This window comes from Rutidosis leptorrhynchoides, chromosome 4 (genome assembly GCF_046630445.1).
Source record: "Rutidosis leptorrhynchoides isolate AG116_Rl617_1_P2 chromosome 4, CSIRO_AGI_Rlap_v1, whole genome shotgun sequence".
Lineage (NCBI taxonomy): Eukaryota > Viridiplantae > Streptophyta > Magnoliopsida > Asterales > Asteraceae > Rutidosis > Rutidosis leptorrhynchoides.
Genome location: NC_092336.1, coordinates 96,350,860 through 96,422,948, shown reverse-complemented (window position 1 = coordinate 96,422,948; position 72,089 = coordinate 96,350,860). Strand labels below are relative to the sequence as shown.

Genomic DNA, 72,089 nt, shown 5'->3' with positions numbered 1-72,089 from the left:
ATTAATAATAAATGTAATTAATTAGATTATTAATGAAAAACATAGTTAAAATAACAATTAATTCAATAATAATAATATATATATTCGATTACGATTATATATGTATTAATGAATATACAAATGATATAGGTTCGTGAATCCGAGGCCAACCCTACACTTGTTCAATGACGTCATATTTATTTTTACTACGAAATACAGTATAGTGAGTTTCATTTGCCCTTTTTACTCTTTACGTTTTTGGGCTGGGAATACATGCAAATGCTTTATTAACTGTTTTACAATACTTATATGCGTGAGTTTCATTAGTCCCTTTTTAAATGCTTTCGTAATATATATTTTGGGACTGAGAATACATGCGCTGCTTTTATAACTGTTTTACGAAATAGACACAAGTATTAAAACTACATTCTATGGTTGGATTATTAAACCGAATATTCCCCTTTTTATTAAGTCTGGTAATCTAAGAATTAGGGAACAGACACCCTAATTGACGCGAACTCTAAATATAGATCTATCGGGCCCAACAAGCCCCATCCAAAGTACCGGATGCTTTAGTACTTCGAAATTTATATCATGTCCGAAGGAGGATCCCGAAATGATGGGGATATTCTTATATACATATTGTGAATGTCGGTTACCAGGTGTTCAATCCATATGAATGATATTTTTGTCTCTATGCATGGGACGTATGTTTATGAGAAATGGAAATATGAAATCTTGTGGTCTATTAAAATTATGAAATGATTATTTATGATAAACTAATGAACTCACCAACCTTTTAGTTGACACTTGAAAGCATGTTTATTCTCAGGTATGAAAGAAATCTTCCGCTGTACATTTGTTCATTTAAGAGACATTACTTGGAGTCATTCATGACATATTTCAAAAGACGTTGCATTCGAGTCGTCGAGTTCATCAAGATTATTATTAAGTCAATTATAGTTAGATATATTATGAAATGGTATGCATATCATCAACTTTCGATGTAATGAAGTTTGTCTTTTCAAAACGAATGCAATGTTTGTAAAATATATCACATTGAGGTCAAGTATCTCGCGATTGTAACCAACTATTGTGAATCGTTTGTAATCGATGTGGACTTTGTCCGGATGGATTAGGACGGGTCCTTTTAGTTGGTATCAGAGCAGAGGTCTTAGCGAACCAGGTCTTGCATTAGTAAGTCTAACTGATAGCCGTTAGGATGCATTAGTGAGTCTGGACTTCGACCGTGTCTGCATGTCAAAAGTTTTGCTTATCATTTCTAGTCGAAAATCATCTGCTTATCCTCCTTAGTAAATTACCTGCTCATTATTCTTAGTCTAGACACATCTTATTGCATTGACTGCATGAAAAGTGTATAGACAAAATTCATATCTTAGCGTATCTGCTACTTCATATCTTAGTGTATCTGCTACTTCATATCTTAGCGTATCTGTTACTGTAACTTTGCCTGACAATTTCCGTAGATTCCTCCGTAACTTATGGGATTTTAGTATTATATATGTATATGTAAATTATGTATTGCAGGATACTAATCTACATCCTATAATTTATTTCTTATCAAAAATCCTTCATCTGATCGCACGAGATTAATCCCTCAACTAGATCGAGTCCCTCGGGTTCCGACAGCTATTCCGACATAGATGTTCACCTAAGCTCCGAAAACAGCGTCATCGGCATGAATCAACCAATCAGCCATTATCAATTCATCTGATGGGTTCGTAGTCGACTTAATTAATGGAAACGCGCAGAAGGAAATCCCTTCCACCAACCGAATTCACCTCTTGACAATGAACCTGAAGCATTTACCGACGAACCTGTTCGAGACACCATTTTCAGTCTCATTTCCATGGTAACTCGACAAGATTATATTCTATCCACAATTCTGAACCATATTTATCCGCTCGTTCCGACCGACAATTAACCTGGAGTAATAAGTCAATGAACTTCGCGCTCGAATAATCAATTCGGAAAATATGGTGCAAAATATACCAGCTTCAGCAACATCACCGGCACCAACAGTACAATCAATAACAGCACCAGTACCATCAACAATCCATGCTTCAATATCATCATCCGTACTTTGAGTATGATCTTCGTTCTACGTATCGTTCAATCTCATTTATCTTCGTTCGACATGGCAAATATGTAATCTCTAAAGTTTTAGAGATTATTTATTCTAGTTCCAACCGAAAAGCAAATGAGTTTAATATCATATTAACTCATTAAATCCATGATTACGTCTGAAGAAAATATATATGTATATATGTTTTCATAAAGATTGTAATTAAAATTTTAATTGTACAAACTATTAATGGTGAAAATATTTTAACGGGTGGGTAATACCCGAGGAATATTTAGATTTCGCATTAATAAGTTACACTGTACATTCTTCGAATCTGAGTCAACAGTCATTTACTATCCTACTTGCAACTACAGCTATACGAATCCGTTCATCACAGAATAACCATTTTCATTCAATTTCATATTTGGATTTTGACCTATCAGAATCTGACAAGTGGCATAATGAAGAAAATATTGGACAAAATAAAATTTGTTAGAAACAAACAAATTAATTATGAGAAATTTTATTAAGAATCCACGCTAACAAAATCCTAGCTAATTGTTCCCAGCTAACTAATTACACTTTATTTATCACAATTTAATTATCGCAATTTACATTCTCGCAATTTTATTTATCGTTATTTAATTTCTGTTATTTACTTTACGCATTTTATTTATTGTCATTTATTTTACACACTTTAAATATCAGGACACGTATACAAGGTTTTGACATATCATATCGACGCATCTATATATATTATTTGGAATCACCATAGGCAATCTATATGTAGTAATGATCGAGTTCTCTATACAGGATTAAGGTTGATTCTACAATAATATATATAGTTTGAGTTGTGATCGGGTCTGAGACGTATACGGGTCACGACACGTATTAATTAATTCGAATATTATATATTAAACTATATATATGAATTATTGGACTGTCAACTGTGGACTATCGACTGTAGATTAATAACAGTAAACAATTAAAATAAATTAAAATATTGATTATAACATATGAAACTAAACAATTCTTCAAGTTACCACTTGATTTCATCTTAAACCTTAATTGTACCTTGACGATTCCAATCTGCATTCAAACTTTCATAATTCTTGAAAACACCTCAATCGATAGGATGAATCAACCGAACTTCACCTACGGAAGGAAAGATTTATGCATATAGTTATGCACATGAAAAACTTTCGGCAACTGAGTAAAAGTTTAACACGTATCCGCGTCAGATCCTTTGGCATTTATTAGTAAAAATAACTTTGCGATCCCCTTTCAAAATAGCCAATTTTGTCACAGCTCCATCAAATCAACTTCGACTTTTCATTCGAATTAGCCTTACTATAATCCTGATATATACAATTACCCTTTTAATACCGGAGAATTCTTTTATGTTCCACCACATTACCAGCAAATGTACCAGCAACCTTGTCGCTCCTTAGTTTAAATCCCTCCGACAAATCACAATAATTATCTATTGAAGTCTCGTCATGTACTCATCCGCATCTTGTAACGAGAACTGCCATAACAATTACCGGGAATCAGCAATCAGTACTTTGAAAACTCACAGCATATCTACATCAACAGTTATATATATGACATTTATCTCTTAGAATTATGATCTCTCATTCTGAAATTTTGAAAAGCACTCAGTCACAAATCAATACTCTGAATGTTGAAAAAGCTGAATGAAGCAGCAGAAACCATAGACAACCGTAAACGACCTTAATCATCGAAAATTTGATAATAAAGAATAGTATGTTGGAAAAGCTCAGAAAAGTTGGAACTGAAACACGGATTGAGATAATCACAAAGGAGACCAAGGACAAATACAAGGACCATACCATATATTCAAAGAATCCGGGTAATTCTGGATCCGTTGAAATCTTTAGAGAATATCTTGCTCTGAAGTCATGTTAAAATCTAGCGGAAAATCTTTCTCCGCCAACCATCGAACTTAGAAATTCCAAAATATCATCATCAATATCTTCGATATTTCTGAGGATATTTTCATAAATATTTTCGTCCGAAATTATATATACCTCCTCGTGCTTCCTGTGTATCATTATATTGGAAACATTCAATAGAAAATTTAGTACCGAAAAACGGATTATGCGAAACTATGAAGGAAACCGTGAACAAATCACAAAGAATAAGTTTGACTTCAAAGAATCCAAAGGATTCAGTGCCTGCTGAAACCGTTAGTAAGAACTCTAATCCTTATTCTAAACCTTTCCAGATGATATTCATCATCATCATCTTATCTTAAATATTATAAGATATCTTCGTATCTTCCATTATACATATTCTCCATATTTCTGGAGATATTTTCACAACTATTCTTATTTGAGATCATTTATTCCTCTGTAATATCTGCGTTAAAACATAAAAGAAACTGTGTTAGTTTCTAAATTCTGCAACCTCTGAGTTTAAAATATGAATGCTTTGAAGTAGTGTTGGGAACTGATGCATGAATTAGTATAATATAATGACACTTGATCAACGTCATTATATTACAGTAAGTCATGTTGAGCTTCTAATGGAATGTGATGATTCACAGTACCCTCATCATGTGCCATGTTACACAGCTCTTACATTCTATCTAATCTCTAAATATATCAAGAAAATATTATTCTTGATGATTCGGTCTTTCCCAGGATATTCTGGTAATTTGACAAAATAAAATCGTGCCATTACCAATTCTTTCTTAGAACATTAACTATGTTCATTTCAAATTTCATACCTACTAATTCCGGACCATTGTTCGCTTGATTCAAGGACGGGAAGAAGAAACGAAAGGACAAAACTCTGAAATAGAATAGAAGCATAAACCACAGTAAATAGGAGAGAGCATTAACTGTGGATGACAATGATTATAGAAGAAAGAAGCAGGGACATCGGGGTATAAAGGAAGGTATAAAACCCAATAACGATCTTGAAACTACAAGTCGTGCATATCAATACGTATTGCCACGTAAAGGCACGGGAAGATTAATAACACTATAACCCCAAGATAATAGTAGAAGTAAATAAAATCCTCCGGTGGAAGATGGAAGAGAAGAATGACGGATGTGAAAATTAGGAGTATATCAAGAATCAGAATTGGATGGAGCATATTGACGAAAGTCTTTAAAATGGGAATTAAGGAGGAAGAATAGGATGTGAGATATGGAAATAAGGAAACGAAGGGGGTAGATTTATAGCAATATATCCGACAGAGAAATCAGGAACAGATTAGTGCATTAATTAAAGAAGATTTTGATTTCCTAAATCGCCGAAGAATCAAATCTTATTACGTAAGATTTTCTTTAAATCCCTTAAATCCCGGAATCTAATAGTAACTACGTCATCTATTGAAACGGATACATTTATTTACTCATTTCACCCTTTTGTGATAGCTTCACTCGTACGCTTCACATGATCAAATCGTTTTATCTATATTTTCCAATAATGATAAAACTTCATTATTACCTCATATTCGTCATGAAAATATTCCTATTGTTATCTATGACAACTTCTATCAAATTTCGAGGACGAAATTTCTTTAACGGGTAGGTACTGTAATGACCCGAAAATTTCCGACCAAATTTAAACCTTAATCTTTATATGTATCCGACACGATAAGCAAAATTTGTAATATTGAGTCTAGAAAGTTTGAAATCTATATTCGGATAATCAAATTACCCTATGATTGTGTTCAACGATTTACGAACAACTAATTGTAAATAGATATGTAAATATATATATGTATATATTATAACTTTAATACATTATTTAGGAATGTTCGTTTTACTCACTTAACCAAATTAATAACGAATAGTTATATATAAACAATGGAAAATTTATATATGTAATATATGAGTATTGTAATGAGAATAAATTATAAGTATTATATGTAGAAATTTATAATAATTATTTATATGGCCACAATTATTATTACTTCGTTATTACTAATAGTAATATTAATGTTAAAATTAATATTTGTACTATTAATATTACTAAATAAAAAATATGAAATTTGATACATTTAATGCGTTATAATTGTTATTATTAATATAATTATTATTATACTTATTAGTAAATTATGATTTGTTATAATATTTATTATCATATTATTGTTAATATATTTATTCTTAAAAATTATTACTTTTATCTTTACCATTAATATTATTATTAATATAGTTATCAATAATATTATTATTAATACAAACTATTAGTTTTTCTAAGATTATTATTAACATCTTTATAATTATTACTATTATTATTAGTATTTATATTAATATTATTATTATTTATTATTAAAATATTTATCATTACTAGTTATTAACATATTAAATATGAAATATGAACCCAGAAAAGTCTAACAAACTGTTCCCCATCGTAATCGGTTTTTATTTTTTTGTGGTTGTCTTCGAATATTGCTGTCTATTCGTTCTCTATAAAAACAAATGATTAATTCATATTATTGACAAAAAGCTACTCGATTTTCCTCCATCATTGTAAACACCACCCGTAACTACCCTATCTCTCTCCTTCGTCCGAAGACCACAACCTTCACCATAGGTTCCACCATCGTAAGCTACAACCACAGGTAACCATCTCCACCTTACACCATCTTTAAACCGTCTCCAACTAAGAACACAACAACCCACCATCAACTTAAATTGTTCCACCTTCGTTGCCTGCCACCATGTCCGCCACCCTACCACCATCTTCAACCACAACACCTCACCATGAACCACCTACGAATCTTACTATCGCTGTTTCTGTTTCTTCTCGGGCTGCTGCTACCACCCAACCTCCGTCTCTCTCCCTCTCCTCTCTCTAATTATTTCTAACTTGTCTTCTGTTATGAACCGGAAACAAGTCACCCTCACTATGACCAAAACCACCCCATAAACAAACCTGCTATTCGCTAATTGTGTTTCTGTTCCCCTTTCTAGTTATGATTGAAGGTGATAGTGATAAAGAACGAATCAAGAGATGATGTAAATCGGTTTGATTATATTGATACATATTGGTTCGGTGGTTTTTAAAAAAAATATATATATATAAAGTTAAAGAAGGTGAATGATTAGTGGGATACAGAATAAATGTAGGGACTAGTGATGAGCTGTACATTTTGCATTTAACTGATAAACTGATTGATTCTTTCATTTTTTAAAAACTTTGCTGGACTCTCCTTTATAGTATTGGGCCGTGATTTCAGTATAGGGTTGGGCCACGAATCATTTTTTTTTTTTTTGCTGTTGGACAACGAGCATAAAAGATGGTGGAAATAGAAGACATGATGATAATGATGCATAAAACGATGATGATAGGGATGTTATGATGAAGAGATAATAACGAGATGCATGATGATGTAGAAGAAGGAAAAGGAGATCGGATAGTAATGGGGTAAATAAAAGGACTGTGTAAATATAATCAGAAAAACGAGGTAGAACATATGGTTAGGGTGTTTGGGTGTAGCGAGAGGTTGGGGGTTCGAGCCCGGCCGATGGCAGATCTTTCTTTTTTTGAGCTATTTCTTCAAGGTAGCAAAGTTATTATTATTATTATTATTATTATTATTATTATTATTATTATTATTATTATTATTATTATTATTATTATTATTATTATTATTATTGTTATTATTATTATTATTATTATTATTATTGTTATTGTTATTGTTATTGTTGTTGTTATTATTATTCCTAGTATTATATTTATTAATAGAATTGTAATTATTATTATCATTTTGATAAGATTATTATTATTATTATTAGTGTTATTATTATTAATAATAGTAATATTGATATAAGTCTTATTACGATTAGAGTATAAGAGATGATGAAAGGATAGATACTAAATAAGATGATTAGTAAATTATCAGAATTATGATTTAAAAGATAATGATGAAAATTATAAGTATAAGATAATATATTATGATTAAAATTGTTATCGTTAACCTTATTATTAGCATTACTATCATTATAGTTATTAGTATAAATAGTAGTATTAGTATTATTAAAAAATCATTATTATTTTATAGTTATTATTATTATTAGTTTTCAATACTATTAAAAGTATCACTTTTATAAAAATTGTCTTTTTTATAACTATGATTATTATTATATTAGGATGAAACAACTTTTTATTTATTATTAAAAACGTTATTTTATCAAACAACTATTAGTTATATAAAATCCATATTTAATACGTATAACATAACTTTATTATTTAGTATTAATTAATAATAAATGTAATTAATTAGATTATTAATGAAAAACATAGTTAAAATATCAATTAATTGAATAATAATAATATATATATTCGATTACGATTATATATGTATTAATGAATATACAAATGATATAGGTTCGTGAATCCGAGGCCAACCCTACACTTGTTCAATGACGTCATATGTATTTTTACTACGAAATACAGTACAGTGAGTTTCATTTGCCCTTTTTACTCTTTACGTTTTTGGGCTGAGAATACATGCAAATGCTTTATTAACTGTTTTACAATACTTATATGCGTGAGTTTCATTAATCCCTTTTTAAATGCTTTCGCAATATATATTTTGGGACTGAGAATACATGCGCTGCTTTTATAACTGTTTTACGAAATAGACACAAGTACTTAAAACTACATTCTATGGCTGGATTATTAAACCGAATATGCCCCTTTTTATTAAGTCTGGTAATCTAAGAATTAGGGAACAGACACCTTAATTGACGCGAACTCTAAATATAGATCTATCGGGCCCAACAAGCCCCATCCAAAGTACCGGATGCTTTAGTACTTCGAAATTTATATCATGTCCGAAGGAGGATCCCGGAATGATGGGGATATTCTTATATACATATTATGAATGTCGGTTACCAGGTGTTCAATCCATACGAATGATATTTTTGTCTCTATGCATGGGACGTATGTTTATGAGAAATGGAAATATGAAATCTTGTGGTCTATTAAAATTATGAAATGATTATTTATGATAAACTAATGAACTCACCAACCTTTTAGTTGACACTTGAAAGCATGTTTATTCTCAGGTATGAAAGAAATCTTCTGCTGTGCATTTGTTCATTTAAGAGACATTACTTGGAGTCATTCATGACATATTTCAAAAGACGTTGCATTCGAGTCGTCGAGTTCATCAAGATTATTATTAAGTCAATTATAGTTAGATATATTATGAAATGGTATGCATATCATCAACTTTCGATGTAATAAAGTTTGTCTTTTCAAAACGAATGCAATGTTTGTAAAATATATCATATTGAGGTCAAGTATCTCGCATTTGTAACCAACTATTGTGAATCGTTTGTAATCGATGTGGACTTTGTCCGGATGGATTAGGACGGGTCCTTTCAGTTAGTATCAGAGCAGAGGTCTTAGCGAACCAGATCTTGCATTAGTGAGTCTAAGTGATAGACGTTAGGATGCATTAGTGAGTCTGGACTTCGACCGTGTCTGCATGTCAAAAGTTTTGCTTATCATTTCTAGTCAGAAATCATCTGCTTATCCTCCTTAGTAAATTACCTGCTCATTATTCTTAGTCTAGACACATCTTATTGCATTGACTGCATGAAAAGTGTATAGACAAAATTCATATCTTAGCGTATCTGCTACTTCATATCTTAGTGTATCTGCTACTTCATATCTTAGCGTATCTGCTACTTCATATCTTAGCGTATCTGCTACTTCATATCTTAGCGTATCTGTTACTGTAACTTTGCCTGACAATTTCCGTAGATTCCTCCGTAACTTATGGGATTTTAGTATTATATATGTATATGTAAATTATGTATTGCAGGATACTAATCTACATCCTATAATTTATTTCTTATTAAAAATCCTTCATCTGATCGCACGAGATGAATCCCTCAACTAGATCGAGTCCCTCGGGTTCCAACAGCTATTCCGACATAGATGTTCACGTAAGCTCCGAAAACAGTGTCATCGGCATGAATCAACCAATCAGCCATTATCAATTCATCTGATGGGTTCGTAGTCGACTTAATTAATGGAAACGCGCAGAAGGCAATCCCTTCCACCAACCGAATTCACCTCTTGATAATGAACCTGAAGCGTTTACCGACGAACCTGTTCGAGACACCATTTTCAGTCTCATTTCCAGGGTAACTCGACAAGATTATATTCTATCCACAATTCTGAACCTTATTCATCCGCTCGTTCCAACCGACAATTATCCTGGAGTAATAAGTCAACGAACTTCGCGCTCGAATAATCAATTCGGAAAATATAATGTAAAATATACCAGCTTCAGCAACATCACCGGCACCAACAGTACAATCAATAACAGCACCAGTACCATCAACAATCCATGCTTCAATATCATCATCCGTACTTTGAGTATGATCTTCGTTCTACGTATCGTTCAATCTCATTTATCTTCGTTCGACATGGCAAATATGTAATCTCTAAAGTTTTAGAGATTATTTATTCTAGTTCCAACCGAAAAGCAAATGATTTTAATATCGTATTAACTCATTAAATTCATGATTACGTCTGAAGAAAATATATATGTATATATGTTTTCATAAAGATTGTAATTAAAATTTTAATTGTACAAACTATTAATGGTGAAAATATTTTAACGGGTAGGTAATACCCGAGGAATATTTAGATTTCGCATTAATAAGTTACACTGTACATTCTTCGAATCTGAGTCAACAGTCATTTACTATCCTACTTGCAACTACAGCTATACGAATCCGTTCATCACAGAATAACCATTTTCATTCAATTTCATATTTGGATTTTGACCTATCAGAATCTGACAAGTGGCATAATGAAGAAAATATTGGACAAAATAAAATTTGTTAGAAACAAACAAATTAATTATGAGAAATTTTATTAAGAATCCACGCTAACAAAATCCTAGCTAATTGTTCCCAGCTAACTAATTACACTTTATTTATCACAATTTAATTATCGCAATTTACATTCTCGCAATTTTATTTATCGTCATTTAATTTCTGTTATTTACTTTACGCATTTTATTTATTGTCATTTATTTTACGCACTTTAAATATCAGGACACGTATACAAGGTTTTGACATATCATATCGACGCATCTATATATATTGTTTGGAATCACCATAGGCACTCTATATGTAGTAATGATCGAGTTCTCTATACAGGGTTAAGGTTGATTCTACAATAATATATATAGTTTGAGTTGTGATCGGGTCTGAGACGTATACGGGTCACGACACGTATTAATTAATTCGAATATTATATATTAAACTATATATATGAATTATTGGACTGTCAATTGTGGACTATCGACTGTAGATTAATAACAGTAAACAATTAAAATAAATTAAAATATTGATTATAACATATGAAACTAAACAATTCTTCAAGTTACCACTTGATTTCATCTTAAACCTTAATTGTACCTTGACGATTCCAATCTGCATTCAAACTTTCATAATTCTTGAAAACACCTCAATCGATAGGATTAATCAACCGAAATTCACCTACGGAAGGAAAGATTTATGCATATAGTTATGCACATGAAAAACTTTCGGCAACTGAGTAAAAGTTTAACACGTATCCGCGTCAGATCCTTTGGCATTTATTAGTAAAAATAACTTTGCGATCCCCTTTTAAAATAGCCAATTTTGTCACAGCTCCATCAAATCAACTTCGACTTTTCATTCGAATTAGCCTTACTATAATCCTGATATATACAATTACCCTTTTGATACCGGAGAATTCTTTTATGTTCCACCACATTACCAGCAAATGTACCAGCAACCTTGTCGCTCCTTAGTTTAAATCCCTCTGACAAATCACTATAATTATCTATTGAAGTCTCGTCATGTACTCATCCGCATCTTGTAACGAGAACTGCCATAACAATTACCGGGAATCAGCAATCAGTACTTTGAAAACTCACAGCATATCTACATCAACAGTTATATATATGACATTTATCTCTTAGAATTATGATCTCTCATTCTGAAATTTTGAAAAGCACTCAGTCACAAATCAATACTCTGAATGTTGAAAAAGCTGAATGAAGCAGCAGAAACCATAGACAACCGTAAACGACCTTAATCATCGAAAATTTGATAATAAAGAATAGTATGTTGGAAAAGCTCAGAAAAGTTGGAACTGAAACACGGATTGAGATAATCACAAAGGAGACCAAGGACAAATACAAGGACCATACCATATATTCAAAGAATCCGGGTAATTCTGGATCCGTTGAAATCTTTAGAGAATATCTTGCTCTGAAGTCATGTTAAAATCTAGCGGAAAATCTTTCTCCACCAACCATCGAACTTAGAAATTCCAAAATATCATCATCAATATCTTCGATATTTCTGAGGATATTTTCATAAATATTTTCGTCCAAAATTATATATACCTCCTCGTGCTTCCTGTATTTCATTATATTGGAAACATTCAATAGAAAATTTAGTACCAAAAAATGGATTATGTGAAACTATGAAGGAAACCGTGAACAAATCACAAAGAATAAGTTTGACTTCAAAGAATCTAAAGGATTCAGTACCTGCTGAATCCGTTAGTAAGAACTCTACTCCTTATTCTAAACCTTTCCAGATGATATTCATCATCATCATCTTATCTTAAATATTATAAGATATCTTCGTATCTTCCATTATACATATTCTCCATATTTCTGGAGATATTTTCACAACTATTCTTATTTGAGATCATTTATTCCTCTGTAATATCTGCGTTAAAACATAAAAGAAACTGTGTTAGTTTCTAAATTCTGCAACCTCTGAGTTTAAAATATGAATGCTTTGAAGTAGTGTTGGGAACTGATGCATGAATTAGTATAATATAATGACACTTGATCAACGTCATTATATTACAGTAAGTCATGTTGAGCTTCTAATGGAATGTGATGATTCACAGTACCCTCATCATGTGCCATGTTACACGGCTCTTACATTCTATCTAATCTCTAAATATATCAAGAAAATAGTATTCTTGATGATTCGGTCTTTCCCAGGATATTCTGGTAATTTGACAAAATAAAATCGTGCCATTACCAATTATTTCTTAGAACATTAACTATGTTCATTTCAAATTTCATACCTACTAATTCCGGACCATTGTTCGCTTGATTCAAGGACGGGAAGAAGAAACGAAAGGACAAAACTCTGAAATAGAATAGAAGCATAAACCACAGTAAATAGGAGAGAGCATTAACTGTGGATGACAATGATTATAGAAGAAAGAAGCAGGGACATCGGGGTATAAAGGAAGGTATAAAACCCAATAACGATCTTGAAACTACAAGCCGTGCATATCAATACGTATTGCCACGTAAAGGCACGGGAAGATTAATAACACTATAACCCTGAGATAATAGTAGAATTAAATAAAATCCTCCGGTGGAAGATGGAAGAGAAGAATGACGGATGTGAAAATTAGGAGTATATCAAGAATCAGAATTGGATGGAGCATATTGACGAAAGTCTTTAAAATGGGAATTAAGGAGGAAGAATAGGATGTGAGATATGGAAATAAGGAAACGAAGGGGGGTAGATTTATAGCAATATATCCGACAGAGAAATCAGGAACAGATTAGTGCATTAATTAAAGAAGATTTTGATTTCCTAAATCGCCGAAGAATCAAATCTTATTACGTAAGATTTTCTTTAAATCCCTTAAATCCCGGAAGCCAATAGTAACTACGTCATCTGTTGAAACGGATACATTTATTTACTCATTTCACCCTTTTGTGATAGCTTCACTCGTATGCTTCACATGATCAAATCGTTTTATCTATATTTTCCAATAATGATAAAACTTCATTATTACCTCATATTCGTCATGAAAATATTCCTATTGTTATCTATGACAACCTCTATCAAATTTCGAGGACGAAATTTCTTTAACGGGTAGGTACTGTAATGACCCGGAAATTTCCGACCAAATTTAAACCTTAATCTTTATATGTATCCGACACGATAAGCAAAATCTGTAATATTGAGTCTAGAAAGTTTGAAATCTATATTCGGATAATCAAATTACCCTATGATTGTGTTCAACGATTTACGAACAACTAATTGTAAATAGATATGTAAATATATATATGTATATATTATAACTTTAATACATTATTTAGGAATGTTCGTTTACTCACTTAACCAAATTAATAACGAATAGTTATATATAAACAATGGAAAATTTATATATGTAATATATGAGTATTGTAATGAGAATAAATTATAAGTATTATATGTAGAAATTTATAATAATTATTTATATGGCCACAATTATTATTACTTCGTTATTACTAATAGTAATATTAATGTTAAAGTTAATATTTGTACTATTAATATTACTAAATAATAAATATGAAATTTGATACATTTAATGCGTTATAATTGTTATTATTAATATAATTATTATTATACTTATTAGTAAATTATGATTTGTTATAATATTTATTATCATATTATTCTTAATATATTTATTCTTAAAAATTATTACTTTTATCTTTACCATTAATATTATTATTAATATAGTTATCAATAATATTATTATTAATACAAACTATTAGTTTTTCTAAGATTATTATTAACATCTTTATAATTATTACTATTATTATTAGTATTTATATTAATATTATTATTATTTATTATTAAAATATTTATCATTACTAGTTATTAACATATTAAATATGAAATATGAACCCAGAAAAGTCTAACAAACTGTTCCCCATCGTAATCGATTTTTATTTTTTTGTGGTTGTCTTCGAATATTGCTGTCTATTCGTTCTCTATAAAAACAAATGATTAATTCATATTATTGACAAAAAGCTACTCGATTTTCCTCCATCATTGTAAACACCACCCGTAACTACCCTATCTCTCTCCTTCGTCCGAAGACCACAACCTTCACCATAGGTTCCACCATCGTAAGCTACAACCACAGGTAACCATCTCCACCTTACACCATCTTTAAACCGTCTCCAACTAAGAACACAACAACCCACCATCAACTTAAATTGTTCCACCTTCGTTGCCTGCCACCATGTCCGCCACCCTACAACCATCTTCAACCACAACACCTCACCATGAACCACCTGCGAATCTTACTATCGCTGTTTCTGTTTCTTCTCGGGCTGCTACTACCACCCAACCTCCGTCTCTCTCCCTCTCCTCTCTCTAATTATTTCTAACTTGTCTTCTGTTATGAACCGAAAACAAGTCACCCTCACTATGACCAAAACCACCCCATAAACAAACCTGCTATTCGCTAATTGTGTTTTTGTTCCCCTTTCTAGTTATGATTGAAGGTGATAGTGATAAAGAACGAATCAAGAGATGATGTAAATCGGTTTGATTATATTGATACATATTGGTTCGGTGGTTTTTAAAATATATATATATATATATATATATATATATATATATATATATATATATATATATATATATATATATATATATATATATATATATAAAGTTAAAGAAGGTGAATGATTAGTGGGATACAGAATAAATGTAGGGACTAGTGATGAGCTGTAAATTTTGCATTTAACTGATAAACCGATTGATTCTTTCATTTTTTAAAAACTTTGCTGGACTCTCCTTTATAGTATTGGGCCGTGATTTCAGTATAAGGTTGGGCCACGAATCATTTTTTTTTTTTTGCTGTTGGACAACGAGCATAAAAGATGGTGGAAATAGAAGACATGATGATAATGATGCATAAAACGATGATGATAGGGATGTTATGATGAAGAGATAATAACGAGATGCATGATGATGTAGAAGAAGGAAAAGGAGATCGGATAATAATGGGGTAAATAAAAGGACTGTGTAAATATAATCAGAAAAACGAGGTAGAACATATGGTTAGGGTGTTTGGGTGTAGCGAGAGGTTGGGGGTTCGAGCCCGGCCGATGGCAGATCTTTCTTTTTTTGAGCTATTTCTTCAAGGTAGCAAAGTTATTATTATTATTATTATTATTATTATTATTATTATTATTATTATTATTATTATTATTATTATTATTATTATTATTATTATTATTATTATTATTGTTATTGTTATTATTGTTATTGTTATTGTTATTGTTGTTGTTATTATTATTCCTAGTATTATATTTATTAATAGAATTGTAATTATTATTATCATTTTGATAAGATTATTATTATTATTATTATTAGTGTTATTATTATTAATAATAGTAATATTGATATAAGTCTTATTACGATTAGAGTATAAGAGATGATGAAAGGATAGATACTAAATAAGATGATTAGTAAATTATCAGAATTATGATTTAAAAGATAATGATGAAAATTATAAGTATAAGATAATATATTATGATTAAAATTGTTATCGTTAACCTTATTATTAGCATTACTATCATTATAGTTATTAGTATAAATAGTAGTATTAGTATTATTAATAAAATCATTATTATTTTATAGTTATTATTATTATTAGTTTTCAATACTATTAAAAGTATCACTTTTATAAAAATTATCTTTTTATAACTATGATTATTATTATATTAGGATGAAACAACTTTTTATTTATTATTAAAAACGTTATTTTATCAAACAACTATTAGTTATATAAAATCCATATTTAATACGTATAACATAACTATATTATTTAGTAATAATTAATAATAAATGTAATTAATTAGATTATTAATGAAAAACATAGTTAAAATAACAATTAATTCAATAATAATAATATATATATTCGATTACGATTATATATGTATTAATGAATATACAAATGATATAGGTTCGTGAATCCGAGGCCAACCCTACACTTGTTCAATGACGTCATATGTATTTTTACTACGAAATACAGTACAGTGAGTTTCATTTGCCCTTTTTACTCTTTAGGTTTTTGGGCTGAGAATACATGCAAATGCTTTATTAACTGTTTTACAATACTTATATGCGTGAGTTTCATTAATCCCTTTTTAGATGCTTTCGCAATATATATTTTGGGACTGAGAATACATGCGCTGCTTTTATAACTGTTTTACGAAATAGACACAAGTACTTAAAACTACATTCTATGGCCGGATTATTAAACCGAATATGCCCCTTTTTATTAAGTCTGGTAATCTAAGAATTAGGGAACAGACACCCTAATTGACGCGAACTCTAAATATAGATCTATCGGGCCCAACAAGCCCCATCCAAAGTACCGGATGCTTTAGTACTTCGAAATTTATATCATGTCCGAAGGAGGATCTCGGAATGATGGGGATATTCTTATATACATATTGTGAATGTCGGTTACCAGGTGTTCAATCCATATGAATGATATTTTTGTCTCTATGCATGGGACGTATGTTTATGAGAAATGGAAATATGAAATCTTGTGGTCTATTAAAATTATGAAATGATTATTTATGATAAACTAATGAACTCACCAACCTTTTAGTTGACACTTGAAAGCATGTTTATTCTCAGGTATGAAAGAAATCTTCCGCTGTGCATTTGTTCATTTAAGAGACATTACTTGGAGTCATTCATGACATATTTCAAAAGACGTTGCATTCGAGTCGTCGAGTTCATCAAGATTATTATTCAGTCAATTATAGTTAGATATATTATGAAATGGTATGCATATCATCAACTTTCGATGTAATGAAGTTTGTCTTTTCAAAACGAATGCAATGTTTGTAAAATATATCATATTGAGGTCAAGTATCTCGCGATTGTAACCAACTATTTTGAATTGTTTGTAATCGATGTGGACTTTGTCCGGATGGATTAGGACTGGTCCTTTCACTAATCACCCTCAATAATATAAACTGTTACTGATTTCTTGTAAATGAGGGCATTGCAAGATCTGAAGTGTGGGAAGGGATTAAATTCTTTCAGTTTAAACATTTAATTAATACACTTAGTTTAATTGCCAAATTTTGTGAAAATTTGAAAACTTTTCAACTAAATGAATTCAAAATCATGTTTATACATATTTATGAACGATAAAACTAGGTATTAATACCGAAATTATTGTTACCTCGAAAAGGACATAAATTGAGAAACATCCCAAAATGCTAGAATTCATTTAAAAATGGAATAGAGGAGAATAAAAAGGCAAAGAAAGAAATAAATAAAAGCTAAGTTTGGGAAAAATTTACTAAGTTCTTTAAAACATATATCACATATTTTTGTACAAGATTATTGCAGATACTTTTGTTTTGAACAATATTAATCAATTTTACCCAATTTACTGTAATATATTTGAAAGAAAGATGGATCTACACGATGAATCAATTCCATCATTAAAAGGAAGTAAAGTCTTCCGAAAAAGACACGCGCTTCTTGATTTAGGTCAGGAAGTTGTCGTCCAGACTAGCTGTAGGTTGACGAAAAATCTAGAAAAGTCATCACTAAAATCAGCAGGAAATTGATAATGCTAAAAACGAACATATATTTCATAGCATTATTCCTCAAGAAAGACAAGCTTTTAGTTGCAATTATTCTATTTACAAGTGATATTCGTTTAAATAATAAAAGGTGAAGACAAAAGGAAGATTCGACGAATTGAAGACGCAAACGACCAAAAAGCTCAAAAGTACAAAATACAATCAATGAGGTTCCAATTATTGATAGAAACGTCTCAAAATTACAAGAGTACAAGATTCAAAACGCAAAGTACAAGATATTAAATTATTCGCAAGGACGTTCGAAAATCCGGAACCGGGACCAGAGTCAACTCTCAACGCTCGACGCAACGGACTAAAAATTACAAGTCAACTATGCATATGAATATAATATAAAATATAATTAATTCTTAAAATTAATATATATATTATATTATATTTAAATAAACGTCGGCAGAAGAAAATAACCAAATGTGGCTCTCCCCAGCTGGCCATGCGATCGCATGGCCTGGAAGGCATAAATCCATGCGATCGCATGAGCATCTTTTCCAGATCACAAGCCTATAAAAATCGAGCTTTGGTGCACCATTTATCCATCTATAATATCAATCTCTCTATCTATATACGTAATATATATATATATATATATATATATATATATATATATATATATATATATATATATATATATATATATATATATATATATATATATATATATATATATATATATATATATATATATATATATATATATATATATATATATATATATATATATATATATATATATATATTATATTTTAATTTTAATTTTAATTTTAATTCTAATAATAAGGGTATGTTAGCAAATGTTGTAAGGGTGTAAGTCGAAATTCTGTCCGTGTAACGCTACGCTATTTTTAATCATTGTAAGTTATGTTCAACCTTTTTAATTTAATGTCTCGTAGCTAAGTTATTATTATGCTTATTTAAAACGAAGTAATCATGATGTTGGGCTAATTACTAAAATTGGGTAATTGGGCTTTGTACCATAATTGGGGTTTGGACAAAAGAACGACACTTGTGGAAATTAGACTATGGGCTATTAATGGGCTTTATATTTGTTTAACTAAATGATAATTTGTTAATGTTAATATAAAGATTTACAATTGGACGTCCCTATAAATAACCATATACACTCGATCGGATACGATGGGCAGGGTATTTATATGTACGAATAATCGTTCATTTAACCGGACACGGGAATGGATTAATAACCACTAGAATTATTAAAACAGGGGTGAAATTATGTACAAGGACACTTGGCATAATTGATAACAAAGTATTAAAACCTTGGGTTACACGCAGTCGACATCCTGGTGTAATTATTAAACAAAGTATTAAAATCTTGTTACAGTTTAAGTCCCCAATTAGTTGGAATATTTAACTTCGGGTATAAGGATAATTTGACGAGGACACTCGCACTTTATATTTATGACTGATGAACTGTTATGGACAAAAACCAGACGGACATATTAAATAATCCAGGACAAAGGACAATTAACCCATGGGCATAAAACTAAAATCAACACGTCAAACATCATGATTACGGAAGTTTAAATAAGCATAATTCTTTTATCTCATATTTAATTTCCTTTATTTTATATTTAATTGCATTTCTAATTATCGTATTTTTTAATTATCGCAAGTTTATTTTATCGCACTTTTATTTATCGCAATTTCATTATCGTTATTTACTTTACGCTTTAAATTAAGTCTTTTATTTATTTAATATTTTTACATTTTGTTTTAACTGCAACTAAAGTTTTAAAATCGACAAACCGGTCATTAAACGGTAAAAACCCCCCTTTATAATAATAATATTACTTATATATATATTTGTATTTTTATAAAATAAAACTAATATAGCGTTAAGCTTTGATTAAAAGATTCCCTGTGGAACGAACCGGACTTACTAAAAACTACACTACTGTACGATTAGGTACACTGCCTATAAGTGTTGTAGCAAGGTTTAAGTATATCCATTCTCTAAATAAATAAATATCTTGTGTAAAATTGTATTGTATTTAATAGTTTTTCCTGTAAAAATATAAGCTATTTTATATACACCTCGCATAACATCAAGTATTTTTGGCGCCGCTGCCGGGGAATCATCTAGCTTAAAAGCCGAAAGCGCAACGCTAATATATATATAAAAAAAAGATTTTTCTTTTTAGTTTACTTTTATAAAAAAAATACGCTTTTGTAAAAATACGTTTTAAATATTCAAAAATATAAAAAGAAAAACAAAAATATAAATATTTTTAAGAGTTTGGTAAATATTTAAGTTTTATAAAGTTTCTTTATTTCTATTTTTTAGTTTGTAAAAATATAAGTTTTATTTAATTTATAAATATATTTTATAAATATATTTTACAGCAAAAACAGAAAATAAAAAACAAATATATATATATATATTAAAACTCGAGTTCGGTACTGTAGCAGCCCACTCTGTGGCCCGAAACCCTAGCCCATGCGATCGCATGGCCGGGTAGTTTAGGACTCATGCGATCGCATGAGCCCATCTGACACGCCACAATTGACTGCAGCCTGCATTAATTACGGATTATAATTATTATTATTATATTTAAACCCTAATTAGGGTTATATATTATATAATTTAATTTAGTGTTATTTATTTAATTTGTATTTTTAGTTAAATTAGTTTATTTAAATTGTAAAATTAATAGTTTTATTAAATAAATAATATAAAAATAATATTTTTATAAAAATTGTACTTTTTACCACTTTTAGTATATTTTTATATTTTGTCCCTTTTTATTTGTTTTTAGCGTAACTTTTGTATTTTCCATTCATATTTAGTTTTAAGACATAGTTTTTGCCATAGTTATTTTTACTTCTAGATTTTTAGGCTTTGCCGTAAAATTCCTTAAGTGCTTTTTCTTTAGACTAAGATTTAGGTGCTTTAGAATTTTGTGACATCTTTTTAAGTTTAGTACCTTTTTAAGATATTGCCATTTGGGATATAGTTTTACCTGTAAGCTTTAATATTTTTAGACGCCTTTTACCTATGTATCAATTATCATTCCAATTAGTAATCTCAATTTGCGATTATAATTTTAAGTTAGTGGTAGTAATAAGGTTGGGTTAGTCGAGTGTTTTAAAGTTTTATAAGTCACTCTTTTTCTTTCTTATTTTTTGACGCCTTTTATTTTTCAACTCTTTTCTTTTTCTTCCTTATTTCTCGACGCGCTCTTTTTCTTTCTTATTTCTCGCCATTCTAGTTTTAGGACTTAGAATTTTCTCTACTTCTTATCTAAATTTCTTAAAATTACGAAAATTTATTTTAAGTGGTTAAATTGATAGACATCAAAATTTTCTGGTTCATAGTAATAGTTGGATTTGTACGTGGACCGGGTTATTGGAGCCAAACAGTACTCAATTATATTGAGACCAAACGAATCATGCCCCTCTGCTGCATCTTTTGGCTATTCGAAACGTGGGCAAAATCAGAAAAGTCTATTAATTGGATAACTTATATAATTTTTCTTTCCTTTTAAAAACTAATAGGATATTCAGTGAATGCACCGAGCAAGACGTTCACCACCTTTTGTACGTTCACCACCTGTAACTAGATCAAGACATTTAGCTAATATTATCGCCGTTGATTTTTCTTTAGAATCGTCATCCAGTCGACCAAGTACTCCAAGTCAAATTTCCGATAATCCATTTTTTGAACCCGACCTCACAATTGAGAATCCGGAGAATATTCAGGGACAATTCATAGATCCTGAACCATTAATTTTTCCTCCGGAACCACCAATCATTCAAACAGAGATTGTTGAGGAACTAACCATTAAATCAGAATCCTCTAGTGATTCCGATTCAACAAATTCAATTATGGAGAATCTGGAACCTTTAAGTATGGAAGACCGAATGAGAGCTAAACGCACTGGCCAAGGTCACGCAATTACTCATCCAGACATTAATGCGCCAGATTATGAAATCAAAGGACAAATTCTACATATGGTGACTAATCAATGCCAATTTAGTGGTGCGCCGAAGGAAGATCCAAATGAACATCTTCGTACCTTTAATAGGATCTGCACACTATTTAAAATCCGAGAAGTGGAAGATGAACAGATATATCTCATGTTATTTCCCTGGACTTTAAAGGGAGAAGCCAAAGATTGGTTGGAATCGTTACCTGAAGGGGCGATTGATACATGGGACGTTTTAGTTGAAAAAATTCTTAAACAATTCTTTCTGGCATCTAAAGCCGTAAGACTTCAAGGAGAAATTGTTACGTTCACACAGAAGCCAAATGAAACTCTATATGAGGCGTGGACAAGATTTGGAAAATTATTAAGAGGATGTCCGCAACATGGTTTAGACACCTGTTAAATAGTACAAATATTCTACCAAGGATGCGACATCACTACAAGGAAAGACATCGATATAGCAGCTGGTGGTTCTATTATGAAGAAAACAGAAACTGATGCTTACAAAATTATTGATAACACTGCTTCCCACTCACATGAGTGGCACCAAGAAAAAGATATCGTTAGATCATCTAAAGCAGCTAGAGCCGATTCTAGCCATGACTTAGATTCCATTTCTGCAAAGATAGATACTGTCGAGAGACGAATGGAAAAGATGACTAAAGATATCCACTCAATACGAATTAGTTGTGAGCAGTGTGGAGGACCACATTTGACAAAAGATTGTCTCAGTATTGAATTAACAATGGAACAAAGAGAGAATATTTCATACATAAACCAAAGGCCTGGAAATAATTATCAGAATAATTATCAACCGCCAAGACCGATTTACAATCAAAATCAGAATTATAACCGAAATATTCCATACAACAATCAACAAGGTCCTAGCAATCAACAAGTATCCAATAATACTTACAACCAGCAAAGACCTAATTTTCAAAACAAATCACCACAAAGCGATGATAAAAAGCCGAATTTAGAAGATATGATGACGAAGCTAGTTGAAACTCAAACGCAGTTTTTCACATCTCAAAAACAGACGAATGAACAAAATGCTCAAGCATTTAGAAATCAACAAGCTTCTATTCAAAACTTTGAACAAGAAGTAAGTAACCTAGCAAGGTTAATAGGTGAAAGAAAACCGGGAAGTTTACCTAGTGATACAAATGGTAACCCCCGGAATGAAACAGCTAAATCCATTACCACAAGAAGTGGTACAACACTTAAACCACCTGAAATACCTGTAACTTCTGATGAAGCTATTCCTACTCCACAAGAACCACAACCTGAACAAGATAAGGAAAAAGAACCGGTAGTTGAAAAGGTTAATGAAGATAACACAGTTAAGGCTAAACTTTATGTTAAACCATACCAACCACCACTTCCTTACCCGAGTAAAATGAAAAAAGAGAAACTTGAAGCCGAGCAATCCAAATTCTTGGATATGTTTAAACAGATAAATGTAAATCTTCCTTTCATTGATGTGATTTCAGGAATGCCTAGATATGCTAAATTTCTGAAAGATCTAATCACGAATAGAAAGAAAATGGAAGAACTCTTGGCTGTTACTATGAATGCTAATTGTTCAGCAGTGCTGTTGAATAAGATACCAGAAAAACTATCTGATCCAGGAAGTTTCACAATTCCATGTTTTCTGGGTAGTCTTAGTTCAATAGAAGCATTGGCAGACTTAGGTGCTAGTATAAATTTAATGCCGTATTCATTATACGCTAAACTAGACCTTGGAGAATTGAAACCAACCAGAATAAGTATACAACTAGCCGATCGATCAATAAAATATCCTAGAGGGATAATGGAGAACATGCTAGTTAAAGTTGGTACTTTAGTATTTCCAGTAGATTTTGTTGTTCTGGACATGGAAGAAGATTCTCAAGTTCCTCTCATATTAGGAAGACCATTCTTAAACACGGCTAAAGCAATGATAGACGTGTTTGGTAAGAAACTGACCCTAAGTATAGAGGACGAGAGTGTTACCTTTTCAGTTGATAGAGCAATACAACAACCGCAATCTGCAGATGATACATGCTATTATATTCAAACTATAGATTCACATGCGAAATTGTTAGAAGAATTTCCAGAATTACAAGGAACAGGAGAATGTTCTTTAGGAGAAGGAACTGAACCAATTGATGAAGCTGAAATGTTAGCTACACTAATAGCTAATGGATATGAACCAACAACAGAAGAAATTCAAATGCTAAAAGAAGAAGACAGATATCGATATAAATCATCGATAGAAGAACCTCCGAAATTAGAGTTAAAGCCACTTCCAAACCATTTGGAATATGCTTATTTACATGGTGAATCTGAATTACCTGTAATAATATCGTCTTCTCTTACTGAAAATGAGAAATCTCAACTCATTTCTGTGTTGAAAGCTCATAAACCAGCCATTGCATGGAAGATTCATGACATTAAAGGAATAAGTCCTTCGTATTGCACACATAAAATCCTTATGGAAGAAGGTCATAAAACGTATGTGCAACGCCAACGAAGACTAAATCCTAATATGCAAGATGTTGTTAAAAAAGAAATTATTAAATTGTTTGATGCAGGTTTAATTTATCCAATTTCTGATAGTCCATGGGTAAGCCCAGTTCAATGCGTGCCTAAGAAGGGTGGCATGACTGTCATTACAAATGAAAAAAATGAGCTTATTCCTACTAGGACTGTAACAGGATGGCGTGTATGTATTGATTATAGAAAATTAAATGACGCCACCAGAAAAGATCACTTTCCCTTACCTTTCATTGATCAAATGTTAGAAAGATTAGCCGGAAATAGTTACTATTGTTTTCTAGATGGTTTTTTTCGGATATTTTCAAATTCCAATAGCACCCGAAGATCAAGAGAAAACCACATTCACGTGCCCTTATGGTACTTTTGCTTACAAACGCATGCCATTTGGACTTTGCAATGCCCCTGCAACCTTTCAAAGGTGCATAATGGCGATTTTTCACGACATGATAGAAGAATGCATGGAAGTTTTCATGGATGACTTTTCAGTCTTCGGTGATACATTTGAATCATGTCTAGTTAATCTGGAACGAATGCTTATTAGATGCGAACAATCAAATCTAGTACTTAATTGGGAGAAATGCCATTTCATGGTTAAAGAAGGCATCGTTCTTGGACATAAAATTTCAAAAGAAGGAATTGAAGTGGATAGAGCTAAAGTAGATGTAATTGCTAAACTTCCACATCCCACCAATGTTAGAGGAGTTACGAGTTTTCTAGGGCATGCCAGTTTTTACCGACGTTTCATAAAAGATTTTTCTAAAATTGCCACTCCTATGAATAAACTTCTAGAAAAGGATGCTCCATTCATCTTTTCAGATGAATGCATCAAATCTTTTAATATTCTTAAAGAGAAACTCACTAATGCGCCGATCATGATAACACCAAATTAGAATCTACCGTTTGAACTTATGTGCGATGCAAGTGATTTTGCAATGGGAGCCGTTTTAGGACAAAGGATTGAAAAATGATTTCAACCTATATATTATGCTAGTAAGACGTTACAAGGAGCACAAACGAATTACACAACCACTGAAAAAGAACTCCTTGCTATTGTTTTTGCTTTTGACAAATTTCGATCATATCTCGTTCTAGCAAAAACGGTGGTCTATACCGACCATTCTGCTCTTAGATACCTATTTTCGAAACAAGATGCCAAACCAAGATTAATCCGTTGGATCTTACTCTTACAAGAGTTCGATATTGAAATCCGAGATAAAAGAGGAGCAGAAAATCTCGCCGCTGATCATCTTTCTCGTCTTGAAAATCCCGAATTAGAAGTTCTAAATGAATCGGCCATACAAGACAACTTTCCTGATGAATATCTATTGAAAATTGATTATAATGAAATTCCATGGTTTGCAGACTATGCAAACTACTTAGTATGTGGATTCCTTGAAAAAGGATTATCGTACCAAAAACGAAAGAAATTCTTTAGTGATATAAAACACTATTTCTGGGAAGATCCACATCTGTTTAAAAGTTGTCCAGATGGAATAATACGCCGATGTGTATTCGGAGATGAAGCTAGTAAAATTTTAAACCATTGTCACACAGGACCAACAGGAGGGCATTATGGGCCTCAACTAACAGCAAGAAAAGTTTATGATGCTGGATTCTATTGGCCTACAATTTACAAAGACGCACACCTTCTTTGCAAATCCTGTGATGCTTGTCAAAGGGCCGGAAAAATAAGTCAACGTGATGAAATGCCACAAAATGTCATTCAAGTATGTGAAGTATTTGACATTTGGGGTATTGACTTTATGGGTCCATTTCCAAAATCTCATAATAATCTATATATTCTCGTAGCCATTGATTATGTATCTAAATGGGCGGAAGCACAAGCTCTCCCAACTAACGATGCACGAGTTGTAGTCAATTTTTTAAAACGTCTTTTTGCAAGGTTTGGAATACCGAAAGCTTTAATAAGTGATCGGGGTACTCATTTCTGTAACAATCAACTTGAGAAAGTTCTCAAAAGATATGGAGTAACTCATAAAATCTCCACCGCATATCATCCACAAACAAGTGGACAAGTTGAAAATACCAACCGAGCTTTAAAACGTATTCTAGAGAAAACCGTAGGATCAAATCCGAAGGAATGGTCCATTAAATTGGAGGATGCACTCTGGGCTTTTAGAACAGCCTACAAAACTCCAATTGGAACCACACCTTTCAGACTCGTTTATGGAAAAGCATGTCATCTTCTAGTAGAAATTGAACACAAAGCATTTTGAGCTTTGAAGACATGTAATCTTGATTTACATGAAGCTGGACGTCTACGGTTAAGTCAACTAAACGAATTAGAAGAATTAAGACATGAAGCATACAAAAATTCGTTAATCTATAAGGAAAGAACGAAGAAATGGCATGATAAAATAATCAGAAGTTCAAAAGAATTCAAAGAAGGAGACAAAGTTCTTCTTTTCAATTCACGATTCAAGCTATTTTCTGGAAAATTGAAATCAAGATGGTCTGGACCATTCATAGTCAAAAGAGTTTTCCCATACGGAACGATAGAATTAATAAATTCAAATGGGATTGAATTTAAAGTTAATGGTCACAGAGTTAAACACTACATAGATAGTCCAATGGAAATCGACAACGAAGTTAATCACAATTTCGATACCACAGCTAACTAAGTGTGGGGAGAATCAAGTCTTTTAAAGATTTTATGTATTTCTGTTAGAGTTAGATTGTCTGTTTTCGTGTAGTTCTCAAAAATGGAACCCGAATGGTCTTTCCCTAGCAGACCCTAAAGAACTAGTCTTCTCCCCCCATTCTGAATTTTTATTTTTTTAGGTTTTTACGAAATGAAGACTGCCTGTGAACTAAACCATGGTTTAATGCTACACGCTTTGATCACTAAACGTAATAATGACACACTTCCGAGTGATCTAGTATCAGTAATCAGAGAAAGGTTGGACGGAGTAAGAAAAGAATCCAGATGCGAAGATAATAAGTTACAATTTGGTAAAGGAAAATCAAAATCCGCAGCGAAAAGAAGAGCACGACACCTTGAAAGATGTCACAAATGCGGAAAATGGTCACATGGAGGTAAATGTTCAAATAATCAAACCTATTCAAATACCGAATTTGTTACTTTATGCAGAGACGGACCGTTCATATGTTTAGAAGAAAAAACACTGAATGCTCGAGGTTACGCCTATGTAGCCATGGAAAATCAATTAAACCGACTATCTTATGAATGGGATAGATCATATCACTAAGAATACTATCTCACATGTAAGTCTGTACAGTTTTTATTTTTTATTTTCATTTTTAACCTTTTGATAATAAACGCTAACTTGTTCGCTATAAAGTATTAAATTGGTATTCGATGAAATTAGGTTTGGCGACCGAAATTATTGATATCATTCAAAAATTTATTACATCACTGCGAAATTTAACGTTTATTCTTAAGGTATAAATATCTTTAATCAATCAACCCAAAATATTTCAAAAATTCGTCATGAGTTAAATTAGGTCATGGAACCGAAATTACTTTACCGAAAAGAGGGGCGTATATTTTTGATAATATTTGATTGATTAAAGTGGGATAAAAGCCAAAAAGATTTTTAATTTTATTTTTTACCATGTTTTTAAAATTAATATATAAATATTAAAATAATATTTTGAACTTTGTAAAATCAATATATTTAAGTTTGTAAATATTTGAAAAATTAATCTTTTTAATATAAGTTTGGATGTATAAAAACATAAATATAATATAAGTTTGGTGTAAATTTATAATATGAATTTTTAATTTTATGCATTTTAAATTTAAGTTTGGTGTGAATTTAAAAACAAAAATTTACTTTATTTCGCTAAGTTAAAAATATGATTTTTAAAATTCGTCGTGAGTTGAAGACTAGGTCGTTGAACCGAAATTGTTTACCCGAGGGAGGGACGAGAACTTTTATTATCATTACTTTTAATCTTATTGAACTAAAGTATGCCAAAAACATTAAAAAAAAAACCAAAAATCTTTACTTTTACAACCGCGCTTTAAATTGACAAATTTTAAAATTTTGTCGAGGGACGGACTAGGACATCGATCCGAAACACCCTCGCTCCTAAAGGAAAACAAATTTTTAAAATTTAATTAATAATAAGTTTTATAAAGTATAAGGTTTTATTAAAAAAAAAACAGAAATCACTGTAGCCGGGTACCCATGCGATCGCATGGGATTCTCACTATCCCTCCATGCGATCGCATGGAGGCAAATTCCAGGCCTGATACATACAGCTCGTTGTTCTGTCTTCTCCACATAAACACACACACATATACGAAAAACACTCAAAACCTCACCAAATTTCATCATTTTTTCACCGTAATTCGTCATTTTTCTTGCTCTAATCATGCCTAGATTCTCATTCTTCAGCAAAATGGTAAAAATTACACCCATAAACTCTATAAATTCTTAGTTTTTGTGATAATTACCAATTTTTTTCCTAATGCAATTTTGTTAATTTCTAGTGTAATTAGTGTTAAATTGTTAATATTTTATGCATGTATAACCTAGATTGATGCTATTTAACATGATTTGAAGCCAAAAACTTCAAAATTTTTAGAAATCTAGGGTTTGTGTTCTTGAGCAATTTGGGACTTTTTGATATAAACAGGTTATGGCTGATTTTTGTCATGAATTATTGCTAAATTGAGTAGTGTAACATGTTTAGATAGTTAAATGATCCAAACATTGATCCTAAACATGATTTTTGGAGATTAAAGTGGACTTTTTAAGTCCAAAATTCATGAACTTGATTAATTTGATATATTTGCCATTTGAGACTTGTTTAATTATTAGTAATGACTATTTTGACATGTTATTTGAGTTAAAAGCTTATGAACTTTGTATACATTTTCATATGTGCTTATTTGAAAAGTGTAGAATTGTGAAAAATTGTGAAAATGTGTATAAGTTTAATTTTGATTTAACATGTTATAGTGATTGTTTTAAGTTGTTATTTTGCTAACACTAATGCATATTTGGATGCACAAATTTTGTGTTTAATGTGTTTTGCAGAAAGCCTATACGGGAGGTTCAGGAGCATCATCATCTAGACGACCAGCACCAGCACCAGAACCAGAACCAGAAATGCAACACGAACAAGAACCACAACAAGAACCACAACAACAGCCTGATCAGCACATACCTTATTATGATCTGGTACAGTTTGTTGATGAATTCATAGTATTCCCAATGAGGCCGCCAGTAGAATTCCCAACGATTCCTGAGCACACTCTGCATCCTAATCTGAGATTTGATAGGAGATGAAGAGATTACGAGACATATCAAAGGAACAAATTCAAATTGGTAACAAACAATGTAGAGGTGCCAAGGGTAATCGATTGGGCCCCTTTGGAAACGGTCCATCTAGCTGACCGTGTTAGACAGCTTTTAGTTCAAAGGTATGGCAGTTCTTCTTTTACAGATTGGGAACGTCTTTTCACCATTCGTAGACCTGTATATAAGGAATGGTGTGTTGAGTTGATGAGTACTGTATCACTTGATACAAATATAGTTAGAATAGATGATAGAAGATTTCTTAGGTTTATCCTTGGCGGTAGGATGTACAGAATGTCCATGCTGGACATGGCTAGGGCTTTACAGATATATACTCCTGGTGAGTTGCTACTACCCGATTGTACAAACTTGATTCATTATGGTGAAAGGGTAGATAGCAACTTTGACGCTGAAGCCATTTGGAGGCGTATGTCACATTTTGATGTTTTTACACGAGCAGGAGGACACTCCTATACACATATTGACAGAGCCGAGCTTCGTATTATTCATAGATTTTTGGCTAACTCGATTACACAGAGAGGTCATAATAAAGAAAAAATTACCTTACATGATTTATTCTACCTAAAGTGTATTCGGGATCCTAGAAGCTTTGTCAATATCCCTTACTGTGTTGCTTTTTATTTATCTAAAATGGTAGAGGGAATGCAGGACGGGAGTATAATAGGAAGAGGTATTTTTGTTACTCTCATTGGAGAGTATTTAGGTGTTTATAGGAACCAAGGGGGTCCATTACAGCTTTGTAGAGAACATGTTGAGCCCTTAGGATTGAAAGTTTATGTGGGTGCTAAGGTATTGAAAAGTAGACGTAACCAGGCAGTACCCTATGAGGGATCTCATCCTCAGGTAGAGAGAGGCTCAGACGAGGAAATGGAGGAGGCGGAAGACATTAGGGATGTCTTTCGAGATGCTATTCTTGACGTCCACGTTCGTATAGATGAGGAAGCAATGACGAACGCAGCCAGACATAGTATGTATGAGCAGTGGAACTCCGAGCGAGTATACGAGGATTATAGGCGACGCCAACACGATAGCTGGTTAGTTCATCAGCACCAAATCATTAGCCAGCTATCATATCAGGTACCAAATAACTATGTACCTACTCGACCTGCACATTTTTCGCCACACAGCCCCGATATCCGACCACCCTTTAATCGGTATGACTATAACCAAGCCTATCAGAACACCTATAACCAACAATGGAACCCACCTGACGAGATGAACTGGGACCCATATCCAGACTGATTTAGTTCCATTTGGTTATTTATATGATTTTTATGTTTTTATCTTTTTACTTATTCATGTTTAAACTTATGTTATTGAATATACTTATGTAATCTTTATCATTTTTATTATTATTGTGTACTAATATTTCACATTTAGGATTTGAAAGTGGGATATTAAGTCCCATTTCAAATTGCCATGCATGTTTATATTTGTATGTATGTATATTATAAATTGTATAAAACAGGGTAAAACAGCGCATTTTCAAAGACTGGCATTAAGTTCAGCAAAAACAACTAATTTTGACGACAAGATGAAAAATATATGTGAAATAACAACGAGACGGAATGAACAAATGATGTACACCATTTATCATTCAGCAAACAAACGCCAATATGTTTGGAAACTTTGGTAAAATTTAATCATTTTTACGCTAATCACCCTCAATAATTTAAATTGTTACTGATTTCTTGCAAATGAGGGCATTGCAAGATCTTAAGTGTGGGAAGGGGTTAAATTCTTTCGGATTTTTAAAATTTTTAACTTAAAACACTTGGTTACCATTAGAAATACTAGTAAAGTAGTAGTTGTATTAGAATCTAGTGCTCTCTGATAATAAAGAACAGCCCTAGTCTTATATACTGACTACCCAATTCTAGTAAAAATTTTCAAAATTTTCAATTAAATGAACTCAAAATCATGTTTATACATATTTATGAACGATAAAACTAGGTGTTAACACCGAAATTATTGTTACCTCATAAAGGACATAAATTGAGAAACAAACTAAAATGTTAGAATTCATTTAAGAATGGAATAGAGGAGAACAAAAAGGAAAATAAAAGCCAAGTGTGGGAAATTTTCACCGAGTTATTCAAAATATATATCACATATTTTTGTACAAATAATTGAAAATACTTTTGTTTTGGACGATAATTAACTGTTTTACCCGATGAAAGAAAAGAAAAGATGGATCTACAAGATGAATCAATTCCATCATTAAAAGGAAGTAAAGTCTTTCGAAAAAGACACGCGCTTCTTGATTTAGGTCATGAAGTTGTCGTTCAGACCAGCTGTAGGTTGACGAAAAACCTAGAAAAGTCATCACTAAAATCAGCAGGAAATCCACGGACCTCAGCATAAAACAGGGTCGCCAAGTGGTCAGACTTATCCTAACCATGAGAGGATCTGTCTTGTAAAATGGGAGGGCACCGTGCAAATTAGCTTGATAAGACTAATGAATCAGATCCCCAGAAAGGATAATCTCCTTAAAGATTAAAAATCAGCTTTTAAGACTGATATTACTCAATCCTTGAGATTGACCTTAAAGATTGAGAATTCAAACTCATGGAATTCAATGATATCTAAACTCGAGCTTGAACGAGAAAATATTTTGATCTAAATTACAAACCGATTTGTTTTCTGAAAACCCATTTTCAATGCATTCATTACCATTGAACGTAAAATCCTAGAAATTCACCTGGAATTCATTAGGTCACCTGAACCAAATCGGGTGTCAACCGTAAGAACGGTGGTTGCATAGCATGGTCAAAGACAGGACCTTGTGCCAGACCGGAAAATTATAAGGGTGAGCTTTACTATTGCTCCTACAAAGGATAGTAATTGCGTCCGACACGTTATAGACCATAATTAAAAGCATGTCAGGGGACATTGCCTTAACAGTTGCTTGTTCAACGCTTTCCTTTACAACCGGACGGTAGTTTATCGAAAGGTAATATTCGGAGCAAGTATACTGGATGTGTTGCTTTCCTAATACAAGGATAGCAAGTGGGTGACACACAACCACAAGTTTTGAGCTAAAATTTTCAAATCTGAAACCCACCAAACCCACAAAAATATTTTGCAAACACCGGTGAAGGGTTATTCCGAAAAACTTATCTAGGGTAAAAGCTAGATTAAAATTTTCAAAAGATCAAATGTTTTCATAAAGATCCAATTTCCTTAAAGGATCTAAATTTTATAGTCATGTGGGACTGTAAACCACATCGTTACTACCATTGTTTATACCGCCGTATTAAAATCACTGATGTACAAAGTGTGAAGAATAAAGAAGTGATTCTAGTATTTCAAGACTATATCTCTTGAGGACAAGAAACGCTCAAGTGTGGGAATATTTGATAATGCTAAAAACGAACATATATTTCATAGCATTATTCCTCAAGAAAGACAAGCTTTTAGTTTCAATTGTTCTATTTACAAGTGATATTCGTTTAAATAATAAAAGGTGAAGACAAAAGGAAGATTCGACGAATTGAAGACGCAAACGACCAAAAAGCTCAAAAGTACAAAATACAATCAATGAGGTTCCAATTATTGATAGAAACGTCTCAAAATTACAAGAGTACAAGATTCAAAACGCAAAGTACAAGATATTAAATTATTCGCAAGGACGTTCGAAAATCCGAAACTGGGACCAGAGTCAACTCTCAACGCTCGACGCAACGGACTAAAAATTACAAGTCAACTATGCATATGAAATTAATATAATATATAATTAATTCTTAAAATTAATATATATATTATATTATATTTAAATAAACGTCGGCAGAAGAAAACAACCAAATGTGGCTCTCCCCAGCTGGCCATGCGATCGCATGGCCTGGAAGGCATAAATCCATGCGATCGCATGAGCATCTTTTCCAGATCACAGGCCTATAAAAATCGAGCTTTGGTGCACCATTTATCCATCCATAATATCAATCTCTCTATCTATATACGTAATATATATATATATATATATATATATATATATATTTATTATATTTTAATTTTAATTTTAATTTTAATTCTAATAATAAGGGTATGTTAGCAAATGTTGTAAGGGTGTAAGTCGAAATTCTGTCCGTGTAACGCTACGCTATTTTTAATCATTGTAAGTTATGTTCAACCTTTTTAATTTAATGTCTCGTAGCTAAGTTATTATTATGCTTATTTAAAACGAAGTAATCATGATGTTAGGCTAATTACTAAAATTGGGTAATTGGGCTTTGTACCATAATTGGGGTTTGGACAAAAGAACGACACTTGTGGAAATTAGACTATGGGCTATTAATGGGCTTTATATTTGTTTAACTAAATGATAATTTGTTAATGTTAATATAAAGATTTACAATTGGACGTCCCTATAAATAACCATATACACTCGATCGGATACGATGGGCAGGGTATTTATATGTACGAATAATCGTTCATTTAACCGGACACGGGAATGGATTAATAACCACTAGAATTATTAAAACAGGGGTGAAATTATGTACAAGGACACTTGGCATAATTGATAACAAAGTATTAAAACCTTGGGTTACACGCAGTCGACATCCTGGTGTAATTATTAAACAAAGTATTAAAATCTTGTTACAGTTTAAGTCCCCAATTAGTTGGAATATTTAACTTCGGGTATAAGGATAATTTGACGAGGACACTCGCACTTTATATTTATGATTGATGAACTGTTATGGACAAAAACCAGACGGACATATTAAATAATCCAGGACAAAGGACAATTAACCCATGGGCATAAAACTAAAATCAACACGTCAAACATCATGATTACGGAAGTTTAAATAAGCATAATTCTTTTATCTCATATTTAATTTCCTTTATTTTATATTTAATTGCACTTCTAATTATCGTATTTTTTAATTATCGCAAGTTTATTTTATCGCACTTTTATTTATCGCAATTTCATTATCGTTATTTACTTTACGCTTTAAATTAAGTCTTTTATTTATTTAATATTTTTACATTTTGTTTTAACTGCAACTAAAGTTTTAAAATCGACAAACCGGTCATTAAATGGTAAAAACCCCCCCCCCTTTATAATAATAATATTACTTATATATATATATTTGTATTTTTATAAAATAAAACTAATATAGCGTTAAGCTTTGATTAAAAGATTCCCTGTGGAACGAACCGGACTTACTAAAAACTACACTACTGTACGATTAGGTACACTGCCTGTGAGTGTTGTAGCAAGGTTTAAGTATATCATTCTCTAAATAAATAAATATCTTGTGTAAAATTGTATCGTATTTAATAGTTTTTCCTGTAAAAATATAAGCTATTTTATACACACCTCGCATAACATCAGAAATCTACGGACCTCAGCATCAAACAGGGTCGCCATGTGGTCATACTTATCCTAACTATGAGAGGATCTGTCTCGTAAAATGGGGAGGGCACCGTGCAAATTAGCTTGATAAGACTAATGAATCAGACTCCCAGAAAGGATAATCTCCTTAAAGATGAAAAATCAGCTTTTAAGCCAGATATTACTCAATCCTTGAGATTGACCTTAAAGATTGAGAATTACAAACTCGTGGAATTCGATGATATATAAACTCGAGCTTGAACGAGAAAATATTTTAATCAAATTAAAACCGATTTGTTTTCTGAAAACCTATTTTCAATGCGTTCATTACCATTGAACGTAAAATCCTGAGAATTCACCTAGAATTCATTAGGTCACCTGAACCAAATCGGGTGTCAACCGTAAGAACGGTGGTTGCATAGCATGGTCGAAGACAGGACCTTGTGCCAGACCAAGAAATTCTAGGGTGATCTTTGATATTTCTCCTACAAAGGATAGTAATTGCATCCGACACGTTGTGGACCATAATCAAAAGCATGTCATTAGACATTGCCTTAACAGTTTCTTGTTCATCACTTTCCTTTACAACCGGACGGTAGTTTACTGAAAGCTAATATACGAAACAAGTAAACTGGATGTGTGCTTTCCGATACAAGGTTAGCAAGTGGGTGACACAAAACCATAAGTTTTGAGCTAAAATTTTCAAATCTGAAACCCACAAAACCCACAAATATATTTTGCAACACCGGTGAAGGGTTATTCCGGAAAACTTATCTAGGGTAAAAGCTAGAATGAATTTTTAAAAGATCAAATGTTTTCATAAAGATCCAATTTCCTAAAGGATCTAAATTTTTATAGTCATGTGGGACTGTAAACCACAACGTTACTACCATTGTTCATACCATCGTATCAAAATCACTGATGTACAAAGTGTGAAGAATAAAGAAGTGATTCAAGTATGTTTTGATATTCAAGTTCTATATTGCTTGAGAACAAGCAACGCTCAAGTGTGGAAATATTTGATAATGCTAAAAACGAACATATATTTCATAGCATTATCCTTCAAGAAAGACAAGCTTTTAGTTGCAATTGTTCTATTTACAAGTAATATTAGTTTAAATAATAAAAGGTGAAGACATAAGACAGATTCGATGATTTGAAGACGCAAATGACCAAAAAGCTCAAATGTACAAGATACAATTCAAGTGGTTCAAATTATTTATGAGAAACGTCTAAAAATGACAAGAGTACAAGCCGCAAAACGCAAAGTACAAGATATTAAATCGTACGAAAAGGCGTTCGAAAATCCGAAACCAAAACATGAACCAACTATCAATGTGCGACTCAACGGAGCTAAAATTACAAGTCAACTATGCACAAGAATATAATATTATATATAATTAATTATATATATTATATATTATTTTAATCAAAGCAGCCCACGTTTAATTCACTTGGATGAGCTGGAAATAAGAGCTCCGCGATCGCGAAGCCAGAAGCCTCAAAACCATTGCGATCGCGGAGCAGCCCTGTCACAATTTGGCCTATAAAAGCTCGCGCATTCTGCCGAATCCTTCACCCCTTTTTCTTTCTTTCTATATACGTAAAATATATATATATAATTTTAATTTTAATTTTAATTTAAGTTTAATAATAATAAGGTTATGGTAGCGAATGTTTTAAGTTTGTAAGTCGAAACTCTATCCGTGTAACACTACGCGATTAATACTCATTGTAAGTTATGTTCAACCTTTTTAAATTAATGTCTCGTAGCTAAGTTATTATTATGTTTATTTAAGCTGAAGTAATCGTGATGTTGGACTAAATATTAAGACGGAGTTATTGGGCTTTGGACCATAATTGGGGTTTGGACAAAACACCGACACTTGTGGAAATTAGACTATGGGATAGTAATGGGCTTTATATTAATTAAATGATATCTCGTTGATTTAATATAGAGATTTATAATTTGACGTATTTATATTTAACCACATACGCTTGACTGGGTACGGTGGGCGGGATATCTATAAATACTGATAATTATTCATTTGACCAGACACGGGGATGAATTAATAGTCACTGGACTCATTAAAACAGGGGTGGATTACATTCAAGGGTAATTGGTGTAATTGTTAACAAAGTATTAAAACCTTGGATTACACGCAGTCGATAACCTGGTGTATTCATTATATAAAGTATTAAGACCTTGTTACAGTTTAAGTCCCCAATTAGTTGGAATACTTGACTTCGGATATAAGGGTAATTTGACGAAGACTTTCGCACTTTATAATTATGACCGATGGACTATTATGGACAAAACCAGATGGACATATCGAATAATCCAAGACAAAGGACAATTAACCCATGGTAATAAATTAAAATCAACACGTCAACATCATGATTACGGAAGTTTAAATAAGCATAATTCCTTTATTTTATATCTCACCGCACTTTTATTTATCGTCATTTTATTTATCGCACTTTAAATTATTGCACTTTTAATTATTGTATTTTTATTTTATCGCATTTTTATTTATCGTCATTTACTTTACGCTTTAAATTAAGTTATATTTAATATTTTACATTAGGTTTTAATTGTGATTTAAGTCTTAAAATTGACAAACTGGTTATTAAACGGTAAAAACCCCCTTTTTATAATAATAATACTACTTCTATTATATATATATATATATATATATATATATATATATATATATATATATATATATATATATATATATATATATATATATATATATATATATAAATATAGTTTAAAATAAATATAGCGTTAAACTCAGCTGTCTCCCTGTGGAACGAACCGGACTTACTAAAAACTACACTACTCTACGATTAGGTACACTGCCTATAAGTGTTGTAGCAAGGTTTAGGTATACCCATTCAATAAATAAATAAATAACTTGTGTAAACTGTATCGTATTTAATAGTATTTCGTAACAAAAATAATATCTATTTCGTACTACACCTCGCACACATCAACAATGTAGGTTCTAACACTATGTGTATGGGGTCCGTGAAACGTTAAGCCTTGATAATTGCGTGCTCGCGAATAACAACTTTTGGAATGCAAACGATTTGGATAATCAACTTTATGGAAATACTAAATCTTGTGGTTCAAAATATAACGTTTACAAATACACCTATGATTTCACCAACGTTTTCGTTGACAGTTTTCTATATGTTTCTCAGGTTTATACTTGGCTACTTGATACATGCTTCCACACACTTTGATTACTTGCTTGGAGTCAAGCATACATGCATGCGCTAGCGATAGCACTTTTGGATCCAAACTTAAAGCATACATACTTACGCTATTTATAGCAACCGTGATTTTAAACTAATTATGTCGCAAGTTATTTCATTTATACTTTATAAATTTTGTAAACTTAAACTTGTTGTCGAACCGTTTAGTAAACTAAACTTTGTAAGTCTTGTACGTTTCAAATGAACGCGATATAATTTTGGTCAAACGTGTCTCATATAGGGACTATGACCACATAACGGGACCTAAGTTAATGGCGCCGTCAATGACGATTTTGTCGGTTCGTTACATCATTAGTACTCTGCAAATACTAAAGAATATTCTTAACAACAATCCAATATACTTTACCTGGATTATGTTGACAATGACTCATCAAAATCAAACTAATGAAACATCGAGTATAGTACATATCATGGCATACATAATGGATCATATAGCCAAAGCATATGTGATACATTTCATTTGTCTCATCTCATCTGCTATGATAGGACTTTTAAGACTTTCTCACGGTTATGCCCTTTTGCATTGGCAAAGCTCCATGCTTGGAGTTTTGCATGCTAAATCTCTGCAAGATAATGTATGTACTTTGATTCAAACCAATAAGCCAATTGGATCTATTGTATAGATCCTCATTCTAATAATATAAGTAGCTTCATCAAGATCCTTTATGGAAATACATTTTCCAAGCCAAGAGTTGACATCTTGCAAGTTGGAATGTTATTTCTAATAAGTAATATGTCATCAACATATAAGATCAAGAAGACTACTCTGCTCCCATTATCTCTAATGTAAACTCAGGGCTTATCTTGGTTTTGAGAAAAATTAAACACTTTGATTTTCTCATTAAACTTAAGATTCTAGCTCCTGGATGCTTGCTTTTATCCATAAATGGATTTTAGAAGCTTGCATAATTTATTAGGATGCTTAGGATTCATAAACCCTTCCGGCTGAACCATATATATATCCTCGCTTAGGTCGCCATTTAGGAAATCGATTTTGACATCCATTAGCCATATTTTATTATCATGAAAAGTAACCATGATAATAAGTATCCTAATTGCTTTAAGGCTCGCGACTGGTGAAAAACTTTCATCATAACCTTTTGTCACCAATAGAGCTTTAAAAGTGTTTACATTACTGTCCATATCAGTCTTCCTTTGAAGACCCATTTTTACCTCATTGTCTTACAATTGAGTAGAAGATCAATCAAGTCTGATACTTGATTATCCTTCATGGACTGCATATCTGTATTCATAGAATCTAGTCATTATCAGATTCAGGATCTGATATGGCCTCACGCAGCTAGAGGGTTCATCATAATCCCTTATTTGAGGTTTATCTGAATTAAGCAGATAATTAAATCTCATAAGCCGATGAGTTCTACTAGATCTATAAAGTGCAGGTGTAACACATTTTGACTCACCAACAGTGCGCTCAGTTTCAACGTGTAGATTGCTAGTGCTTACTGAAGGTATGTTACTTTAAAGTACTTGAATTTCTTCAAGATCTACTTTAATCCCACTGACTTCTTGTAAGAGAAGATATCTTTCCAGGAATTCAGCAGACAGAGCAGAAAACACGTTGTCTTTAGCTTGATAGTAAAAGTAGTAACCCATTATTTCCTTTATGTATCGTACAAAGTAACATTAGATAGTTTTGGGTTCTAATTTGTTTGAAGTGTCATGTTTCACGTACGCTTTACAACCCCAGACTTTCAGATAAGCCAACTTGGGATTCTTCCTATGCCATAACTCATATGGTGTCTTTTCTACCTTCATTGTTGGAATCACATTGAGTATGCCTGCAGCAGACTCTCATGCATATCCCTAAAAGACGATAGTAGAGAAATCAGACTCATCATAAATCAAACTATATCAGGTAAAGTTCGATTCCTCTTACTCAGACACACCTTCGTGTTGTGGTGTGTAAGGTAGAGTGAAATATGAGACAATCCCACAATTCTTTAGGTGTTCCAAAAAACTCTTGATTCATAAACTTACTTACTCCATCGGAGCGAAGTGCTTTAATGGTCTATCCAAGCTGATTATCAACTTCATTTTGGAATACTTTTGAATGTTAAAATAGCTTTATGTTTATGTTTCAGCAAGTGAACATAATCATAGCTACTGTACTCATTAGTAAATGTAATGAAGTAAAATTAACTAAATCTATACATTGTTCTTAAAGGGCTACATACAACAGTATGTATTAGTCCTAAAAGATCTTTAGCTCTTTTACCTAAATCAGAGAAAGAAGCATTTGTCATCTTTTCATATAAACATGACTAGCATACATCAAATGACTCAGAGTCAATTGATTCCAAAAGTCCATTAGATTGGAGTTTTGAAATGCATTTTTATTTATATGACCAATATGACAATGTCATAGATAGGTCTTATTCAAGTCTTGCTTGAAGACTTTGGCGATGTAGGTATACACAGAATTCTCATTTGAAATTACACTATGCATATCAATGTGACGATCGCTCCAAATCCATATGGACGAACACGTCATTCATCGATTTCATTGTGAGGTATTTGACCTCTATATGATACGTTTTGTAAACATTGCATTCTTTTGAAAAGGCACACCATAAATGAATATTTAAATCAAAGGTTTTTGACATCTGATGATTTTTACATATAGACAATCACCGTAATATAATAGTTTACATTGATACTTCCATTGACAATGCAGTCAAAATAAGATACATGGTGATGATTTGGTGAATGCAACGTTTTCTTGAAAAATATGTCATGTAAGACTCCATGCACATAGCTTGTCTAACATATAAGCAAACAGCGGAAGACTTCTAGGAAACCTGAGAATAAACATGCTAACAAGTGTCAACACAAAGGTTGGTGAGTTCATAGTTTTATTGTTGCGCATAATCTGTATATAAAGATGGATCACAATATTTCAGTTGTTTCATCCAAAAATGTTTATCAATAGATTCTACATAACAGAGCACCCTGGTAACTAAACTTTAACGTTATAATGATAAATACCCCATTCGTTTTAATATACACAAACCAACGTGTCCTAAACTCAAATAACACACGTCCGTTAAAAGGCTAGCACTCTAGCTCGGACGGGGATGTCAAGCCCTATGGATCCATATACTATTATTCGCGCCCACCAGTTCATATCCTATGTACTGGCAGTTACTAGTTACCAAAGCTAAGGGATTTTCGGTTCAAACTCAGTGTAGAATTAAGTATGTACTTGTATCCATTGCGTTTAAAATATAGTGCATGTATTCTCAGCCCAAAAATATATATTGCAAAAGCAATTAAAAAGGGAGCAAATGAAACTCACCTTAGCAGCATATAAAGTCGTTCACCAAAATGTGACCAAAACTCGGATTACCAAATAACTGTAGATCTCAACCTAGAGAACATATGTTGGTCAATAAATGTCTATCAAGCTAGGTCGGGTCATAGTGTATCACAATCCTAATGCTCAAGATCGACATACAAAAGTTATCCAAAGTCGTTTCAAAAAGTCAATTTTGAACAGTTGTTTAACAAAACGAGATGTACCTTATATAAGGATTCATTTACTCGGTTGGTAATATTCAAAAATTCAATTTATCAATCTCGTAAACAAGTTGTTTAAATCTTAATTGCAGATTCAAAAGCAATTTCAATTAACGTCAATCATAATTCAGTTGATCATATCTTTTAATCCGTTCATCGGAACTATTCGATATCTAAATGAAAAGTTATTGATTTTTCGCCAGCTTTCCAAAAACATGCATATCATATACCTTTTTCTAGTAATATATGTATTTAATTTGTGATTCATTATAAACTGTTTAACGACAAATTTAGCATACAAGCATGCATAATTATACATACTCGAGCACTAGACATGGATACACAATTAACATATAAAGGATAAAATAAGAGTGCTTACATATCAATATTGATATTCAATATTGTAGGAAAGTACGTAGACGCAACAGAGATGATAAACACTAGATTTGATTCACAAATATACCCTCGAGCATTACCCATAACCTCCTTGGCAATAACCCATAATTTCCTTAGCTCTATCCCGCTCAAAAACCCATTTTGAAGGTGACACGCTCATAACCTCGTCGTAGTATTTTAGGTATATATACTACTAATAATAATATTATAATAAGATTAATAATAATAATATTAATCTTAATAATAATAATAATAATAATAATAATAATAATAATAATAATAATATAAAAATAATAATACGGAGGAATGAATCGAGCTTTTATAGTATGTGGCCTGCTACAGTACCTCATGCGATCGCATGAGTTTTCAGTGTTTTTTCCATGCGATCGCATGGCCGCCTTATCCGTTTTTGTTTGCTAGTTCGTCGACATCAAATAGTGTTTACTGTAGCAAATAGTGTTTTACTGTAGGAAAGTCGTTTTTACTTGTACATATATATATATATATATACATACATATAATTGTTCATGAATCGTCGAGAGCAGTCAAATGTAATGAAACAGTTCTAAAATTTTGAGATTCAACTTCATAGACTTTGCTTATCGTGTCGGAAACGTTAAATCATTTAAAGATAAAGTTTAAATTTGGTCAAAAATTTCCGGGTTGTCACAGTACCTACCCGTTAAAGAAATTTCGTCCCGAAATTTGAGTGAGGTCATCATGGCTGACAATAAAAATGTTTTCATGACGAATATGAGTTGGTAAATAGAATTTTATCACCATTGAATAATACGGATAAAACAATCTGATTACTCGAAGCGTATGTGAGAAGTTATCGTAATAGAGTGAAATGGAGAATAGAGATTCGTCTTATCTCTTGATGTAGTAACGATTGATTTCCGGAATTTAAGGAATAGAAAATCTTCATAATTTAAATAAGATTTGATTCTTCGGAATTTAAGGAAATTAGGATTTCCTTTGATTAAATGCGTAATCTGCCTCGATTGCTATGTCTGATATTTTGCTATAAATTAACCTCTTCCGTTTCATTTATTCTCACCACTCCTATAATCTTCTTTCTTATTTCATACTTACAAAAGATTTGTGAAAATGCTTCATCCAGTTCTGATTCTAGATATTTTCTTGGCTATCATATCATTCATTCTTCTTTTTCATCTGCCACCAGAGGAGGTTATTTTCTTCTACTATTACCTTGGGGTTATATTGTTTTTCATTCTCCCGTGTCTTTATATTGCTATACGCATTGATATACATGGTTTGTAATTTCGGGGTTGTTTTCGGGCTTTATATTTTCCATTATATTTCGGAGCTTCATGCTTTCGTTTTCTCTTCCCGACTTTAAGTCAAGCGAATAATGGTCCAGAATTCGTAGGTATGAATTTCGGAATAAACATAATTAATGTTCTAAGAAAGAAACGATAATGGCACAATCTGACTTGACAAATTATCAGAATATCCGGAAAAGACCGAATCATCAAGAAATATATTTTCTTGATATATTTAGAGATTATATAGAATGAAAGAGTTATGTAACATGGTTTATGATGAGGGTGTGATCTGTGAACCTTTGTCACGTTCCATTAGAAACTCAACATGACTTACTTTAATATAATCACGTTGATCAAGTGTCATTATATTATACTAACTCATGCTTCAGTTCCCAACATTACTTCAAAACATCCATTTTTTCGAATTTTTCAGATTTTAGAAACTAAAATAGTTTCTTTTATGATGTAACACAGATAGCGCAAAGAGGTAATGATTTCAGATAAGAATGGTTTCGAAAAATATCTTCAGAAATATGGAGGATATTTATAATGGGAGATACGATGATATCTTAGAATATTTAAGATAAGATGATGATGAAGAATATTGTCCGCAAAGGTTTTAGAGTAAGGAGCAAGGTATTCGCTAATGATTTCAGCAGACTCTGAATCATTTAGATTCTTTGAAGGTAGATTTAGTCTTTGTGATTTGTCCACAGCCTCCTTCATGGTCTGCTCAATCCGTTTTTCAATTCCAAACCTTCTCTTTTTCTCAGCTTTACCACCATACTATTCTTTATCATCAAACTTTTGACTGTTAAGGTCATTTACAGTTTTTGCTGCTTCATCAACATTTATCCAAAATTCGGAGAACTAGTTTCGTAGTTTGGGGTGTTTTTCGGAAACTTCACATTCGAAGTATGTAAGTCCAGGAGGTAGACGTTATATGTACACATATAACTGTTGGCGTAGACGTGCTACAAGATTTCAAAATACTGATTGCTAACTCCCGATAGTTGGTATGGCAATTGCCGTTACAAGATGTGGATGAGTACATGATACAGTTTCAATGAGTATAAGGATTTTTTGGAAGGTCAAAGATCAATGAAGTTGTTGGTAAATTTACTGCTAATGTGGTGGAACATGAAAGGTTCTCTAGTAACGAAAACGTATATGCCAAAATTACAAGTCTGAAAGGTCGTCGTTGACTGGTTGAATGGTTGATAATACTGGATACTTTGAAAAGGAATTGCAAGGTTATTTTTGGTAAAAACAATGCTAAAGGATCTTGCATAGTTTTGAAGTCAAAGTATAGCTTTGAAAGATGTAGAGATCTAAGAATGATGTCACCGGTTCAGAGTTATGGCTTGGATTCTGATCCGTTGATATCAGAATATGTGATTGAATTTGTATTAAATGATTGTGTATCATTGTGAAGATAGTGAGTATAGTTAATAATTTTTGAATCAAAATTGAAGAATGTACAGTGTAACATATTAATTGTGAACTTAAATATTTCTCGAGTAGTACCTACCCGTTAAAGATTTCACAATTAATACTTTGTACAAAAGAATTTTTATTACCGTCTTTATGAAAATATATGTATGTATATTTTTTTCAAATCTAATACAGATTTAATGAGTTAATATCATATTAAGCTCATTTGATTTTCGATTTGACTTAGAAATGATTAATATCTAAAACATTAAAGATTACATAATCTTTGCGAAGTATTTCGCTAATGTAATCAATACTTCATTATTTATTCTTATTTCTCGGTGAAGGATGTTGATGCTTGTGGAATCTTTGTGAACCTTACAAGGCACAGATGATGTTTTCTGGAAAGTTTCGAGTACATCGAAAATGAAAATGTAAAATCAATTATGTAATTGAATAATACACTTGGTTTATTATGAAATGGAATTCATTAAGTTGAAACAGAGATTATAGTTAACAATGGTTAAGTTGTTAAGGAAGGATGTACATCATTGCATATTAGTAATATGAACTAACCGAGTAGTACCTACCAGTTAAGATTCACACGTAATAGCTTAGTACGAAAAGATTTATTTTGATTTCAAAATTCATATATATATTAAATATACATAAAATTTCTTCAGGGGAAATGAGTTAATACTTCATCGGTTATTGTTGCTGGTATTTCTTGGTAACTACGGTGCGTATGACGTTGATGTTCAAGGTACATATTGTGATGTTGAGGCTTGTGGTGCGGATGTTGTTGGTGGTGGTAATGGTACTGTTGGTGTTGTTGTCGGTGGTACCAGTTATGCCGCGGGTGCTGCTGCTGGTGTTCGTAACCCTTGCACCATATTCTCCAAAGCCACTACCCGAGCACGAAGCTCGTTGACTTCTTCTATTATACCGGGATGATCGGTGGTTCGGATGATCGGATAAATAAGATTTATGATATGGGATAGTATATAATCATGATGAGATACTCTGGAAATGAGAGAGAAAATAGTATTACGAATAGGTTCAACGGTAAGTGCTTCAGGTTCTTCGCCAAGAGGGCAATGTGGTGGATGGAAGGGATCACCTTCTTCTTGTCTCCAATGATTAAGTAGACTACGAACCCATCCCCAATTCATCCAGAATAGATGATGGCTAATTGGTTGATCCATTCCGGTTACACTGTCTTCGGAATTCAGGTGAATATCCATATTGGAATAGCTGTCGGAGTTTAAGGAATTTGAACTAGATACGGGATCCATCTTGTATAATTAGGGAGATGATTTTTGATATGAATTAAATTATTGAATTTAGTTTGGTATTCTTTAATACATAATTTACATATGTATATATAATACCAAATTCCATAAATCACGGAGAAATTTTCGGAAGATGTCAGAAAAAGTTTACAGTAACAGATATGCTAAGATATGAATTTTGTCTATACACTATTCATGTAATCAATGCAGTAAAACGTGTCTAGACTAGGAATGATAAGCAGGTAATTTTTGACAAAAAATGATAAGCAAAACTTTTGGCATGCAGACACGGTCGAAGTCCAGACTTACTAATGCATCCTAACAACTATCAGTTAGACACACTCATGCAAGACCTGGTTCGCTAGGACCAACGCTCTGATACCAACTATGACGATCGCTCCAAATCCATATGGATGAACACGTCATTCATCGATTTCATTGTGAGGTATTTGACCTCTATATGATACGCTTTGTAAACATTGCATTTTTTTGAAAAGGCACACCATAAATGAATATTTAAATCAAAGGTTTTCAACATCTGATGATTTTTACATATAGACAATCACTGTAATATAATAGTTTACATTGATACTTCCGTTGACAATGCAGTCAAAATAAGATACATGGTGATGATTTGGTGAATGCAACGTTTCCTTAAAAAATATGTCATGTAAGACTCCATGCACATAGCTTGTCTAACATATAAGCAAACAGCAGAAGACTTCTAGGAAACCTGAGAATAAAGATGCTAACAAGTGTCAATACAAAGGTTGGTGAGTTCATAGTTTTATTGTTGCGCATAATCTGTATATAAAGATGGATCACAAGATTTTAGTTGTTTCATCCAGAAACGTTTATCAATAGATTCTACATAACAGAGCACCCTGGTAACTAAACTTTAACATTATAATGATAAATACCCCATTCGTTTTAATACACGCAAACCAACGTGTCCTAAACTCAAATAACACGCGTCCGTTAAAAGGCTAGCGCTCTAGCTCGGACGGGGATGTCAAGCCCTATGGATCCATATACTATTATTCGCGCCCACCAGTTCATATCCTATGTACTGGCAGTTAATAGTTACCAAAGCTAAGGGATTTTCGGTTCAAACTCAGTGTAGAATTAAGTATGTACTTGTATCCATTGCGTTTAAAATAAAGTGCATGTATTCTCAGCTCAAAAATATATATTGCAAAAGCAATTAAAAAGGGAGCAAATGAAACTCACCTTAGCAGCATATAAAGTCATTCACCAAAATGTGACCGAAGCTCGGATTACCAAATAACTGTAGATCTCAACCTAGAGAACATATGTTGGTCAATAAATGTCTATCAAGCTAGGTCAGGTCATAGTGTATCACAATCCTAATGCTCAAGATCGACATACAAAAGTTATCCAAAGTCGTTTCAAAAAGTCAATTTTGAACAGTTGTTTAACAAAACGAGATGTACCTTATATAAGGATTCATTTACTCGGTTGGTAATATTCAAAAATCCAATTTATCAATCTCGTAAACAAGTTGTTTAAATCTTAATTGCAGATTCAAAAGCAATTTCAATTAACGTCAATCATAATTCAGTTGATCATATCTTTTAATCCGTTCATCGGAACTATTCGATATCAAAATGAAAAGTTATTGATTTTTCGCCAGTTTTCCAAAAACATGCATATCATATACCTTTTTCCAGTAATATATGTATTTAATTCATGATTCATTATAAACTGTTTAACGACAAAATTTAGCGTACAAGCATGCATAATTATATATACTCGAGCACTAGACATGGATACACAATTAACATATAAAAGATAAAATATGAGTGCTTACGTATCAATATTGAGATTCAATATTGTAGGAAAGTACGTAGAAGCAACAGAGATGATAAACACTAGATTTGATTCACAAATATACCCTCGAACATTACCCATAACCTCCTTGGCAATAACCCATAATTTCCTTAGCTCTATCCCGCTCAAAAACCCATTTTGAAGGTGACACGCTCATAACCTCGTCGTAGTATTTTAGGTATATATACTACTAATAATAATATTATAATAAGATTAATAATAATAATATTAATCTTAATACTAATAATAATAATAATAATAATAATAATAATATAAAAAATAATAATACGGAGGAATGAATCGAGCTTTTATAGTATGTGGCCTGCTTCAGTACCTCATGCGATCGCATGAGTTTTCAGTGTTTTTACCATGCGATCGCATGGCCGCCTTATCCGTTTTTGTTTGATAGTTCGTGGACATCAAATAGTGTTTACTGTAGCAAATAGTGTTTTACTGTAGGAAAGTCGTTTTTACTTGTACATATATATATATATATATATATATATACATACATACATATAATTGTTCATGAATCGTAGAGAGCAGTCAAATGTAATGAAACAGTTCTAAAATTTTGAGATTCAACTTCATAGACTTTGCTTATCTTGTCGAAAACGTTAAATCATTTAAAGATAAAGTTTAAATTTGGTCAAAAATTTCCGGGTTGTCACAATCAATTTCAAAAATACCATCACATGGATAGGTATTAAGATAAATATATTATCCTTAAAAACTGAAATACCTAAGTGTGTAAATGCAAGTTCAATACTAACATCTTTCAAACTATGTCGCTCGCAGTATTGAGAGCATAATTCTATTGTTCCAACAAAATAATAAGACCACTTAGAGAAGTAAGTTCAGAGGTACCAATAGCTTTAACAAAAGCTTGATCCCCCTTGCCTACTTGATAATCCAGTTTGTCTTTCTTCAGTCTATTACTTCTTCTCATTCCCTTCATATTATTACAGGTGTGAAGGCCACAACCAATTAACAAAGATCTAGGAATCACTAGAAGAAGTATATTACTATATATGGAATATACCTGATTTGCTAGTCTCACCAGCGTTGCCTTTTCTCAGCTCAGATTAGAAGATAGGACAACTTCCTTCTCCAATTGCCAACCTTTCCACAATGGAAACATTCGGCGTCTTTTGTTGGGCTTTACTTCTTGGAAGGTGGAATATTTTTCCTAGCAAATGATTTGTCATTTTCCTTCCACAAAGTATTCGGCTTATTCTTTTTCACCCTTCAATCCTATTTCTTCCTGATCATCGAACAACATTCGATAATCATTTTGCTGAGCAGCAGCAACTGCCACAACAGGAAGAAAGGATATGGGTTCTAAACTTTATTCAACTTCTAATTATGCTTGAGAACAATTCTTGGATTGCAGTGCCAGTCTAGGAAGTTTGAACATTGAGTTTATCCTTCTCCAACAAAGAAGGAAGTGTGTTTTGGTTTACGTTTTGATTATTTGACATCTACAACAGATATAAGATTCAATTTAGTATTTTCGATATTGAGCTTTAATAAATTAACTACCCAAGTTTTTTTAATATTTTTAAAAAACAATTAATTTACGAAAGTCTAAGATCCACATAGAGGTTCCATAGCCACATCTGTTGATCAACTAGTAGTTATGGAGTCTATTGGTAGGTAGCGGGTACCAATTGCATTACAAGTACAACTCTTAGATCTTTATGGGACCTAGAGATATATGTAGTTCAACAAACCACTATTATCTACTGACATGTTTGTCTCATCCTTGCCTCGAACTCAGGTCTCACCGTGAATACGATTAAGTCGTCCAATTTGAAAACAGTGGAAATTCACGCCAGTCTTACTAGATTATAAATTCCACCTTGTGGTTATAATTCACGCTAGTCTTAATAGGTTAGAAAAATAACGAGGAGTGTTTGCAAGCTCATTGGATGGCATGATCTAATTTTGACGGGTATTTGAAAACGTTTGAGTCAACGAATAATGCACACTATTTGTTAAAAACCATTTTAACCAATTATGTATATCAGTCGTGTTTATGTCGGGTTTGTTATTTAATTTCTAACATAAAAATAACAAATACACAAACGTTTATCGTTTTAAAACAGTTTTAAAAAATGTCGTCCATATATATAATTTGAGTTTCAAAAATATTTAACATTAAACTCGTTAGAGTTTAACTTATTTTAAAATCATCAATTTTAATCTTTGAAACTCGTTTAGAGTTTTAGTTAATGTTTCCATCAAAAACATATATATAATTTGAGTCTCAAAATTATTTAACTTTAAACTCGTTTAGAGTTTAACTTTTTAAAATCATCAATTTTAATCTTTGAAACTCGTCACCAGATTTATTTGATGTTTTCATCAAAAACATTATGCATATATATTAATCAACAATTATATATGAATACGAAAATAAAACACAACCATGCATCACACACACATAGCCTAGCTCAAAAATCCTATGCTTGATCCCATAAGCCGACATGAGATCAAGAGGTCAAACTAAGGACAGTATCATAGCTCCCACTTGATCCAAGAACCAAGTGAAAACTTAACGAACACCATCGTTGTTAACTTGATACATCCTCCATTTTCTAAGCCAAACTCCATGTTGTATTTTTATCTTCAATCTTCATCTTGTTACTTTATTTAAAATTAAAAAATACAACTAATCTAGCACTTTTACAAATTTAAATAAATCTAAATATAATACTATGAAATTGAAAAATAAATATATACAACTTTGGCTTCAAAATGACCTTTCTAATGGAATAAATAACCAACATGACATAATATTGTCATAATCAACAATCACAACAATCTCACATAGTCGTGGCATTATAGGCTATGTGTGCAATCACAATTTTAATAACTACATTATTAAAACCTAAGTATGGCTTGTCCATGATTACAATGCATGTGTATAACCATGGAATAAAATAAACAACAATTATTCAAGCCATAGTAAATAAATTCAAAATTTAAAACTAGTGATGTTTCTTAGATCTTATTTGTGCGTCGTGAGGTTAAAATCTAAATCAACTAAGCTGACTTTAAAAACCGTAAAGGTTTCAATTTTACCAATTCAACACAAAGCTAGATTTAAGAAAATCACATGGTAATTAAAATGGTGTAAAAGCGGCTCGGATACCACTGATGGAAAACCGTGTGTACTTTTATATTCAGATTAACGCAGCATATAGTTAAAATAATAATCTTTTATTATTTTATGAACAAAATTTTACAAGATTAAATATTCACTTACTTAATGAAACATGCACACGATTAATCTTTTCCAATGATCCAGTTACACCACTAATAATTGTCAAAATATGTAATTCACAAAGTGAGTTAATGATATACTTTTCTTGAAGAAACTGATGAACGGAGAGAAACCTACGATCAAAAATATGACCGTCTCTTAGGATATTCCACACTACACTTCAATCAACCGTCAATGGATGCTAGTCCAAAACCAAGTAACTTATTAATATAATCCAATTATATTAATAAATCAATAATAATTAATCCTCCGTATATGGTTTCAATATGAACTAAAAATTAACCATGAGCTAGTTTGGTTTTTGTGATACAATAACAACGGAAAAGGATTTTGGGTTTTCTTGTTTTCGTACTCTAAACAAGAATGTGTGTGTGATGTGTGAAACGTGGTATATGAATTGTTGTATGGAAAATACTGGTTTTAAAGATTACACACACTACCGGGCAGTGTACCCGGTCGTGTAGTAGTATAGATAATGGTAAAATCCGTGTATCGTTCCAAGGACAGATATATGTGCAAGTTAAGATTGTATAAACTAAATTGAGTTTTAACTAGATAAAATGAAATCAAACAAATACAAGATATTAGGTTGCCGTTTAACGATGGACAAATCAATAAAGGAATAAGTTTAAAGGACAATATTTTTGGTATTTTAGATTTGTAAAAATGAAAAGATAGTTTTTATATCAAATTAAACAAATATGCTCGTCTAGACTTTTTAACCTCGAATGTTGATTGTTGTTTTAGGATTAAGACTGGATTGATTGACTACGTACGAGAAATAATTAATTGGTTTACCAAGAGTAGTCTTGTGCAAACACTCAAACGGGATTACACGACGCAAGTGATGTTCTTGTCATCTAAGACCTCCTATTTGTAATCAATTAATTCAACTAGCCTAAAGACTTGAATGATGATCATGCCAATGATGTGTTGATCATGATCCACTCCTATGTCAACTAATGGTTTAGCTTAGTTCATTCCCTTGGTCCGGTTAAATGCCCAATTTACCCAACCCAAGTAATCAATTTAATGTAGCAATAGGATCCTTATAAACGTCACTAGATAAGGCAAATTACTAACACCTATTAGTTATATGGAATTAAGTAATGAAAATATGTATAACAGATTCTAGGAAATTGATCGTTCTCCTAGACAACTACACATATCAATTAAGCTATCCGAAAGTATCTACAAGAGTCGTTCTTACATTCCTATATAGATTAATCGTTTGAACGCAACTTACCCCTTTTGGTAAAAGACGGGCAAACACTTGTCACTAGGTGCAAATCAATATACTAAATCAACAAGATGGTGTTTCTTAGTTGAACAAGTATACTGACTAATTGAATCGAAAAGATTAAATTTAACAAGAATGGTTCTTGTATTCAAACATCAAACTATCATGCATAAGAACAATCAATCAACAAAGGTAAACAATCAACATCTCGATTATTAATCTAGTCAAGCATAAAAAGAACTAGCTAACAATCATATTTAAAGATAATAACAAACTGGAAACAAAGATAGAATTCATTGAACTAACAAGAATCGACCTCTTGAAGCAATCTTGGATGATGATCCTGATGATTCTTGATTCCGGATTGAAATGATGGATTAGGTGATCCTGGATTACTCCAAGGATCACCTTGAATCGTAACCTCTGCCTCTGAAAATGACTGTGTAGTGGTGTGTTTTGAATGAGGCTGGACAGGGTTTTAAAAAGGGAATAATATGCATCGAAAGTGGAGTGCGCCGAGCGCACTATTTGGGGTGCGCTGAGCGCACTGTTCACCAACCCCAAAAACACTTTACAGCTCGACTTTACGCGTTCAATCTGCTTTACAGTCTGGAGTGCGCTCAGGAGTGCGCCGAGCGCACTGTAGCAGCGCGCACTATTTCTACAACTCCCAGAATTCTCTGATCAAAATTTGGACGAGTGAGCTGAGCGCACACCCGTGGCGCGCTCTACTATTCATCGACTTTTTGACTTGTTTTTGATCTCTGAGTAGTATCATCCAAAATCTTCCATATTTCTTCAATTACACAATGATTCTAACTATTTTACAATAAAATGGAATACAAACGAAAATACTACGTTTACACACGAAATAAACAACGATAGAACTTGATATTGCGACTAAAGATATGTCTAATTTGAGCAATATCAAATCCCTCACACTTAAATCTTGCTTGTCCTCAAGCAAGTCTTGTTTCAAAAATACTAATACAGAACACAAAATAGAATACACACACATTTATTGGAGAACACAATAATAGGAATCACACCCATACGATATAGTACACAAGTTTACACTAGTCACACGAAGTACACGAAACACACATGTTCTTTTGGAACACAAACTCACGCTATATGAAACACATGTTACACAATTGGGAATACACACTCGTTGAGGTACACACACAATATATGAAACACACGCACACATTTGGATTGCTCGGGAGAAATGAACTTTGTTGTAAGTTCCGAAAAATTTAGATCCTTAGGGAAAATTGGATCTTGTGAAAACGTTTTATGATTTTGAAAATGTCATGCTAGTTTTTACACTAGACACGTTTTCCGGTTTTAACCTCAAATTTTGGTTGAGGGTAACTGAAAACCGAAGTCTCAGTCGGCGATTAGCAAGCTATCCGCCCCCATGATTGTAGTATCATGAACTCTTAACCGGGCGCCCCCTGACGCGATATTAATATCGGTCTTTCATGACAATTTGTACATTTTAATTCAAGGGTTAAAACTACGAAGACTAAGCTATCGCGTGGGACAGATCCTGCTCCAGCTTATTTACCGTAATCGGTCTTACACTGGATAGCGACTTGGATTTACCCTACCAAGTTTATTTTCGGGTTTGAAAGTTCAAGACTTTCCCTTCCCACTTTACCTTTATATCGTGAAATGATATTGGTATGAAATGACATAGTTTAGGAAGTTTGCTATATCAAGTAAGGTAACATTCGAAAGACTTTACTTCCTTCAAGGATGGACTAGATACATCCTTTAGGTTTAGTGACATTATTCTTTTTCCTTTCAAGCCAAAAGTATTTTAAACATTTTTCTTAGCAAAATTTGATGATAGTAATTCGAAAAGATTGGTAAAATCTCCCACACTTGGCTTTTTCGTTAAGACTTTTATTTCAAAAAAATTTAAAATTTCCCATTAAATTACGAAAATGAGCCAAGTTGAATACTGTTTGAATACCCGCGAGAATTTGTACTATCCCCCACACTTAAGATTAAGTAATGCCCTCATTACTTAAAATCAGTAAAATTTAAATTCGAGAGGGCAATAGTGAGAAAAAAAAAATTCAAAATACCTAGGTTCAAAAACCGAAGATCGTGGAATATAGGTGAGCGATGGCGCATCCTTCAGTCCTTGATCTTCATCACACAAATTCTAATTTGATAGGTACCTTGCTGAATTTTAATGCTAGTGTCACTAAAACCTTGAAAAACATCGTGCACTTTTATTAACGCGTCATGCACTCGACTCGACCCCAGAATTTAATGCCTAGTGGGGTTAAACTCCCCTACACTTTATCGGACGAGAAGTAAAGTCGGTGAAAAAAGTTCCACGAATAAGAATAGTGAGCCAGTCATTTACACCTCGGGTGGTGTATATTATATGAGATAAATCCTTTTTCAGTTTCCCGAAAAAGGATGACCTAACCCGAGGGTTAACACATGACTCCCCTCTAAGTGCGGTTTTCAGTAAAACATTTATTCTTGTTGGTGGATCTTGGTCAAATAGGTCTTTATAGATTGTCTTTCCCAAATTGACATCCTCTGGAATAAGCGTGGACCCGCTGTGAATCTCAACTATTGAGCAGGGCTCAATTTCCAGCTTCAATTCCTTTAATTCTTCAGTTGTACGTTCATAACCATTAGCCATGAGAACGAGTAGCAAACCATCTTCCTCCTTTACCACAATCTCATCTATATAACTAGAAGAGTAAGAATGTAACTCGGGGAAATCCTGCAAAAGCTCGAAAAGTGGATCTAAACGAGTACATTTTTCAACTATCAGTTCGTCTTGCATAATAGATTGTGAAGTTATAAGTTGTGGAGCTAGACTAGACTCTGTCACATTTGAATTTTCTTGAAACAGAATCAATGGTGAATAATGATCGGTAGCAAGTTGCATAGTGGGTAGGGGACTCGAATGTTTTACGTTCGGATTCATGCAACATTGCCAAGACCCATAAAAACACGGGCAGAAACCTTCGACTATCATCCTCTCTTTCATAGACATGTTTTTAGTGTTAACCACAACTTCATTTTCTTCTTTCTCTTGGTACCCCTCGTTAACACTAGGAGATAAATATAATTCGATTAGTTTCCTCCGTTCTACTCTCATTCTCTCACCCATTGTCATATTCCTCTAGTCAACCATTTTCCTGCAACTGACAAAAAGTAGAAAAGAATAAAAGCACCGACACTAAACAGTGATAAAAAAATAAAAAAAATAATAAAAAAATAAAAAAAAATAATCACAACTTAGTAAACAATTCTTATCTTGACACAACTTTTCCCGGCAGCGGCGCCAAAAAACTTGATGTGTGAAACGTGGTATATGAATTGTTGTATGAAAAATACCGGTTTTAAAGATTACACACACTAACGGGCAGTGTACCCGATCGTGTAGTAGTATAGATAATGGTAAAATCCGTGTATCGTTCCAAGGACAGTTATATGTGCAAGTTAAGATTGTATAAACTAAATTGAGTTTTAACTAGATAAAATGAAATCAAACAAATACAAGATATTGGATTGCCGTTTAACGATGGACAAATCAATAAAGGAATAAGTTTAAAGGACAATATTTTTGGTATTTTAGATTTATAAAAATGAAAAGATAGTTTTTATATCAAATTAAACAAATATGCTCGTCTAGACTTTTTAACCTCGAATGTTTATTGTTGTTTTAGGATTAAGACTGGATTGATTGACTACGTACAAGAACTAATTAATTGGTTTACCAAGAGTAGTCTTGTGCAAACACTCAAACGGGATTACACGACGCAAATGATGTTCTTGTCATCTAAGACCTCCTATTTGTAATCAATTAATTCAACTAGCCTAAAGACTTGAATGATGATCATGCCAATGATGTGTTGATCATGATCCACTCCTATATCAACTAATGGTTTAGCTTAGTTCATTCCCTTGGTCCAGTTAAATGCCCAATTTACCCAACCCAAGTAATCAATTTAATGTAGCAATAGGATCCTTATAAACGTCACTAGATAAGGCAAATTACTAACACCTATTAGTTATATGGAATTAAGTAATGAAAATATGTATAACAGATTCTAGGGAATTGATCGTTCTCCTAGACAACTACACATATCAATTAAGCTATCCGAAAGTATCTACAAGAGTCGTTCTTACATTCCTATATAGATTAATCGTTTGAACGCAACTTACCCCTTTTGGTAAAAGACGGGCAAACACTTGTCACTAGGTGCAAATCAATATACTAAATCAACAAGATGGTGTTTCTTAGTTGAACAAGTATACTGACTAATTGAATCGAAAAGATTAAACTTAACAAGAATGGTTCTTGTATTCAAACATCAAACTATCATGCATAAGAACAATCAATCAACAAAGGTAAACAATCAACATCTCGATTATTAATCTAGACAAGCATAAAAAGAACTAGCTAACAATCATATTTAAAGACAATAACAAACTGGAAACAAAGATAGAATTCATTGAACTAACAAGAATCGACCTCTTGAAGCAATCTTGGATGATGACCCTGATGATTCTTGATTCCGGATTGAAATGATGGATTAGGTGATCCTGGATTACTCCAAGGATCGCCTTGAATCGTAACATCTGCCTCTGAAAATGATTGTGTAGTGGTGTGTTTTGAATGAGGCTGGACAGGGTTTTAAAAAGGGAATAATCTGCACCGAAAGTGGAGTGCGCCGAGCGCACTATTTGGGGTGCGCTGAGCGCACTGTTCACCAACCCCGAAAACACTTTACAGCTCAACTTTACGCGTTCAATCTGCTTTACCGGCTGGAGTGCGCTCAGGAGTGCGCCGAGCGCACTGTAGCAGCGCGCACTATTTCTACAACTCCCAGAATTCTCTGATCAAAATTTGGACGAGTGAGCTGAGCGCACACCCGTGGCGCACTCCTTGGCGCACTCAACTATTCATCGACTTTTTGACTTGTTTTCGATCTCTGAGTAGTATCATCCAAAATCTTCCATATTTCTTCAATTACACAATGATTCTAACTATTTTACAATAAAATGGAATACAAACGAAAATACTACGTTTACACACGAAATAAACAACGATAGAACTTGATATTGCGACTAAAGATATGTCTAATTTGAGCAATATCAGTGTGTGTGTGTGTGTGTGTGTTTTTTTTTTATTATTATCCCTTCCTTTATAGAAATATTCCATATCCATATATGTAATATATGAAATCTAATAAGTTAAACGACTTTTGTAAAACAAGTCCAAAATTCGGTAGAATAAAATATTGCAAAATCTTGCAAATATTTGATTCCCTACGTAATATCAGTTTTAAAAAGTCGTATTTCTCACATACTTTAGGGGTATGTTATGTAACTTATAATTAATAATTTCTATCATGTCGCTTTCATGTGAATAGTAAATTAATTAATTTCGTTTTATTTACTATTCATATGAATAGTAAATGAATTAATTTCGATTTACTATTTTGTTACTTGAGTAACATATATATATTTTATTTGACGTCTCGTTGTATATATGTGTGTGACCCCGAAGGCTCAAATGAAGTTGGTCATATAGTTATATGTTGTTCCTTGCACATTAATCCTACAACACTGTCAATTCGTATGTGGCATATAAGCGTACCAAACAAGGTCACCGATTTGGTTTTGTACGTTACGTAGAGATTAAGGACGATGAAGAAATTGCAAAAGTTTTGTCATCGAAAATAAATTTTGAATTAGTAAAATATTTTGGTAAAATGTAAAAGGCCTGATAAAACTAATCTCAAAACTTTTGAATTGGTCTCCAAAGAAAATATATATGAAGTGACTGACCTACAAAGAAAATTACAGAAATTAGTGCTACAATTGTTTTTGAAAAATAATAGCCGAACAAAATAATATGCTTGACTCATCTCCAAATGTATAATTTCATTTTATAATATGCAAATGGAAATACTCCCTTCATCTCAAAATAAATGTCTTGATTTGACTTTTTGAGTTTGATGAAAGGTATAACAATGAAAACACAAATAAAAAATCAATGTATTCATATAGAGTAATTTTCATCAAGAATTATATAACAAAAACCATAACAAATTTGAAGTCAAAACTTAAAAGATTAACTTTTAAAAGTCAAACAGGACACTTATTCTAAGACGGAGAAAGTTTTAGTCCCGGTTATTAAGTATTCAACTGTAAGCAATTAATCAATTATTTAAGCAATTAATCATGAAAAATAATGTAACTCCTTCTAGGATCACTTGATACTTGATGAAAAATTAAAATACAAAAATACATCATTAGTCATTAATATTTACTAAAACTTTCATAGATGAACTTAAAGTATTCGTTTACGTGGATGACCATAATGTTTGAAAATGTTGTGTCGTTGATACCTGAATGTAACATACGTTATTTCCCCATCATTATTCCCCACGTGAGATGCACACAAGAGCTTTTTAGTCATTTACGTATATAACACACATTATTTTCCAATCGGTAATGTGCACCACGTGAGTGTGCATCATTATTTTCCCATCGTTAATGTCTAAAAAGCCTTCTTGTGCATCTCACGCGATGCCCATTAATGATGAGGGAATGATGTCTATTACACGATCAATGACGCAACATTTTCATATATTAGGGTTATCAACGACAAAAAACTATTCAAGGTCCAACCATAAAACTTTGAGTAATTATTAAGGACCAATTTGTCAAAATAAAAATAGAAAATTAAGAGAGAAAATGATTGATCGTAAACCCTTAGCTTAAAAGCCAAGTTTACATGATACCTTCTCACTGAACCATCACTCTACCACATCTTTTATATATATCATTTTACTTATTTCTCTTCTTTTGCCTGTATTTGTTTGGCTTACAATAGTGGCGAGTCTACATACATATCCGTAGAGTTTCGTGACATCGCTAGTTACAGATATCTTTTTACAAATGATTATTAAAAAATTTACAGGGCACCACTAAATATAATTGTTGAAATCCTTATATTTTTTACATTTAAACTTTTATAGCATGATCCATTAAAAAAAACTTAAACATTAGCATATTTATGATTACATAATATCGGCCACTAATAAATACCGAGTATACAAATATATAAAGAAAAAGTGAACATTTTTTGTTTTTGTTTTCTCATACACGGTAACACAAACACACCTTTTACGCTTTTGTTCAACACGACAATACCTAATTAAGCTTTTGTTTCTTAATTTTTTGGCAAAATTGAAACTACAATTTTAGTAAATCATTCATATATATGGTATAGTTTATTTTCCTTAGATTTTTTTCTTTCTAATTTTGCAACTCTCAATTTCAATCTATAATGTGTTCTTTTGAAATGTGTTGTGGAAATAATTATTAGTTAAACTTTTTTTTTTTTTAATTTATTTAGAGATAGAGATAGAGATAGAGATGAAGAACAACCACGTTGTTATACGGAGTATTAAAACTGTTTTGTGGGTCCTAGTATCCTCATCATATACGAGTACTTCATAGTTGCTACAAGAAAGTTGAAATTCAACCTAAATATTTAAAACCAATCCGAGGCTATCATATTATCGTCATTATACCTTATAGTCTAATACTATATTACTATTATTTATTTATATATGTAGATTAAATTATTGATACCATCCATAATCATATAAACGCACATTTGTTCCTTATACCAAAATTCAACCAAGAAAAAAAAAAAATTACACAATACACTCAGAAATTCAAGAAAAAAAGGGTATGAAGCCACCTCCAACATTTTCTTCTTCTTCTTCAAGATCCAACCTTATAAGAAAAGCTCAGTTTTCTCCGTTCATTTTCACGTTGTTCGTCTTTATTTTGCTTGCCACCATCCTCTATGGTCAAGACCTCGGTTGCATCCTCGGACAAGTCGATCTTGATATCATATCAAATCGACCACCTTCTACTCCAAGTAAGTTTTTCCTCTTCAAATACGTACTTTTTCAATAACTAAAAGTATCGATTGCGGTAGATATGATGTAGTGGCGGATCTAGGATTGGTAGTCACCGGTTAAAACCCCTAAAAATTTTCTACTGGATGTGTTATTTCAATGGTGTCACTCAAAAAAATGTACACTATCCAGTGGTGTCACTAGTTAAAAAAACCCAAAAAATTTCCACTACATCGCTTATTTCAGTGGTGTCCCGTGCCACCACTGTGTTATAAATAGATCCGCCCCTTAAGCTATTACCAAATGTAGTAAGATATGATCATAATTCATATTCATATATCTCTTAAACACAAAAATGATAGTATAATATGATCGTGTATCTCTTAAACGCAATGGTGTTAGGATTTTTACTTGTTACATTTTAATTGTAATTGTAATCAAAATTATTAATGAGTACAATTTTTAAGGCTTTTATTTATTTTGTATTTTTTGTTAACTACTAGAGAAACATTACAAAAAATTGCCGTTTACAATTGGTGAAACGGAAAATGGTTGTGATATATTTAGTGGAAAGTGGGTGTGGGATCCACTGAACCGGCCATTATACCAAGAATCGGAATGTCCGTACATACAACCTCAGTTAACATGTCAGGAGCATGGCCGGCCCGATCGGGATTACCAGTTTTGGAGATGGCAACCAAATGGCTGTTCTCTTCCAAGGTAGCATATTATATACTATTTTCTTTTTATTTTTAAATTATTGATGAGTAATATGTCTTTGGGTCTTGGTATATAAGGACAATAAGGGTTTTTATAAAATTAATGCTCTCACGTTTTCGTTAAAACGCATTAAAATGTTGTATACATAACAATTTATTAGATGTATTAAATTTTAATTGAACTTGACAATTTTAATTGAATTTGACAGTTTTGTAAGAAAATACATACTACAAATTTCCGTACCTTATTATCAACTAAAGATTACCTTTTACGGAGTAGTAATTACATTAATATTAATATTTCTATAATAATAATATTTCGTATTAATATTTGTATTAAATTTATGTATAAAAGAATGGTACGTTTTGTTGGTTGGTGGTAGTATCCTCAAAAAAAGGTAATTAATTTTGATGTACAAACAAATAAGCGCGTATTAATTTCCTAAAGACAGACATTAATACTGTCATTAGAAGAGATATCATTTGTTGGTCCTCCGTCAATTATATCAATCTCGATGTTCAAAAAAAAAAAAAAAACAAAAACAAAAAAAAAAAACAAATTCTCATTATATTTAGAAAAAAATTGCACACTTAGTATCTGTGGTTTACCACGGATTACGCAGGTGGTCCTTGAACTTTTTGACGTGGTTGGTCATGTGATTTGCAATAATTACACGGGTGGTCCTTAGTAACGACCGTTAAAAAATTCGTTAAGTCATGACATGTGTTTGACATGTTAGGGTATCTATGTCATTTCACTAAACCCTCCCCTTCCCTTGCTTTTCCCCGACCTTCTCCATTTCTACATACCTGTTGAAAAAATCACAAACATTAAAAACAATTAAAAACAGTTCAACTGATCCACAAACATATATAAATAAACTCAACAATTAAACTCATACACATTAAAAACAACAATTTGTAAGAGCAGATAAGAGAGGCAATAAGGAGTCTAATAAGGCGGGTGGTATCGATGGTTGATTTTGTTTCTCGTTTTTATGCAACGTGTTTTGTGTTGTTAGGGTTCTAGTTTGTTTGTGTTGTCCGTGTACCTTGTATTATAAACAAATCATACCATATACTAAAAAAAACACATCCAAAATTAAAGTAGAAATATACTGAGGATCGTACCTTCATCTACAATACGATCGCTGAAAATACGGTCTTCAAAACTAACAATAGTTAGAAATATGACCGAATTTGGTTTTTCATTCTCGAAAACGATTAAGAAAAACTCATCGAAAACCCCATAGAAATTTGTTCAAGATCTGATTTTTCGTTCAAGATATGATTTTCTTCATGATTTCAAATGTGAATCTAGCACAAACAAACCCCATATAGATCTGGAATAGACAAACCACATCATTGGGGACAATGATATTGATTTGTATTAAATCAAATCAAACTTATGGATTTTGTTTTGATTATTGTATTTGTTTTGATTTATGTATTTGTTTTGATCTGTATTTAGGGTGTTTTTGATTCGGTGAAAGATAACGGAAACGGTGAGTTATATTAGAGAGAAGTTGATAAAATACCCCTCACAAGCATAGCACATGTCATGACTTAACATATATTTTAACGATTGTTACTAACCGGAACTACTAGCATAATTTTTGCAAACCATAATGACCAATCACGTCTAAAAAAGTACAGTGACCACCCGAGTAATTTGAGGTAAATCATAAGAATCAACTACGTAACTTTTTTATATTTATGAAGAAATAAATTAAATTGCGATATCAAAAATAGGAGTAACAAATACACCATAAGTAAACTTTAATTCCAATATTGCTAAAATTTGAATATCATGATTGGAGTTAGATCAACGGTTCTACCAACTCTTGAAATTGACATTCCATCTTCATTGATGGTGGACAGGAATCTACAAATTATACACTAGTTTTATTTATTTTATGCATCAAGTCAACTATGTTGTTTATTTTAAAGAAATTATTTTCTTTCAACCTAATTATCCTACTTATCATTCTAATCATTAAAAATTTTATTTCCCCTCCCACAATTAGTTTGTTTAATCAAATGTTATCAATTAATTGGATAAGTTGTTAATAAAAGCATATATCATTACTTTTCACACACCATCGTCAAATTGGGTACTTCATGTATTTTGGATTAAATCGAGTGACTTAGGGCATACACCTTAATTTTCACATCAGAATCCTTGAAAAAATCTCTTCTGGATTCGAACATGTGCCAAATAGAACACACATCCAAACCAGAGCTTATACCACTCATGCAATGCCTCGGTGGTGTTTTTCTTTTTTGCATTTAAGTAACAATCATAACAAATTAGCAACATTTAACAAATATGAAGATTATAAGTGTTCGCTTTAGCAAATATATAGCTAGTGTACCATTTTGTATTATTATTAGTACGATCGAATGATAGATAGGTTTAAATGCTTTCGTAAGAAAGAAGCATGTGTTTGATTTTAATAAGTAAGATAGTTACAAAATAGGCGTCACATACAAAACAAATTATCATTTTGGGGTCACTTTAGTAAATGAAATTTTAATGTAATTTGTCGTCAAAAGTACTTACATAATAGAAACGATCTGTATGTTAAAAGTTGTTAATTATCAGTATATATACTAGTGTCGTGATCTTTTTTAATTAACAAACATGTATGTTGGTTGATAGTATTCACTTTGATATATCTTAGTTGATCTGTGATATTTTTAACAATAAGATAGCTGATATTATTCATTTTTGCCCATAGGTGTACATTCAACTTTCAAATATCTATATTGTACGGAGTAGTACTTTTAATAATGTGTCAACTTAATTAATTGTATGGATGACATGCATGTGACACCTTACACAATTAATCCGCTACAAAATAGTAGCTTTAGCGACATGAAAATGTTAGATGCACCCAACTAACCTAATTGAAGTTGGATACGCGTACACTATAAAATTTGAACTAAAGCTAAGGTGTTTATTTTCAAGACTTTTTTGTCTGAAGATCTGCGGATCATGTTTGTAGAAAAGATGTAACTCAAAAGTGTGTATGCCAAAAAGTGAAGCTGTTTTTATGTCCGCAAAATATTTTAATCATATACGCAACACTTAGAAACATATTTCTAAGTCTGCGAGTTTGCATATAGAATAAGACATTATTTTATCTTATGTCTTTAAAAAAACAAACGTCGTACTGCAGGCACGCAGACATAAGATATAATAAGATTAGATACTGAAAAGCAAACAATACCTAAGTGTATTTTCAATCCTCTATAACGTAAGGATTAAACCGTCTGCTTAAATATAATTTTGGCATTGTTTTAATGACACAGCTTCAATGCGTCACTAGTGTTGGAAACATTAAGAAATAAGAAGATGATGTATGTTGGAGATTCATTAAACAGAGGTCAATTTGTATCAATGGTGTGTCTTCTTCATTCACTCATCCCTAAAACTGCAAAATCAATGGAAACTGTTGGTGCACTGGATGTTTTCACAATAAAGGTATTAACTTTTTGAACTTAAAAGAAGTCAATGCAAGTATTTAAATGATCAATTTGTTTATGATTTTGTTACTTGTTAATGTAGGATTACAATGCAACAATCCAATTCTATTGGGCACCGTTATTACTTGAATCAAACGCCGATGATCCAGCCTTACATCGTGTTTCTGATAGAGTTGTACGAAGAGGTTCTATTAACAAGCATGGAAAGCATTGGAAAGGGGTTGATATTATGGTTTTCAATACTTACTTATGGTGGATGACCGGCCTCGGTATGAAAATCTCGTAAGGCCTTCTTCTTAATCTTTTAGTATTAGAATATTATGGCGGCTCAATCCAATTGTATAGACGAGCTTGGTCCATTAGAGTAGATTAGAGTTTTGTATGTCCATATGTATTCTATATATATTAGGGCGGTATTAGAATATTAAGACGGTCCAAACTCAATTGTATAAATGGGCTCGGTCAATTAGATTAGATTAGAGTTTTGTATGTTCATACGTACTCTATATATAGTTGATCAACTATATATATAGTACATATGAACATACAAAACCCTAATCTACTCTAGTGACCCGAGCTCATTCATACAATTGGTTGGATCATCCTAATATTCTGATAAAACTGATCCATATATAGAAAAAGTGTAACCTGTAAGTTAATTATGGAGCCGCTTGTGACATATCTGTATCGTAAGGTAACATACTCGGTTAGTTAATGGTTAATCTTTGTGAACGATGTAGGCAAGATTCATCCGATGACGAAACGAATGAGATAGTAGAAGTGTCAACAGAGGATGCTTATAGAATGGGGTTGAAGAGTATGTTGAGATGGGCAAAAAAGAATATGAATCCAAAGAAAACAAGACTCTTCTTCACTAGCATGTCTCCTACTCACCAAAAGTTAGTTTTCCCCCTTCTAAACGTCTAAAGTATATTTATGATTAAGGACATATTTATTTTCGGCTTAATGAACTTAATAGTATGAAAGTTAATATGAAGAGTTACCGAAGAGACGTTTTTTACATACAAAGTACCTAATTAAATAACACGTGTCTTAATGAAAAATTCATGTAAGTATGAATTTACATTTAAGTCACGACTTTTTATAATTTAATATTAACTATTCTTTTAGTTATTCAACGAAAACTAATTTGATAGTTTCAGTTATTCAGACAATCATTAAGCACATAAATAGCTACTTATTATTTATTCATCATTTATGACCTATAGACATCATATAACCATGTGGTTATGAATCATAGAAATATATTTGTATGATTACTACATTATTTATCTGTTTTCAAAAACTTAGTTGTTTAAGTAAGTTTAACGTCATTTTCAATTTTAGCCAAAATTCAAGTACAAAACTTTTGTTTAATGGTGTACTTATGTTAAACTATGTATAGGAGCCACGAGTGGGGAGCCGAGGCAGGTGGAAACTGCTACAACCAAACAGAAATGATCGCGGATCCAAACTATTGGGGAACTGATTGTAGGAAAAGTATAATGGGAATTCTTGGTGACGTTTTCAGCAAATCGACGTTTCCTGTATCATTTTTAAACATAACACAGCTTTCAAGCTATCGAAAAGATACTCATACGTCAATCTACAAGAAACAATGGAGCCCGTTGACACCTGAACAAATAGCCAATCCCGTTAGCTATGCAGATTGTGTTCATTATTGTCTACCCGGGCTTCAGGATACATGGAACGAGCTCTTATTTGCCAAACTTTTTTATCCTTGATACTGAAGTGAAGATTTAATTGATATGTGCATAAACATGTTTTGTCTTTAAAATTATTCATTTGTAATAGTATCTCAAAGGCACAGTAAATACTAAATATAGAATCTTTTGTATGAGTAAATCTTGAATTGGTTTTTAGTTGTGATTCAATGCGTTGGGCTAGATTAATAAAGCCTCTTAGAGGACTAGTATCGGTCCCGCCCTTGGACCCGTGAATGGTTAGTGAATGGAAGACACCAATACTAGCAAATAGCCCTTGGTTAGTCTTTGGAAGCCCGTGCTGCAAAATGTCGTTGTATGACATTTTGGATCACGGATATAATGCAGTCAAGTGTTGTACATTTTTCTTTGAAACTTGTAACCGTAAATAATTAATTAATTTAGTGGGTGTGAGGAAGTGTGTAAATGGGTACGTCATGGTTGTTAGTATTTAGTGATTGGTTAGTGATGGGAAGAAGGTGCTGATGTGGCGCTAATGTGGCACTCAGTGATCCCATGACGGACCGTCATGGTTAAGAGTGGTCTTATGCACTATAAACTATGGGTTTGATCATGGGCCTCTAAAGCATTTATGTGTTTCACTAATAAAAAATATAACCAATGAAACCTCTAAAGCATAGTGGATTATATAACAGAACGGCATATTTGGTTATATAATCCACTATGACCTTGTATCAACATAGATGTAGTTTGAGCTAGAATCAGACTAATAACTAGAGACTGCATAATCAATTCCATTCAATTCAAAGTTACATACAGACTGATTTATCACTTAATTGTCATTACATGTCTAATTCTAATTAACCAACATATTAAACAACTAGATCCAAAATTTAGGTATTCAATCTTAACAAACATAACAAAATTCTACCAAAAATAATGATCATAAGAAATCACCTCCATTGATCAAGAAAAAAAAGATCATCAAATGCGTGGGACGGCAGGAGCAGCAGCAACGGCAGCATTTGATGCAGCACCACCAAGAAACGAAAGAAATCCCGAATTAATCGGTTCTTGATCATCCAAAAACAAATCTTCAGGCTCCCTAAACGCTCCATGAACACAAAGAACCATTAATCCAATCAAAAGAGCCGAGATAATAACCGAACCAACGTTTGTTAAAAACACGACAATAACAGTTGAAAGGATCAACAACACGAGCGTTTCACGATCAGAAAATGTACGTCCAAAAATAACAACAGGGTGATCTGAAGGCCGAAAAAGGTAAAGAAAGATCCATGAACAGAGGAGGGACAAAAGAATGAGGAGAGAAAAAGGGTGTGTAAGAAGAGAAATCGATATGATAATTGCGAGAATCGTTGTGTAGTTAACGCGAAAGTATGAGAAGTTTTTTCGGATACGTGATGTGGTGTCGGAGAATGAGTCGGGGCGAGAGATTGCGGTTTGGTCGATGAGTTCGAACCAAGGGCGGTTTTGGGAGAGGGATTGACGGAGGGAGGAGGTGAGGCGGGAGAAAAATGAGCGGAGAGCGGTGGTTGCGAGTGGCGGGTTTGGTTGGATGGTGATTGGAATGGGTGGTGGCGGAGCTGCCATCGTGTCACGATGGAGTTATTTGTTGTTTGATCGGAGATGGTTTGTGATGAAATGTTGCGGTTAATTCGGTTACAAGTGCTTGTGTATCTATTGCTTCGTGTCTTTTGTAATGTTAAGATATGGACCTTTATGTTTATCCAAATAGCATTTTTGGCCCCTAATAGTTTGTACAGTAGTTTATTTATACTTCCCTTCATTCGTGTGAACCATTTCCATCTTTTCGTAATTTCGTTATCTTTTTTGCATTATCAATCAAATAAAATGCAATATTATTTCCTAATAAAAAGGTATAAGGTATAGCTGAATGATTTTTGATTTATGAGTTTTATTAAGACACAGAGACGAGATTAAACATGTTCATTGAGAGGTCGAGATCACTACATTATAAAATTAAGAAATGTGTTTTGATAAATTTCGAATTACGGAACTTGAACATATACACGGCCTACTATATATCGAAAGGCATATCATTTCTTATTATACACTATCTAATGTTTATTTTATAAACATACGATACTTAACTTGTTTGAAATTTATTTTTATATCTACAATGTAAAGTTTTGGTAGATAATATAAATTTAGCAAATTGTCACCTTTTTGATCAAATCTGTTTCATATTGACCCCGATTTTATTAATTGAAAAACCTAAATGCTTGTAAGTGAAAAGAAATATAAAATTACTTAGAATACATGTCTATTCTTCTATCAATCGCCCTCATTGTGATTCTCCTGCGCTTTACTACTTGGGGACTTCAACATTGCATACGAAAAAATGGTTTACAAATTTTATTACAACTTCCATTCTCGAGTTATTTTATGGATGGAAAGGAAAACAGGTGGAAGGAAACTAAATGAGTGATGCATTCTCGAGTTCTTTTAGGATGGAAAGCAATGGTTAGGAAAAGATTGAGAGAGAGTTAAAAAGTAATGTGTTATGAGTACTTTCCGTTTACACTTACGTGGATTAAAAGGGAAGACATTTTATCAATCTATATGTGACTCATTTATATATGATAATGTGATATATAAACATAACAATACGTTTTCTCACTTACTATTCAAAATATACAATATGAATTTGATCGACCTAATTTCGGAATGGCTTATAAATATTTACTTACATATACATATTATATCTCAAATGCATATAATTTTGATTTAGCTTTAGTTAATTTTTCTTTTTATGTTTAACTTAAAGAATCAAAATAAAATATTAATATTTTTTATAAGTAATTATTTTCCTTTTATTTCTTTTACTTTCTTTTCAACCCAAGAATACATATAAGCTATATTTTATCCCTTTTCAAATTTTGATCGATACTATAAATTTAACAAATTGTCACCGTTTTAATGAAATCTTCTTCATATCATATGATCCCAATTTAACCCAAACGCTTGTAAGTGAAAATATATTTTAAATAACTTCGAATGCATGCTTATTCTTCTATCACTCGCCCTATGTGATATCCGCAGTTTACTTATTGGGGACTTCAACATTGAGGTAAAAAAAATGGTTAACAAATTAAATTACTTCCATTCTCGAGTTATTTTATGGATAGAAAGAAAAGGAGACAAAACGAAACAAATGATTCTAGAGTGCTTTTTTTTTTTTTTTTTGAAGGAAAGGAATGAAAAGAAAGGATTGGGAGGGAAAGTTAAAGAGTACGGGAAAATATACTTTCCGCCCTGATATTGCTTCAATTATACACGTTTTATCTCGCAATATCTCCCTCATTTCATTCGTTTTTGAGATCATTGGGCTCTAAAGTTGTTTTTCTGCACTAAAGTGTCGGTTCAAGGCTAAAAGCCTAATTTGGTGTAAAATTGACCAAATCATAATCAAAAGTCGCAAAGAAAATGACAAGTGCAGGAAACAGCTCCAAAAGCGCCGCTCCTAGTGAAAAGCGGCGCTCTCATGCACGTGTTGGCTCCAATTTCCACCAGAAGCCAGAAGCGTCATTCCTTATTGTCAAAAGCGCCGCTCTTACCAAGAAAAGCGTCACACCTGTAACCAAAAGCGACGCTCCTGATTTTTAGCCAAAAGCGCCGTCCTAAGTCAAAAGCGGCGCTCCTGGCGCTGATTCAGCCCAGAATTTTCAGCACTATAAAAGGAAAGAGAGGAGGTCATTATGAGAGAGAGCTGCAGTTTTTAGTCCGAATTTCACATACAAAACCCTAATTTCATCATCCATTAGAGTTTGAAGGTGAATTGAAGGAAGCAAGTTCAAGTTTCATCATTATTAGCTTTAGATCTTCTTCTCTTTATCATTTTGGGTTGTAATCTCCACTTTACTTTATCTAGTTTTGAAATAATTACTTGTAATCACTCAAGATGATGTTTATTTGTGTTTCTATGCTTATTATTAGTGTAATCTTAGCCATGCTTGACTGATTTATTTGTGTTTGCTTATCTATGAATCTCTAATGCATAGGATTAACCCTTAATCAATTGAATAAAGTTGTTTTGAATGAAAATACATAAGCAAGTGTTATTGTGTTAGCTATTAGGTCCATTGCTATGATTTGATACAGGTTTTACTTTGATTACATAGATTGAGTAGCTCTCATAGTGATTTGAGAAGTGAATCAATTTGTGCTTCAACACCTTAGGTGATCTAGACAACTAGAATAGGGATATCAAGTGATTGTGTTTCTAGTCTAAGTTGGTTTTCAATTGACCTTTGTTCAACATAGTGGTGTTTGACTATCTTAAGTGATTTTGATAGTTGAAGGGTTATAAGTGATTTCAACCCAAGCATAATCTCAATAATCAACTCATACTTAACTTGATCTTAGGATACCATGCTTATGTGAATTTGCAAAAGTATAATTTGATTAAGGTTTGGTAGTAATACTAAACAACTAATGGTTCAAACAACTAATGCGATATCAAATTAGGTAAAATAGGGCAATCCAAGAATAGAGAGGATTAGGTAAGTGAACACTCTTTGTTTATTGATTAAATCTCAATTCTTAATATACTTGTTAGTTGTTGCTAGTTTTAATTGCTAAGTTTAAGTTTGTTTATTTGAGTAAGTTTAATTGATAGTTAAAATCAATCAAACCCCCCCCCCCCCCCCCCCAATCCAAACAAACCCTAGGATAACTAATAGTTGCATTTATTCAACTTATACCGCTCTCTTGAGACGAACTTGATAAGAATACTTGTAACACCCCAGCTTAACATGACCACAATATTGTCCGCTTTGCCCGCAGGCGCACGGCTTTTTCTTGGCGACCACACACGAGAAGCACTTTCCCAGGAGGTCACCCATCCTGGTAGTGCTCTCGCCTGAGCACGCTTAACCACAACGTACTCGCACTTCTACTCAGCCTGTGATCCCAAAACGCGTTGTGTCATTTAAGCGTGAGTATTACCTTATAATCCCATGAT

General features: G+C 32.4%; 2 protein-coding genes across 2 annotated transcripts; one reads left to right on the top strand and one right to left on the bottom strand.

Annotated features, from left to right (window-relative positions):
- Window positions 1–61,015: 61,015 nt before the first annotated feature.
- Window positions 61,016–67,215, top strand: LOC139844174 (protein trichome birefringence-like 33). Its single transcript, XM_071834381.1, has 6 exons — window positions 61,016–61,208; window positions 61,692–61,908; window positions 65,223–65,394; window positions 65,479–65,678; window positions 66,137–66,295; window positions 66,802–67,215. Exons 1-6 carry the CDS (start codon window positions 61,016–61,018, stop codon window positions 67,139–67,141), a joined length of 1,281 nt encoding a protein of 426 aa, XP_071690482.1. The 3' UTR covers window positions 67,142–67,215.
- An 850-nt stretch (window positions 67,216–68,065) lies between these two features.
- LOC139843790 (PRA1 family protein B3-like) lies at window positions 68,066–68,695 on the bottom strand. The gene has a single exon (XM_071833940.1). The coding sequence runs from the start codon at window positions 68,693–68,695 to the stop codon at window positions 68,066–68,068; it is 630 nt and encodes a 209-aa protein (XP_071690041.1).
- Between the last annotated feature and the right edge of the window lie 3,394 nt (window positions 68,696–72,089).

Excerpts from the sequence above, each read along its gene's own strand:
- LOC139844174 (XM_071834381.1), top strand. The coding sequence starts at position 61,016 with ATGAAGCCACCTCCAACATTTTCTTCTTCTTCTTCAAGATCCAACCTT. Across the intron at positions 61,909-65,222 it reads AATGGCTGTTCTCTTCCAAG|CTTCAATGCGTCACTAGTGT; the intron begins GTAGCATATTAT and ends TTAATGACACAG. Across the intron at positions 65,679-66,136 it reads GGCCTCGGTATGAAAATCTC|GCAAGATTCATCCGATGACG; the intron begins GTAAGGCCTTCT and ends TGAACGATGTAG.
- LOC139843790 (XM_071833940.1), bottom strand. The coding sequence starts at position 68,695 with ATGGCAGCTCCGCCACCACCCATTCCAATCACCATCCAACCAAACCCG.